Source organism: Oxyura jamaicensis, chromosome 8, assembly GCF_011077185.1.
Source record: "Oxyura jamaicensis isolate SHBP4307 breed ruddy duck chromosome 8, BPBGC_Ojam_1.0, whole genome shotgun sequence".
NCBI lineage: Eukaryota > Metazoa > Chordata > Aves > Anseriformes > Anatidae > Oxyura > Oxyura jamaicensis.
The window spans coordinates 28,441,317-28,513,405 of record NC_048900.1 but is presented as its reverse complement, the minus strand read 5'-3'; the positions used below and the strand labels follow the sequence as shown (position 1 = coordinate 28,513,405).

The 72,089-nt window shown below is 42.3% G+C and overlaps 2 long non-coding RNA genes across 2 annotated transcripts; both read left to right on the top strand.

Annotated features, from left to right (window-relative positions):
* The first annotated feature begins 33,561 nt into the window (after positions 1-33,561).
* Positions 33,562-41,484, top strand: LOC118171027. The gene is made up of 2 exons (XR_004753011.1): positions 33,562-33,697; positions 38,456-41,484. It is a non-coding gene; the product is annotated as an uncharacterized LOC118171027 (long non-coding RNA).
* A 2,166-nt stretch (positions 41,485-43,650) lies between these two features.
* On the top strand, positions 43,651-63,923 carry LOC118171026. The gene is made up of 3 exons (XR_004753010.1): positions 43,651-47,769; positions 58,354-58,438; positions 60,550-63,923. It is a non-coding gene; the product is annotated as an uncharacterized LOC118171026 (long non-coding RNA).
* The last annotated feature ends 8,166 nt before the right edge of the window (positions 63,924-72,089 follow it).

Below are 72,089 nucleotides of genomic sequence, written 5' to 3'. Positions count from 1 at the left end.
GCCCGGCAGCACTTTCCTGTGGTGGTAACGGATATATCAGCATTTCCACAAAGTCCCTTGTGAGGGATTTACAGCTCAGCCATTAACATTAGCTACACAGTGGGTGTATAAGCTGCTTGCCCAAAAGTATTAAAAAAATAGTTTCAAACAGCGTAGCAAATTTTTGCAGGCCTTGTCTAGAAGCAAACTTGCACTGGTTTGATAAAGAGTGAGTTTAACCTAGTTTGGTTGGAGCATTGCTTATTTGTATGTACATGCTTGTATCTGGCTTGAGGGTGACTTATTTCAGCCTATTCTGATTTTCATAAAGTAGAGGGTATGCAGAAACTCTGCAAGGATTCCCTCTTCATGCATACCATCTACTGTGCTGAACAACTCTGGAGCTACTGGGTTAAATAAAACAAGCTTCTGTTCATACAGATAAGGGGCAGCATACAGAACCAGCAAGTATTGGGTCAAACTGGTTTTGAACAGTCAAAATACTATAGATTGTGCACAGCCACAACCTGACACTGAAGATAGAAGCAATACTGAGACTCCAGCTATGTTATTACTGTCACAGTGTTAAACTGAGAGGAAATCTCATAGCCTAACACAGAACACAAAAACTGTCCTTTTATCCTCTCTCATCTGCCTCATTACTTTGGGTAGACATAACAAAACATTCTCCTTCTATTTCTGTGAGTTAAAAATTGCATGCACACTTCCTGAAATAAACAAAACCTTTGAATGTCAGAGGTAAAGCTAAAGGCTTTTTTCCGATGGATGATCTTCAGTGTCAGAATTCATGGTTCAGAAGGCACTTTCCTCTGGTAACGGAGTCTGAGGCAGTGTTAATATGTATGGCTTTTCCCATTCTGAGAAAACATTTTGGCAGGAGGACGTGGGGGAGGAAGGAGGATGATACTCCTCTGGTGTGGCGATTTCCCTACCAGTAAGGTCTATGAAGCAATACAGGAGGCCTTGTACGGCCATCAAAGCATGATTCCTGAAAAATTAAGCCAGATCCTTGGATGTCCATTGGATGGTGGCCCTTGGGCACCAAGTTCTATTTTCTGTGTGTGCTTTGCAGTCCTTTTGCCTAGTTATGATTTTAGAGTGGAAGCCCTTCTGCACAAGGACTCTCCTCTGCTCCCTAACTGCTCAGTGTGAGGGGCTCCACTGGAAACTTTGCTCACCATTCATATCTATTACTACCCCTATTGCCATCACTTTAAGAAACTGATAGAAAATAGCAAATGTTCCAAGAGAGCCTAACAGAACCTCTTGATCACGGCGCATACTGATGTGTTCCTCACCTCCCTTCTGCTTTCTGTTTCCGAAGATGATGCAAGTTAGGAGTTGAAGAAAATGGAGAACAGACAGATGTATTTCTAAGAACAGCTTTTATGGGACATACATTTCTGTTGAAAACTGGTGTACATGAATGCCCACTTAATTAATTTTTCTAGTCTGTGAAGATGTGTTTTTCTATCTGAATGTAAGGAATCACCTTAGTTTAGGAGCAGATCATATTGAAGAGTTATGTTAGGATGGTGAATATTGCCCGAGATTGCACTAACTGATGTCCTTAAGAATTCCTGCATCTCCATGAGCTATAGCAGCAGCCTTTCTCACAAGGAGCTCCTCTTGGTGATAAGCAATGGTGCTAATGAACAGCTGGAGGAATCATCCGCTTTTCTTATTGATACAGCAGAAACATTGTGATGACAACTGAAAAGGCACTTAGCTACAGAGCTAGTGGAAGTGGTTTGGTGCTACAACTTCAGTATTTCATAGCACTGCTGCTCACACTGCCAATACAAGAAGTATAGGCAGGTTTCACTGTGCTGTAAGAGGCAATCATACCAGTGTCCATGCGGAAGTCAGCACATGGGAGTTGCTAATTTCCCCAGGGAATATGCTGAATAGGGTAATTATTTTATTATTATTATTATTATTATTTTTAATACTTTAAACCTCTAGCTAGCAGGTGATTGAGAAAAGTGATAGGGATGTGTTGAACCCCTGTGAAGATGTCCCAGCCATCTGACTACATCAGTCTTCAGAGTAAGATGTGGATTATCCCAGAAGACAGGAATTAGTACATAGCAAGCTTGCAAAAAGAGAACTTTCTAAGAAAACTGTGTGTCCTGTGCTCTGGGTGGAAACTCCGTCCCCTTGAAAGTAACCCTGACACTTCAGCTTCGTGTTGCCAGGTGAGGTGGTGGAGGTCTCTACGGAGTCTTCCTGTAGTACCAGGACTGCGGGTGCTGCTCAGTGAGTTGGTAGAATTCACACAACTTAATATACAGCTGGATGTTTCTGAAAATTCAGTCAGTCTAACATTTTAGTTATAATTGAATAATATTGTAGACTTGTTAAACACTCAAGCCATTCCATATTTAATACCTTCAGAATTAATAACTGATTCAGTCTGGGGTATGATGAATGTCCATGTCAAAGTCTAATCATATCTGGCTTTTGTTCCAGCATATTCCAGAGACAAAACATTCTTTTATGACTCTCCTAGTCTATGCATTTTTAAAAACATGGAATAAAAAGTCTTGGCAGCTATCCAGTCACGAGGATGATATTCATTCCAGGAATATTTTTAAGGCCACTGCTTTCTGTTCATCCTCCTGGTATTCTTCAGTTTCTTCTTCTCTTTACAATTGAGATATAATTTTTGTTTGTTTGTTTTTGTCATTTATATGTGGTTTCAGCTTCCTCTAATAAGACCTAAATTCTAATGGTAAACTCTAATTGTTTACATATATCTATTTACAACCCATCACTGTCTTTTAAACTTCACAATGTAATTTGGAAGGAGGCTGTACTGTCAGACTGTGACTACGTATTTCAATTTTCATCCTGTATGAGATACTCAGATGAGCTACCCATACTCGTATTTCTACAGGGGAAAACTTTGTCTTGTGGAGAGCTTCAGTGCTGGCAAAAAAACATGTTTTTCTGGTGTTACTCCATCCCAAGTAATGAGTCATTTGCCTACCATGCCCATGCTTGAAGATGCAGCACCACAATACTAGAGTAACTACAATGTAAGATGCCCTGAAATATCTCAGAAATAACTTCAAAGGCAGTACATGCATTAGTGAATACCGTGTATGTCTAGCCTGGCTTGGAGAATTTGGCCTACGGCAAAAGTCCAAAAGAATCCATCCACTTTAAAGATATTAGGACTTACAAAAATAAACCCATGCAGTTACTTTCAGTCGTAAAATTAATGACATTTGAATAACAATACTTGGAAATAAAAGAGAATTTGGTCTTAACAAAATGTGCACTCCTTGAATTTGTTTCAGTTATTGATTGCTAGATTATGGCATTTGCAATAACTCTAAATTCTTGAAATGTTTTAGTCTTTTCATTTTCATACAGAGATTGCAGAGATGCTTGTTCAGCATGATGTGAAGATGAACTCTGCATCCAAATATGTACATAACTGACTTGGCTTTTAGTTTTTCTGTCATAACTGCTACTTCAATCACCACTCTCCTGTGGGAAAAGGTATTCTGACCTTTGGTTTTATAAAGACAAAAATATTGTGGAGATCATCAATGTTTGGAAAATATTTCCACAAGAGAAACATTGAATATTAAGGTTGTCATTTGCAAACTGGCAGGAATCAAATATTTGTACCCATTCTGGCACTGAATAGCATTGCATTAAAGGAACAATTGCAAGGTGGCAGCTTGTAAACTTGTGGGTTATCTTAGGGCAGGAAGGGTCTAAGATCATCTAGCCCCACTTTACAGGTCATAGAAATTTAGCCATTCCTTTGGATGTAAGCCTAAAAACTGAGTCTGTTTGACATTTCAGTGTTTTTATTCCCTTCAGTGTTTTTATTCCCTCCAGGTGATTTTTTCTTGAAAAAAAAAAAAATCTGATTTTGTAATTGCTATGCTTGAATAGGAAAAAATAGTGACTAACTTTGATCTTTGAACAGCTTATTCAGGAAAGGGATAGTTTTTTCTCACCACTTGTAGGGTTAAGTAGTCAAGATTTGACATCATTTTAGCTCGGTAGGAAGGTGTGGGTATTGGCAGTGGGTTAACATGAAGAAATTATGTGGCATGGGTTAGAGAAGAGGATCTGACTTGATGAACAAATGATCCCTCCTGGCCCTCAGACTGCTGAATTACTTCATACGTGCTAACTGTAGTTTACAGTAAATGTGCAGTGGAAATCACCAGCATAATGAAACAGGCTATAACACTTGCTATATTTCAGGGCTTCTCTTTTATTTTTCCATATGCGAATGAAATGTCAAAAGAACTATATAACAAGATAACACATCACAAATGGTATTACCTGTATTCTTCCAAGACAAGCTTCCCTGAGTCTCTAATTGAGAGGGGAAAAAAGTGGATTTCCTGTAATGGCTGGTGCATTTGTAATAATTAAGGGTTAAGGTATGTGATCGTTATGAGAGGGGTGTTGATACTGGTGCACTTCCGTGCAAAAATTATGGGTTCTCCTTCCAACTCCTGCCTATTGCTAGCTGGCTAGCTGCAACATAACACTGCATGCTAAATATAAGTGGCTAGATCCTACTGGGGATCCATCTGCAAACATACCACGTGCCAGTTGCTCTAGGTAGGGTATCTTGGCATGGACATCTGTTTACAGGGAAAGCCTTTTATTTATTTTTTATTTTTTTTTTCTGCCCTAATTGTTTCCATGTATTTCAGACTTGGGTTTCTCCCATTTCATGGACATGAGAGCAATTAGCCAAGAACTTACAAGCTCAGCAGAGTTAGGGGAGTAGTTTATAAACAAATCAAGGTTACTCACAAGGCATGTTTGCTCGGATCCGGTGAAATGGTAAATATAGTCATCTCCCAATTAGTCTGACCAGTGAGGGGGGGGTGAGGGCAACTCAGATAAAGAAAACACAGATACTACGAAACACATGTAAACGAGTCAATAAGATTGTGTGATAAAGGCATAAAGGAAAAAGGTCTATGATGTTTTGGCTTAGATTCTTGGGTGCAAACGAGCTCTTGAGCTGGGAAGTCTACACAGCGTGCTGATATACCTTACCCCAAATCTACCACGCATGGTATAAACACATTTCCCTGGTGCCACAGCCCTAAGAAAACTCATTTTTCAGTGGGGGTACTGTGCTCGGGCTCAGGGCTGTGAGGCAGTGCTGCTTCTGCGTCAGGTCTGGCCGGGCTAGACTCTGCTCTGACAGGCCCAGGGCTTGAGATTATGGGGTCAGTGGGCATGCAGCCCCCCAGGGTTGTAGCACGGCCAATCTGCTGTATGGCCACCCTGCCCCAGGGCTGGCTGGGCACACAACCTGCAAGGTTTTCCCAGGATCTAGTTTATGAGCAGATATATATCTACTCTGTGTATTGTTGTTGCTCACCCATACTTCTTTAATTAAATAGCTTCTGTCTGCTGTTCCAATATTATCTACTTGCCAATACTTTAACTGACATTTTCATATACTTCTCTGAAAGCACTGCGTCAAAATTCAGCCTGACTTACACCAATGGGATTTTCTGAGCTTGAGCTTCAAAACAGGGGAAAGTTTCTTAAAAAAGTTAACTCACAAAACATAACACAACTAGACATAATGTACTATGGAGTGTCTTAAAAGCTGTTGACCTGTGGTCACTTGGTGCTAGTAAACTGAAGTATACTAGTACACTAAATGTCTGAAATCACAGTGTATCTATATTAAAAAATGATGAGAATACTTTTTAAGGAATTGCTGCTTGAAAGATTATTAGGAACTTGGCCGTGCTTGCTTTCAAAATTAGTTTTTATCAGCACAGTTTTTATCAGCACATCAGATTTGGAACATGTCAATATCATTAACTATTCCTGAACACCTAAATATCTACTGAGTTCAAGTTTTGTTACTACACATTTCATTCCTACAGTGGAACGTAATGTTCTTAGCTGTCCAAAGGTGCACAAAGTTGATGGAATTAGGTATGATTAACTTTTTAGAATGGACCCTCAAGAGTTAAAGTCCTCTGTTCTGAATGGGCAATAATATCTCAAGCTATTTTTCAAAACCCAAGGGTTTCTTCATATGTTCTTGGCCAAGATTTTCCCTCCTTTCTGCTGCTGCTCCTCGTAATGGATGCCAGTTTGCCAAGTGATGGTGGGAGTAGTGATAAACGCATAAGCGTAGGTGTCGCATACGGTTGTAAAGCAATCTGGACCTCTGTGGCTCCCAGGCTGTTCTGGATGGGAGCCTGTCTCTGTCTGGTTACACCACAGGGCTCCCATCCAGCATCTTCATCCTGAGCAGCAGCAATGCGCGTGCAGGTAACTCCACTGAAGTCCACTGGGCTCCCAAGATGTGAAGCTTGTGAGATAGGGTTGGAGAATGAGGACTTGAGTATGCAATGGGCACATGTCCGTGGATACCTGCTGTCTTGGTAAAGTTAAGTTTTCTGCACTGATGCCAGAAGTTTTGGGAATCAAGCCCTTGTCTCTTTTGTCACTGTCAAACCCAGGGAGGACAAAGCTGATACACATCCCTTTTGTAAATGTCTAAGGAGATGTTTTTTTAGGAAGAGCCAGGTACACATATACTAGTCGGCTCCTTAGCACAGAGCCTCTCCAGCACTCTAACCCTATACTTTAGTCACTACTGACAGGTAGAGGGCAAATTTGCATAATGAACTGTTTAAATATTCAGTTTTATCAAGGCTTCAAGGCACTATTTGTCCTCCGCTTCTTCAATAGCTAGTGACCCTATCTAAATCAACATCATTTGTCAAATCAAATTAGGCTTGTTGTTAATTTCAGACAGTGATGTTCATCTTTTTGATGCTTTCAAACAACTCTGAGGTAAATCCCTGTGACATAATGCTGCTTAGATATGCTAAATGAGTCACTTGTTCAATGCTGCAATTGTCAGAAAAATATGAAACTTAGCTCTAAGGTAAATATTGTTGGGTCACTTGAAATGTATGCAAATTTGACATTTCTCTACTGATTAGCATATCTACACATCAAAGTTTTCTATATATCACATCAGATATTTTTGATTCAGGAGAGTTAAGGTCAGTGGCACTTGGCATAGTCTTTACTTTGCATCAGACAAGATGAGAAATGAAAATCTTCTTGGGGAAACTTTCCAGCTCAAACCTTACTTTACTGAAATAAGAATATTGCAGAGGAACGGGAGCAAATGCTCCCCTTTATTGGTATAAAGCTAATAAAAGAACATAGAGATTATTGACTTAACTAATTAATTCTAAAAAGGAAAAAAAAATAGACAAGGTATTTGGGTTCAGAAAGAAGAAAAAACTCTAAATCTGTATTACGAATTTTTCAATGCAAAGAATACCTCCACAGATGTTCTCTTGCTTTTGAAATGAGTTGTTTTTAATGATCAAAAACAGGAAGCATGTCCTGTTCTTGTGAAATTTACACTCTGATTTGCCTGAGTGGGAGTTTTGCTTGTCCTTGCACAGTGCAAGGTGAGCCCCCAAACCTGCCCGGACGTGAGGGAGTCGCTTAGCTCAGTGATTGCTCCACGGATGCTAATATACGTGGTCACAAGTTAATTGTTCACACATTTTGCACATCAGGCCTGTAGAGATCCTCAGTACATTGTCAGTGGATTCAGTGTCCAAAACTCTGTGAAAATCCATTATGTTCAGTGGCAGACGGTTCTCAGTTTGAATGGTCCTAGGCTGCCACGTACACCATCACGGGAAGGATAATTCATGTAGCCCCTTGAAATCCTGGTACCTGAATGGATCTGCATCCATGAGGGGACAGAAGTACACAGCCAGCAGCCAGTAGGCTGCTGCTAACACTCACAAAGAGCATCTTACTGGAGAATAAATGCAGTGCACACACACTGTGGCTTTCTGTTCTGCTGCAGCAGAGTAACTCGGTCATGTAGATTTTTTTTCTTTCAAAAATAGGGAAAGTATCTCAACTGCAGCGTACAGTGAATGCCAGCAAAATTTTGTTTTAAAAATAAAACAAACATTTTTCGAATTATTGGAGCAGAAAGATGTGTCAGACACCACTAACATATGTTTATTTTTCTTTTTCTCTCCTATAACTGAAACATGGCCAAACTCCGTTTCCTTCTCCTTTACATTGTGCAAGTGTGTGTGCATATTTATCTGTAGATAAAAATTTTATGCTTTGCATGGAGACCTTACATCCTACATTCTAGAAATGACCAAATGGACTTCTTTCACTCCAGAAAATAAGACGTAGAAATGCTGGTTGATCCATTATTACTGCAGGGCATATAGCACCACTTAACCACATTAGTAGCTGATGTTTGATGATAAATCAATAACAGCTTTTATCTTCTAAGTAAATGATATTTTATTCTCTTCCGCCTGTCCCTTGATGGGTGATATAAAACCAGGATCTGCACACACATTCTTAAGGCAAGATTTTAAAACTATTTTGGTGTAAGATTCACATTTGCAAGCTGCCCATGCTTCCCATATTGGCAATGATTTTGACAAATGTAAAAAAGTCACTAATATTTTGACACTTTCACTGCCCAACTATGATACCAGCTGGCTGTGAATTCAGTTATTCATTGTTCTGCTGTATTTTAAAGACTGGTCCAGAGCCAATGTACTGGACCAGCTCCATTCATTCATTTTCAAGATTGAAGTTTCAGCTAACTGTAGTGGCCATTTTTCAAATAGATCTGGAAATCTCTTCCAATTTAACAGGATCATGCACAACAGAAAAAGTCAAGTGTGCGCTTAGATTTAAAGCTATTTTCTTTACAGCACTTATATATATTTCAGCATAAATCAACCTAGTCTTCACAGGATTTCTGACAGCTCTCATTTTTTTAAGATACCACCAGTGTTTTCTTCACAGTGAAACAAGTAAAAATGTATATATTTATAACGAATAGGTGGATTTAAAATAAAATTAAAGTAAGGGATAACTTACTCCTGAACTCTTAGAACCAAAACTACACAGGACTGAGATGTATAATAACTCAATAACTACTTTTAAAGAAACTAAAAAGAAACTTACACATCTTTGGCTCCAGGTGGGCAAATACAACTTTTAAATGGACTGAGATGGAGCTCCCAGAAGTCCTTAATGCATCTGTGGGGCAGACCAGATGTACGGGCTGCTTTGTAGGACCAATCCTTCCTGATCTGAGCATTCTGGAGAGCAGGTATATGTCAAAGTTAGCAGGTCCTTCTCAAGTGCCCTTCTTTAACAAATATAATAAAAATATGCTTACTTAGTAAGTCTTCTTTATTGTGCCTGCTAACGTTTTACAATATTTTCCAAAGCCAGTAACAATATTCATCCCTCTGGCTTGTAACTCACTGATTAAAAAACAGATTGCCAGCAGTCATCTGCTATTGTCTGGCTTCTTAAATTCTGTTTCTGGTTTAATTTACTTGATTGTTCCATGCACTATTCATGAGTTCTATAATATTCCGAACTTTAATTTCAACAGATTAATTCTTACTAATTATTCAACATATGAACCTGCACATGAGAATTGTACTGTATGCACCATCCTGAGGCACAGAATGCAATGTCGAATCGTTTTCTGATTTCAAGTGGAAAACAAACTAATTATGTGGAAATATGATAATATATTGTGCTGCAGGGACCAGCCCTTTGTCTGTTTAGAAATGTTTACTTATGATCGGCTCCCTGTGTTATTTCTTCCAGGAGGAGCTGCCCTTTCTTAATGCATAAACATTATTGACTGGTCCATGATTCTTTACTTCAAGAAAGCTGATTTACATAATTTTATATTACTTCCGTCTGGTGGAAGAAAACAAGACATCCCAGGAAAGTAATCATTGAGCTAACTGTAGCAATCTTCTGGAAAGATAAGACACGGAAGTCCTTGGAAATGAAGGATCACTTATTTCTTTTATTTCCCCTACTTTCTTTCTTTTTTTTTTTTTTTTTAGCTGTCGTGCAGCTTTACCTCTGCTGTATTGGATTTGATGCATATCAGCATCCAGCACATGGGGTGCAAATGAACCATCAAAAAACAGACATAGAACATGCTTTCTCTTTTTTTATTTTTTTTTATTTTATTATTTTTATTTATTTATTTATTATTTACTTGTTTTTATCAACGTGCCCCAGTTGAGGCTTAATTGGGTAACACTGGGGCTGTGAAATGTTGGGATACTGGATCACTCGTCTTCGGGAGAAATCTGCTGAAGTCCCACCGTGGTCAGTGAAGCTGTCAGCAGCCTGGCCTGCGGTGTGTCAGCATTACTGTGCTAAAAGCTGTGGGGACACAGCAAAACCTCGCCGTATTGCTGCTCACCAAAAATATATATATATATATATATATATATATAAAAGGAGGATTTAGTCCCATGTGTGAAGTGGGGGAGAAGGGAAATATAAAGAGATGTAATACATTTTTGCTTCCCATGCCATATGAAATGCGATATGTGCTACACACTGAAAGGTTGAAATACGTTTTCAGAAATTAATCACCAGAGAGAACTCCAGAAACATAAAATAGAGGGATTGAGTTTCATAAGGGACCCTGATCAGTAGTGTCATTATGTGGCAAGTCAAGGCTATGAAAACCAAACACCAGCAGTGATGGGAGGAAGATAAAATTGGAGCTACATTTTGATAGACCTTGGGTGATACAACAAAGTTTAACATATATCAGAATACTTTCATTCCTCCTAGCAAACCAGTTCTTAAATGACAGGTTGGTATTTGGTTTTCCATCTTTACATCTTCCCCAATAATATATGGTTTATGAACTTTACAGCATCTAATGTATTTCACTATTTACCCCATTTCCTTGTTCTTTTTGATGGCAAAGCTATTTGCAAATAGTCTGCTTTCTGGTTCGTCTGTCTTTTGTTGTTATTTCTACTGTATTTCTACTTGCCTAAAGACCTAAAGGGCTGTCAGAGGTCTCTGTTGAGACCTGTCCTAAACTCCTGCCCCCAAAGTTCTCACTCTAGGATTCAAATTTAAAAACAACTAGCTTTCACTCTGCTATTTTTCTTCAGTAGCTCTAACGGAATTGTGCAGTTGCATTATTCCTATTGTTAAATAGCAAAACTGAGTCAATTCTGTGACAAGAAATTATTTCAGTCCCCTCCAAAAGAACATCTTCACTCCTTCATGCTGTAGTATCCAACTGAATGTTGACTCAAAAGTCCTCATATGCTCCGGACCCACCTGTCCCAGTCCTGCTGTTTGTTACTGGTTGATGAGTGGAGTGGGATGGACATCAGGACCGATCGTGGGAGGAATCCCTTCGTTTGTTCCAGCCACTGATTTTCCTGCCATGAAGAGTAATGGAGGAATCAATTTTTCACATTGAAAATGTTCCCAGAGAGACCAGGACAGCTCAAGAAAGATGTGCAAATTCAACGAGGCAGCATAGAGAGGAAATTTTAATATTCATTTTAGATCTTCAGTTCGGGTTTGATATGAATCTAAAAGTACTGCTTTAAAAGATGGGTATGAATTTCCTGGTATCAGTTAAAGACGGTTTTGTTCACAGTTGGTGCAGTGATCAGGGAGTGGGGAGAAAGATAGGGCCGCGGGGGCCAGATGGTTATTCTTCTTACTTGGGCTCAGACTTGAAGAGTAACTCGTTCCTTTGGTCGGAAATAAAGGCCGTGGAAAACTTCCTTGGGAAATGGCTATAGAGCATCTCCAGGGCTCTTAATTGTATTTAAATAATTGAAATTTAAATATCATTGTAACCCGGCAGACTGTTTTCTCTCTGCCACAGCAGTGCTTAGCATGTTGGAAAGGCAACAAAAGAAGGGAAGAAAGGAGGCTGTTTTCCCAGTCCCACGGTCTGTGCCTCGGATCCTGCTCCAGCCTGCAGCCCCAGCACCGGCTCTAGGCTGCGGTCTCGTCTGATCTGCGGCTCAGCCGTGTCAGATCAGGTCACTCCTTGCCTCAGAGACGTTCCCTGAAACAAACTTGGAGAGGTTTCCAGAAGTGAGAGGAGAGGGAAGGTAGTGCTCCTTCCCCCTGGCCAGCAGGAGGGAGCTTGCTGCCACCTCTGGCAACACACCTGCAACCAAATGAGCAGAAATTGCTGGCAGTCTCCTGGAGTCGGTCGTGCAACACCTCGCGCTACCCCTTACAAGTGCTGCTGCTCCACTTCGTGGGCTGGGAATGCTGCGATTAAATGTTTTGACCAGGACCAGGTAAGAATGTTTCTAGCAGTGCAGAAACACAAAACCCTATCCTCCTTGTCCTGAGATACTGCTCTGAAAAGAAGATGATCTATCTTTGCTTGATCTATGTGTTTTGAGTACGCTCAATTCAGCTTTCATAAATTGCTGCTTTTCCTGGACATCTTTTTGCCAGAAAGCAAGATTTTTTTTTTTAATTATTTTTTTTTTTTATTTTTCCCACATGATGAATGTATAGGAATATAAAATGAAAAAGGGAAGATTTTTCTCAGCCTTGGCTGGAGAGCTGGGACTGCTCCGTGTGGCCAGCTGCCGCCTGGGCAGCGCTGATGTAGGAGATACAGGACTTGCCAGAGGTGGGAGGACTTGCTGCAAAGCCTGAAGTCTGCTGAGGCTAAAAAAAAAACTAAAGTCTGCCTAAGGATGCTGCCATCCTCTTGCCCCTTAGCACAGTTTAAGCCCAGGGCAGCCAGCCGAGTGGCGCCTTGCCCATAGGGGCAGGGTACAGGATCCCACCAGAGGCTCTGCAGGTGCTGGGGTGTGGGTGCTGGTGCTCCTTGCCTCAATCTGCCCAGGCTCGCAGTGCGTGGGCTGCTGGTTAATGCCTCCGCGCTGACACAGAGCAATTTGTTGGTTCCTGGCAGCTGCGAGCACGTGGCTGGGTTAATTAAGTTTTGATGCCTTCTGCGAGGTCTGGTGGAGGCGCCAGGGAAGTTTGCGCTCTGCTGCTCTGTCCTACCTTGAGCCTTGGGTGTTTCCTCTTCCAGGCACGAGTGTTTTGGCTGGGATTTCTGATGGTGTTTGGAAGTTTTGCTCAAAGAAGCAATGGGGCTAGAGGCATCCTTGTTTCTGTGCTCTTTCACAAAAGGAGCTGTTTCAAATCTCACCTCTAGTTATATTCAGACTTTTTTTGTCTCCCTTCCTATGTGAATGTCTATTCATGGAAAGACAGATTCTCCCTCTCACCCCTTTTTCTCCCAGGTAAACCCAATGTCCCAGCAGTCCCCAAGTCTGTCCTTCAAGGAGACCTTCTGTCTCCTTGACTTGTGATCTGGTCCCTTTGCTGTGTCTCTGCATCTCATCTCTGCCAGCAGGAAGGGAGCACAGGAGGTGTTCTCTTGCAGACAGGCTCACTCTCTGCTAAAGTTTGTTGTAGTTAATCCACAGAAACCCCAAAGAAGCTGAATAATAGCATGTCCTCAGTCTGCAGCCAGGTCAGCTGAGCTGGGACGTATCTTATACCCACCCATTTGTACCACTCCACACCAGAATTCCTGGACAGAGCTTAGCCAGGCCACTCCATCAGAAATTGCCATAAATAAGGTGCTGAGCACACTCAGATTGACTGTACACGGGTTTTGTGGTGTCTCTGCAGTGGGTTTCCTGGTACCACCCATGCTGGATTTCACTGGAAAGAAGCCAATCATGGCTAAAAAATTTAATATTGTGTTCTGAGACTTCTGTTAAAGGAATGACAAATCTAAATCTTGTTGAAAAAAAATGCAAATAATAGCCTTGTTTCCAGTAGGTTTTGGGTCAGGCCCACATTCATGGTCATAGTGCAATGATGTATGTCTTTTTAAATAATTTTGTTAAGAATGGGCTGGCTCTTTTTTTTATTTTTTTTTAGCAAACCATAGCTAAGGGGAGTGGGAAGAAAGGAAGGCAAGGGGAACCAGAGAAAATGTGCTAAAGGAATTTGAAATGAAAAATGCATTAAAAATTTAGTATGTGAGCAAAAATGGACTACTTTGCACTGGAAGGGTGAAAGGGAGGAAAATTTATTATTTTAATATGTACCAGGCAAGGACAAGCACAAATCTGATCACGTCTGAGGAAGCAGAGAGCGACAGCATTGGCTTATTTTGAAATGCTCTGGCAAATATTTTGGTTCAAAAGAAGGCGTGAGAGAAAGAACGAGCCAGATCTGGCACATCAGCCTGTACCTTTTTGCACGAAGCCATGCCACGCTCAGCTATGCAAACTTTCTGTCTGACTTGAATGCATACGTTGGATAATATGAAATGACATATCTATATTTACTCCTTATGTTGTTCAGGGGGTTGTTAAAGAGTTCAGGGATTTAATACAAACTGTTCTGAAAGCTTCTGTGTCATTCTCTCAAAAAACCTGATGATAAGGGGCCCTCTCTATGAGGCGTGTAACTGCACCGGAAGCTCGCGCGACTGGGAGTAATTTGGGGATCTCTAGAAGGGAAAGACAAGGTTGAGTGATTTGGGTTTGGGTCCATGTGCGGGGACTCCTGGCTATGGCTAGACTCCAGTGAGATCCGTTGTGTCCCTCCTGGTCACGCTAATCCACCTGCAAGCATCAACATGCAAACCGAGACCCTAAGGAATGCAGGTCAGACACCCTCCCAGGTAGAGTTCTTCTACTGGGCTATACTTGAATTACCCATGATTTACTTATTTATTTCTTTTTCCCTGGGGAAAAATTGTCTTCCAGGGGCTAAGAGAAAAATCAAGAGAAAACCTGATGAAGCCTTTAAGGGCTCTCTGTTTTGAGTTCGTTTCTTTATGAAACCTGACTTGGATGCCAACAGTGTGTATGGAGGCTTCTGAAAGGAGCATTATCATGGAATTTCTTCCAGAAAACAGTTCTTCCTTGGGTTAATTTTCCTTCTAAAAGTCACTGTACAATCAAGAAGGAAATACATATGTGAAAGCGGGAAGATGCAAATGTGTAAGTTTAGGCCATTCACATTAAACACCCAAGAGGGGGAAACAAACCCCCTCATTTTCCTGCAGGAGTAGACACGAGTAAGAGATGTCAGTGCAGCTATGACATCTGTTTACATGGGGATTTTATGCACCTGTTCACTAGGCAATAACAAATGCTTACCATGGTGGTAGCTGTATCACACGGTACATATGCTGCTTCTGACATACATAACACCTCTTTAAGGAAACACATGGCCCCATATGTCATGAGAACTTGTTTACATTCTACAATACAGTAATGGAAAATATGTTTCATAATAAATGTTTTCATCATTTTTGTGTTTAAGGAAAGAATGGGAGTTTTACACCCTAGCTGTCAATCTGAGTGTCCTCCTTCATTGTTCTCACTGAGAGATGTGTGGCTGTGAACTAAACTTCCTAAGAGTTTCAAAATCCAGAAGAGTTCAGATCTTAACAGATCAGTTTTAAGGACTGATGTCCATGGGAAACATACAATATTTTTTTTAAAAAAATCAATATATATTTGATGCACATCAGAATATTTATTTATTTGAATTTCTATCATGTGTCCCATTTCTGGTCAAGCTGACAAGAATATGTCTTGTATTGCATGCGCCCAGCTCTTGAGATATTGAAGCCACTTCAGAAAGAGTATGCCATTGGCTTTGCAGTGTCATCTCTTGGTTCAGTCATCCTGAAACTGGGAAAAGGCATTATGTTACTTCATATCCCTAAACATAGCAGGTCGTCTTCCTCTTGAGCATTGACTAGTCCAACCTCTTGAGAAATTAATTTGAATAGGTCGTAGCTTGGATATTTTTTGGCTGAGATCATTCGGATTTATGTTGCCATTTTAAGGCTTTTCACTTCTAATTGTTCTTCTGTTTTCATCTGACAGTGTTTCTGCCTTGAAGAGTGCTCATACACAGGAGTTTGAGTACTCCATTCAGTCCTTGCTGCTAGGGCAAGATTTGTCCTAGAGTTAAACTAATAATATTGTAAGAACTCAAGAAAATAAACTTTTATTTCCTATGGAATAGAAGTCCAAGAGTTAATTCTAATTATAGGGCTCTTTAGTGTTGATGATATTCACCCTGTCACTTTCTGGGATTTATTTTTGGTTATTCCGTTACACTTTTAACCTTAGGTCACATTTGTGGAGTTAGTTAACCGGGTGAAAATGAGACCCTACCTTGTCAGCAGAATCCACTCATTTACAGACAATACTGAAGTGTGAATGTGGGGGATATGTGGACTGACAACTGGTATTATTTTGATTTAAAGAATCACATGTTGATATATTGTTCAAATACTGCTTTTATCTTTTTAGCCCTTCTTCAAAGCAGTATTCATCACTATTTCAGCAGTTCCCTGGTATAAAAGAATGAATGAATAGATCATTTATTCCAAAACATAATAGTGTAAGCTTGTCAGCTCTCTTTGTGCATAGATGTAGTGCTCTCTAACAACAAAGAATTTTTATAAGTTTCATTGAATGCCCCCCACAAGTACGTTTTATTACCGCTACCTCACCTAGCACGTATGTATAAGAAAATACATCTTATTTTCTTTATTTTAAATTATCTGCCTGATAAATTCTTCAGGTGCCTTTAACCACAGTCTTGTGAGAAATAGAAAATAGTGCTTAGCTTTTTTTTTTTTTTTTTTTTTTTTCTCTTTATTTATTTATTTTATTGTTTTAGATTTTATTCTGGGCAATGCTTATTCCTCTCTTCCAACCTCTTTCCTGGACTGGGAAGTCCTTGCCTGTTTTGGCCAAGCTTGGATAAGTTATGTACCTCTATATGCTGTGACATACAGGAGCACAGAGAACTTTAAAATCTGCTTATGAAATGTGTCAGTGATAAAATATCAATAATAATTTTTAAAGGGTTAAACTTCACTTTTAGTGACGTTTTCTGATTTATACTTCATTGCCGTTAATTTCTGAGTTTTTTGTGGCTTATGGAGTATGTTAAGGCATGAAGATGCTCTTGTCTGTATGCATTGGAGAACAAGGGTACATATTTTGAGTTACTCTATGAGCTGAGCATGTGTTTTACTGTTTTCTGTTTCAAACATGCTGCTCTAGCATACTTGGAAGATTCACCACATGAAAATGCACTTGCTAAAGTAACTCATCATGCAGAAAGTCTGAAACGTTCTGAAACTGTACTCTCAGGATACTGCAGAGCAGCTCTGACATTTCATCTTCCTCTTGACTCTGAAATTGCAATGTCACAGGAAAAAAATAAAAGCAAAACACTTCCCAAACTGTCTGGTCCCTGAACTCTGCATAATAAAGAGAAATGTGATGTATGCTTTTAATAACAAGAGAAGCCTAAGGCCCTAATTCAACAAAGCATATATAGGTCTCATTGACTTCGAGGATGCTTAAGGTTAACCATGTGCTTCATTGCCTTGTTGAATTGGGGCCATAGATACAGTGATAATGTATACCCAATTAAAACCTGCCCTAGCTAAAAGCATGGGCTTACCAGGCTTTAACAGTGCTCAGCTTCAATTATAAATAATTTCTCTGTTTTAAAATAAAGCATCCCTTTAACACACACAGACACACGCGCACACACAGCATTTTTTGTTCTTTAAGATAAATTCTCATCTGCTGGAATCATACCTAAGATTCTGTTTCTCTCCCTACTGCATCTTGGTTTTCATCCCACAGACAGATAAATACACACATATTTCTAGGTTATTATCATAATTAGGCCCAAGACTCCTTTTATAATTGTACGTGGAAGAGAGGGGATAGCAAATCTTGTTTGACTTAGAATTCTTGGAAGTAATTTTTTACTTTAAGATACAATTCCCTAATCATTTCATTCATTACAACCATGTAAATAGAACAATTTTGAAAATACTGGGGACACATTTATATTGTATCTTAATTTATCTCCTTATTTGTAATACACTTTAGAAGGGAATGATGTTTTCATCAACTGTGCTAGAATACACAAGTACCACCCTTTAAAAACACCGCTGACTGTAATCCTGTTTCAAGGTTTTTTATGTTCGGTATGCTACTGAAATTTGCAACAAAATTTTACCCATTAATTTCTCCTATAAACCCTGCTGAACTGCTCTTTTGGTCCTGTACTTAGGTGCCTTGCTTACAGCACAGTGCCAGCAAGCATTATGAATGGGAGAATGGCAGTATTTAAAAAAAGAATATAACTTGAAATCCCGAAGGAAGAACTGGTTCCCAGCATTTTAGGGCAGCATACGATGTTCCATCAGTCTGAAGCCAACATTTTTTTTTTGACTTACTTTAAAGTCAAGAAACAATATGATAACAACCTACAGAAACTTGGCACAATAATTGAATAATCACTTTTCTTCCAGTGTCTGATCAAGCCATAAAGAGAAAAATCACAAAGATGAGACAAATTTTATTTTGCTATCGTATGCGGTGAGCAGTTTCTGAGAAATATTGTTTCCTCACTACAGGGAACCAGCGCCTGCTAATAGCAGAGCCAAGCAAAATTTCTGAAAATTGTTATTGTAATGTTTACATAATGAGATCATATTTTTTTCCCCTTATGAAGTACAGGTGCAAAATCTAAACACTCTGGTCCCAGAAGTACAGCTTTCCAGCCATTTCTTTCTTAAGCAGTTCTTGCAAACTTAACCAGCCATCTATTAATGGGCTATTTACAACCCTGGTAAATCTTCTCTTTTGTTGCCTCTTGCAACCCTACCAATGACCAAAAAAAAAAAACAACAAAACAAAACAAAACAAAAAAAACACAACAACAAACTCAAAATCTTTCCACACTTTATTTATTTATTTATTTTCTCGCATTCTATTTTTCAAGAGGCAGTCAACCTACAGAAGAGCATCTGCTGGACCCTGGGTGGGGAACAGACATACTGAAGCCTTGAAAATGTGAAAGCCAGGAGTGGGTCGGAGCCCGGATGGTGTTTGCTCTCAATAAGGAGGCTTTCTCCTTCAAACGAAGGGAGGCAGCACCCTCTAGCACTGAGCCTTTGCTACCACTCCAGTGACAGGCACTGCCAAACATAAATCAGAGTGATAACAGCCTCTGCTGGGGATTCAGACCCACATTTTCCTGCATGGAAGATAAAATCTTTTCTGGTTCTTAATTCAATCACATACCCAACTGGCAATCTTGCATATCAAAATGGGAATCCTGGGAGGCTGCTGGAATATGCAGATCAACAGAAGCTAATTAGCATTTACTTGCAGCCATCCTTAACTGATTGGCAGCACAGCTGTGGGGACCAAGCAGAACATGCTGAGTTGCATATTTGTATGGCCACCTGCCATTTGGTGGGATCCAAAATAGTGTAAACTACCACTTCATAATAACTCAGTGACCTTAGTTTTGAAGTAATATTGAACAGACATATTTGGCTAAGTGTATAATTAGTGCTTATTTCACCTGACATGCAGTTCAACAATGGGCTGTGCAGCAGTACCTTCTTAATTTGACATGTTGATGTCTTAATTGAGATTGACAACTTGTTAGAGAGGTGCTCTATTTCCAACGCAGGCTGAGATCTACCCATCACCACTGACTTTCCTATACGTATGAAACAATGCACTTTTATCCCTTAAAACATATTCCAATTATTCAGAACTGAAAGATCAAATGTGAGTAGAGCTCACTGGTGAAAGCACCAGGTCTACTTCTTGCAGAGTCTTTACCTAAGTACTTTTACAGATTTGCTCAAAATTTGCAGTGGAATGGGATGTGACCCAGAAAATAAAAATGTCAAGAAACAACAAAGAAAATAAAGGGGAAAAATGTTCAGGCAGAAGGAACGTCAGCACTGTAGGCCAATTCACACAGTGGTGGTGAACTGAACCTGAATGAAAACTGTACCAGATATTGACTGTAAGCCATTGAAAAGAGAGCGATGCCTTTCATGGTTAAGCAAGTAAAGAAGTTTAGCAGCCTGGTTGCCTCACCACGCTGATCTGGAGTTCTGGGTTACCTGGATCTAAGGATGCCCCTGCTTACAGGCAAAAATAAATAAAACAAATCAAGTTTGTGTGCCTATGACACACTATATATGACTGACATGAGTAAATTGGCATGTTTTCTCAGGGCAGCTGGACTGGCTTGTAGCAACTAGGAATTTGTTCCTCTTTTGGGACCGCGTGATAGAGAATTGAAATATATATGTATGTCTAGTGGTGGTAGGAAGAGTAGGTGTAGGATTGCTGATCAATGTGAAATATAAAGAAATATATAGGTGGTGCTATAAAACTTAATGGAAGATGTAGTAGCATGGTGACAGATAAGAACGGAGTTCTTGTTTGCATGTTTCCAAAATAGGACCAGAGGCTGTGGAAAAATGAGTCCCTTCAATCAAAACTACATCCTCATTATTCCTGTGTCACCTATGGACAGAAGCAAGACCTGGAGGGCATCTGCTGTTTCTCACCTGAGGATGTACTACTTAAAAACCTGCTATGCCTTAGCCAGTACCTGCCTTTCATGGTGTCCTTGGGATAAATATGTTCAGACATACTTTGGGGGACATGACTCTATCACATTTCATGTTTATTAAAATACGCACACATAAAATACACTCCTGAAAATGCTCTTGAACAGATAAATGGCCAAGTTAACAACAACCCTCCCCTTTGCCCCCATGAACTGTGTAAGCTACAGATGGAAAGAGCCCACCAGGTCATTGAGTTCAGCTGGCCTGCCTCTGCAGGAGTCATTCCAGAGAAACTTGCTTGGTGTTTGATCTTTGGATGGAGATCTACATTCTCCATCATTTTGTCAGTGCTCTGAAAGCAGAGGCAGCTGTTGAATGTTACAGAGGGGGCAAAGTAACTTAGTTCTTGAGCCCTGGTGTGAAGGCTTTGTACACATGACCCCAGAATTTCCTTGGCTCTTTCTGTAGCCACACTGAATCAAACCATCTCCTCCCATTTGAGGAGAAAAACCTCAGCTTAACTTCTAAGAAGCCCTGCCAGGTGCGTAAGCACTTCTGAGCTAAGGCTTTGTAGGCAATTTGTCACCAGTGCAACCGATGCTGCCACACGCAGTAAATAGTTCAAGGTGTTGTGGATGTAACCTGCTGGCCCAAAGGCAACTGAAGGAAACAGAATTTTTCCCATTGTTTCGGATGCACTTTGGATCACCCCCGTGGTTATCGTGAAATCGTGTAGCTCTGTTCCTGGGTATACACTTGGATGCCCTCAGGTTAGGGAGGTCATGTGTATCAAGAGCCTTGCTTCTGCCCGGTCAGATGTTGATTTCCCAGGTAATTACTTGAGTGCCTGGTTTTGTGAGAACCTGAGCAAGTTGGTAGCTGGTTGTAGAATGGAAGAGAGATGGGAGTCTGAGCTGACTGGCAGCTTGACAGCCTGTTGGGCAGGTTGCTGCAGCTCTGGGCTTTTTGTATGTATGGGGAGCCAGGAGCCTGGGAGCATTGGCTCCCGAGCCCCGAGACTCCCATTCATCTGGGAGTTCCATGTTCCTTGCTCCTTATTATGCAGCCAAGTGGAATTTTAATTAGAAACTTAACTAAATTGTTTGATAATTTTTCAAACCTTCCAGAATTCCTTTTTTTCCTTCCAAATGGGAGTGAAAACAAACTGGAATGTTAAAACCACCCCTGTGCCAGAATTACAGATCTACATCCAACACTACTTCTAAATTCGTGCCACAATAGGGTTTGTGACTGAGCTATGTCATGTTGTATCACGCTCTGTGAATGACAGCCTGACACTCTAAGTGCTCATCACAGTGCTGTATACGTATAAAGGATGTTCTGAGTTCTGCCAGCAACCAGGCAGGGCTGTTTGGGAGCTGTCTGTAGTCACTAAACCACAGGAGCAGTATTAGGGGCCAGGCAGTGAATTCAGCCTCTGTCAGCCTGGTGTGGCTGTTGTGCTGGTAAGACCTGCAGTCTGATGGGGATCTCCCTGTTCCATTGCTCAGAGGATGGGCTCCCCGGGGAGGGTGCTTGCCATGCACCGCATGCCCCAGGCAGTGCCACGTCCTGACCTCTCCGATGAAATGGGCGCTCTTTTAGGAGGCTCAAGAGACTAAAAATGACTAAAATAAGATGAAAAACTACTGAGCCCTGCACAGGGGCTGCTGGGAGATACTTTATGCCACCCCCGGTATTGGAGAGGATGATCCTGCCTGCATTAAGATGAATTATCTGGATCTCAGCTTCCTGCTACTGACGAGAGCAAACTCTACCTGTGAGAAGAAAAATCCATTCTGGATTTTTGCTTGCTGCAAGCATCCATCTCTCATATCCCCGTGAGATCCCACGAGCAGCAGGACAGCTCATACATCAGGCAGGCTCGGGGAGACCCCTTTGTTAGCATTCAGCCTGGTCCATGGTGATGCCATAACAGGTAATTGGATAAGTTTATTTCCAAAGCCTGTGCTGTACGCTGAAGTGAGATGCAGTCCTCAGTAAGGACTTTTGCTGCTTTTCTGCTATGCAAAATAACAAAAAAGACTAATCTTAAAACTGCTCTTAATGAGTATAACCAAAATATTAACAGTAGTAAACAAGAATACATTTGCTCATAACTTGTCATATCAGTGTAATAAATTAAGCCAGAAACACATTAACATTTGACAGCTTAAACAATGCAGGAAAAAATACAAACCTCACAGGGACTATGTGAAGCATGTTGGCAGTTTAACAGACATTTTGAGATGTAGATACATATATCAACCTTTCTGAATTTAGTCTTGATAACTCCTTTTCCTCTGTGTGCCAAAACACTGCCGTGTGAAGACTAATGAGTTCCAGATTTGTTTATCTTTGGTGGCTAAGGCAGATTCATGAGCCCCTTGAACCCATTTTACAGCGGTCATGTGATAGCAGCGTGCAACACCAGAGGCAGAAACGTCTCTTTTATGCAGATGGATATACAGCGCGGTAAAAGATCCTGCAAGAGAGATGTGCTTGGCCATCTGATACAAGGGCCCGTGTCAGATCTGATTTGGGTGATCTATATGAGTGAATTGTCCTGCCTGTTAGCTTTCATATGTGTTTTATGTTTACGTTCAGAGGTGCAATAACAACTGCTCAGAATAAATCGCGTATACGAAATAGGGATTATTATGTCTAACAGCAAGACTTTGTGACGTGTGCTCAACAGATTTTTGTATAGATGACTGGTTTTTTTTCCAGCCTTTTTTTTTTTTTTTTTTTTTTTTTTTTTAATATATTGCATAAGCTCTCATGTAAACATCATAGCTGAACAAGTTTCTGGTCCAGTGAAACTTCTAAGTGAAACCTCTTCCTCTTGCTCGTCCTCTATTATATATCTACTTTTTTTACTTGGCTCTTAGTTTGCTTTCCTGTTAATCAATTTATGGTGTTTTAGTGTTTCCCTATGTTAAGACCTGTGGCTGCTCCTGAGGGAAGGAAATGTTATGAATAAGCATATCTATCAAAGTTAACACACTACATTTTGTGTAGGTTTTTGTGAAAGCTGAGCAGAGCACTGTCCTGCTGGACGTCCTACCTGCTCATTTCTGTGCGAACGAATCTTTGCTTAATTTTGAAGAGAGTGGTTTGGATCTATCATCCCCTTGTCCCTATGACTGCTTTATATCTCTTGACAGGAAAATAATGATGCAAAGGCACCTTCAACAGCTTAAAGCAGAGAATGCTACAGGAATGTCCCTCGATGATGGCTGGCCACTGCTGTGAACCTGCCTCTCCTGCCATGGTCTGGACAGAAATGAATTATCTTGAATTTAAACGTGGTGCACGTGTCTAAATAACTCTTTTGGTTTTGTTTTGTTTGTTTTTGTTTTCCTGTTTTAGCAGACACATTTGGACAGAGTAAATCCTTCTGCTGAGACTGATCCTTATCCTTCTGTTTCTTGTAAGTAATATTTTTTCCTAATTTCTTTGACCGGTCATATATTTTAAGTAAGCAACAAGAAAAGTCAAGAATGAATCCTCCCTTCCCTCAATTCCAATCTGAGAATGAAAAAAAAAAAAAAAAAAAAAATGAAGCCAGAATTATGCAAGACTTTCTGTGGAAGTATGACCGTTCATGACTACTGTGTCCTGTGCAGAAGGAGGTGTAGCGTATGTGTATCCCTGTAGTACGTGACCTGGGGAGGCAGGAGAAGGGAAGGAGGAGAGGAAGAGTAAAGAAAAAAAAAAAGAGAGAAATTGAATTATGTATAGGGATTATTTGTTGGGTTATTTGTAAGGAAAGCTCATTTGTTATTTGAGTACTTAATAAGTCATCCGAAACCTGAACTAGGAATTGGCTTTTGTTAGCTCTTTCTGATAGAAATACTAAACCAAGGTCAGAATTTGTTCCATAGTAATGAGAGGTAACAAGAACTTTTGGATTTCACTTCTTGTGGATTTCTTCATTGCACACTCTGTGCAGTACACTCCCGGGACAGCCCAATCGAGCCTGAGGTCCCCATGTGCTACACATTGGATAAATATACAGGAAGAGACAGTTCCTGGCCTGAAATGTTCACAATCTAAATAGATGTGGCAGCTGAGAGGTGCATAAAGGGGAATTTCCTTTTATCATGAGTGCACATCTGAGTTGCTGAGAAGGGAAGTGATTCAGCCACAGACAGGAATTTTGCCCGCTCTGGGTGGTCGCTGAGCCTCTACTTGCACCTTGGCCACAGGTCACACTGATCCTTCCAGCTCTATTTCATGATTGTAAATGCAATCTCTTAATTAAGATTTTCTGAACCAAATAAGTAAGTAAAAAGCAAAAAATGCCGTTTCACATAAGAACAGTCGTCCATTTCTGTACCATGAGGAATGACTGTTCTTGTTCCAGTAGAAGCCAGACCTCTTCATAACATACCTTATAACCTGTTAATTATAATTTCTTTCTCTAACACTTGGATCACACTACTAAATATTTTTAAATATCTATATATGTGTTTTTTAAGCTGCTGGGTTTAGGTTACACCTTTTCCATATGCCCAACCCACACAATCCCATCAACGCTTTCACACACCAGTCAAACACTCTATATTTGTGTGAAACTCACTGAAGGAAAAAAATTCCTATTACTACTACTACTAATACAAATTCGTTTCTCACAACTATTAGTATTTTCCTGAATGCCACTGAATGAAATTACTGCAAGTGAATGTCTAACTTTTTGTTGCACTGATTTAGCACAGAGGTTTGATTTATATTTATAATTACTCCAGTCCCATCACCGCATGCCTTATTTTTTCCCTTTTTGCTCAACAAAGCTCCCTTTACAAAACTTAATCACTTTCTGTATGAGCAATTCCCTAATACATTTTATATTCTGTTGTTAGTGTGAATGATGCTCAGAAAGTTGATACACATTGCAACAGCAGGTGTTAAGACAGGCAAGTAGGGAACAAAAGCTCTTAGTGCATGAAAAAGTCTAATAATAGACAATTTGTTCACCTGGCACTGGCTGCATTAGCATTTGAGATGAGCTCATTGTTATTTGGCAATGAGCTTTCTGCTGGTCGCAAGGATGAAAATATGGAAAATCCAGGTTGTGGAAATAAAGGTTTGCTAATATTAGAACGGCATTAAATGGTGCGTGATAGAACTGGAAAGGCTGAGGGTGAGCTGGGGGTTTAAAATAGTGAGACACTTCCGTAATCAGGAAAGCAATCAATAAAGACACAGTTGTGTATACACTTGCAATAAAATTACACGTGTAAACATTTTCAATAACTCTACAACTGGGCAAGCTGTTTGGAGCAGGTTTGCACTCAGAAGTGTAGTTCCAGGTTTTTTCCAGGCTCACTGAAAATATGGCCGTTAGTTAGGGAAGCTCACCATGAAAATCAAAGCTAAACAGTCTGCTCAGAAGGGAATCATCAGTCCATAAAGGCAATTCCCTGTGGCGGCCCTGCTGGGGCTGCCAGAGCCACGGGGCAGTGCTGGCAGCACCGCTACGTCCTGCTTGTGTCCTGAGCACCAGGTACGTGGGGTGCGCCTCCAGACCCCAAGCAGCTGGTGTGAGGAAGAGCAAGTTGATTCCTGGAAGCACACTGAACACTTCCATGTGTGTTGTTGGGGCCATGAGCATTTGGGAGGCTTTCTCTTCCAGGAGGGGAGCATGCCTGGTCTGGAGGAGGGGAGAGATGGAGCCTGTGCTTGGCTGTGCTTCCCATCCATCCCTCAGAAGGTACAGGGGAAGCAGTGCATGAATTAAAAAGGGCAGTGACACAGCCGAGTGGCCCTAAACCACCTTCTGCTTAGCGTGTACCCTGCCTGCAGAAAGAGGGCCAGGTGTTCCCTCCCCAGAACAGAGAGTGAAATGGACATCCTTAATCCTGAAGTGTGTTTTCATGTCCTAATCTAAAACTGAGGGAATCATATGAATTATAATATAAAATAATAATATATCTTCATCATGGTTTTGCTTTTGGAGAGCAAAAGTCCCTTTGATCTTTTTGATTTTCTTTGTTTTCCATACCCACACCGTTCCATCTCCCCAGCTGTGTGCAGCCAAGGGATTTGGTGAGAGCTGCAGGACCCTGTTCCTATCTACTACACTGAGCTGTGCACACTGGCCTGTGCCTCGATCCCAGGGACGTTAGGGATGGGGACATCACAGATGCCTCTTTCCTTAGGCGGACCATGGAGATGAGCCCTGCAGCACTGGCCACACTGGTGAACTCCCTCTTCGGTTTTATGGTACCAAAACTTTACATTGGTTTTCTGAAGTCCTGTAGTAGTTCAGCTGTTAATCAAAAGCTGCAGTTCCTCAAAGTTGTGTGTACAGATTCCAGGAAACAGTGATCTATGTGACAACAAGTGCCCCCCACCATGCAGTGCGCTGGGCTAACCTTCCAGACAATGACTGTACGTGTTTTGGGCCAAAAGCCCCTTTCCTATTAAGTATAAAGTGCATTGACAATTGTATTTCAGCCAGGCAGGGCTTGTTTGACATCGGTCCTATTCTTTAGCATCAGATTTGGTATTGCAGACATCTATGACAATGTGCAATCCGTGCTAGAAGAGCTCAATATGATCATATAGCACCAAAAGAAAAAACATCATAATTGGATTATTGGGTACTGATGATGTTAAAAAATAGACAATGATTTAAAAATAATTGAAGTGGTTTATATCTCATACTCTCAAAAGTGAATATGCTGGAGAAATTCACAGATGTTTAGCAATCAGTTCTCACATTGCTTGACCATGGTAATTGTGCACTAATGGCATTTGTGCCAGCATGTAGGTCTGGTTAAGTCCAGGAGTCAGCCCATATCCATATCTCTGAAAAGTTCAGGATCAGACAATTAGTTTCCTTATATCGGTTGTTTCTGTCCTCCATTCTTTTTTTTTTTTTTCTTTTTTCTTTTTTCTTTTTAAATATCAGGTGGAATTTAGGACGTAAGCCTTTAGGTATCTAAAGGGAGGCCACGACTGAGCATGGATCAGATTGCTTTTCCTTGCTCAACTCCCCCTTTGCATTCCAGCCTGACAAAGTTTTGTTGCAGTTACTTAGTACATAGATAACTAAATGCTTTAAATACTAATTAAAATAGATGATGTTTAACTGTTGGCTTATGCTATTTGTTTATGATGGAAGACAGCAGTGAACAGAATCATCTATTACCATTATCAGCAGCCTTTCTTTTCTTCTCCAGCTCTTATCCAAGCAATACATATGTCCAGGCCCTGACTTGGTTCCTGTAAACAGCCTCGTTTCCAACAGAATCTCTTCCTCCATCTTTCCACTGTCTTATCTTTCAATTCACCCCCAAACTACCTTTAATCAATACATTCTAAGTTCCCTGGGGGTTGTGTACTTGAAACTTTATATTGGAATTGTGTTAGCCCATAATGCATGTTGCCTCATTTTCCGTATGCAGAAGTGCATTGCCATTAATCAAAGGAAGAGCTTGAGTAAAGTGGTACAATCCACATTCTTATTTTGGAAAATTAAAAGGCAGTATCATTATTAAAAGGCAATTCGGCTAAATGTTTTCTGATGGAGGGAGAATTGGGACACACTACATTGTCCGGTGACTTTGCCAAAAATATGACACCAAGAGGCACGATAAATGAATGTATAAATAGTAATTGTTCTGAAAGGAGTAGTCATAAATCACAAAGTGAGTTTCAGGACATTACTTTCATGGTGATACTTGAAATGTGATCTACCTAGAATTAAAAGAAAATCAGATTTTCTCTTCTGGTTGTGTTGAAAGGAGTTAGATACTGGAAACCCAATTTCCCTGAAGCAAAACCCTATGCAAAATATGAAGCTCTGCAATAAACATGAGACCAAGTTTTGCAAAGAGGAGGGGGGCTGTTGAAGAGTGCAAACCAGCAATTTTTTGGAACAAGAGGTTATTAATCATGCAACACTTAGGGTTAGGAAAGTTCTGACCTTGAATCAGCGACGCACTGCAACAAATTGCATCACTCCAGTAGGAGCAGATAAGGTGATCTGTGAAGCTCTGCAACAGATCTCGAAAGACCTTTTCCCTTGCAGAGCAGCCCATGTTATAATGAAATACAATCCTATTATTTGTTGTAACCATTTATCAGCAGAATTCAGCCTGTCTCATGCTGTCTGTGCAGATAGCCTTCCCAGGGTTCATCCAGCCTGCTTTTGGGTGGACAAAATACCTGCAGCCTACCTTTTTCCATTTTTTCCCTGAAAAGCATCTCCATGAATGTGTGCACAACCTGGGAAGCAATAGTGGAAACTGCTGAAAAGCTGAAGTCCGAAGAGCTTGTAGGATAGCCGAGCACTAGACCTTATCAAAAGAGGGGTCTTTCTTCCTAGGCATTGATATCCTGTGGACATGACCCTGCAGAGCTAATCCAGCTCTGTTTCACTTACTAGATCAGATGCAGGATTCATAGGATGCTTTACAGCCTGGGTCCTCTGTGTTCCCAGAAATCCTCTGGCCAGTTCCCTAATCTCTTCTGGGTCTTTCTGTGACCAGTTTCTGCTATGCCTATAAGGAGTGGTGTGTAGGTTGGCATCACTAGCTATAATTGCTATAATTACATTTGAAAGTAGACCCTTGATAAGATTTGGAAACAGGGACCAGCTCAATTATGCAGCTATGTGATCTAATTTTATTTGCTTTGGTTTCACAGTCTCCCTCTTATCCTGCTTGTTGTTTGTCACACTCCCTTGTGCTCTGGTTTACATCAAATGAGCTCATCTATGCTTCCTGCTCGTATGGCTTATGATATAGGGACAGCCCAGGGAAGAAGCCCGGAGCCCTGAAACACATGGGTTTGCATGGAGAAAGGGGAACAAAAGGGTTGGCAGTCTTGGGGCCTAGAGTGAAGGGGATGTAATTTGGTGCTCCTCACCAGCCCTCTCACTGCATCACAAGGAAAAATGCAAAAGTTTTGGAGCAGGAACATTTGCCATCAGCTGCTAGCCCAACTGGGGCTATTCAAGGGGTAATGAACTTTTGGTATTCCCATAAATTTGAAGTGGTCAAATGATCTCCGGTTGTTTTCTTTGTTTCTTTTGAAGTATTATTCTAGAACAACAGAAATGTGGCAATTCTTGCTTTTTTCCCTGGTACCTGGAGCCCAGATATGTGGTGTAGGGAGCAGAGATGCTTGGGCAGCCTTATGGCTGTACAGTATTGATGCACTTTCTGATTTAATAACTCATGTTCCTCCAACACAGCAATTTCCTCAGCATCAGCTAAGAAGCTAATCTGGTTGCCAGACTGACCAACACAAGGCTGAAGTTTCTGAAGCTCAGTAGCAGGAGTTGAAACCATTGGTAATTTAGGAGTTAGCATAGTATGTTTCTTCAGTATAGCCTGCAGGTCAGCCATTACCTGCTAATAAATAGGTAATAAATAACCACTAGCAGTGTCAGCTTCCTGCTATTTATTCTCTCATGTAATATTCCAAGTCTATTTGTGCCACGGGAAAAATTACACTGAGAGGAAAGCAAACAAGCCACAGCCAGATCTCCCCGCTGAAGCCTGCACAAGTGGAATTGGTGCCTCGGGCTGTCCCCAGTGCCTGCAGGTAAATCACTGCTGCCACTACGGGAACCTCACTCCTGCCTCACCTTGTCTCTCGTCTCAGGAGTATCTGCCTGGTTCACCTGGTCCCCAGCCAGACATCATTCTCCAGCTGAGGACTTGGCTTTCCAGTAGCAGTTTGGTGATTTTCTGAGAGCAAGTAGCCAGGCACAATTGCCTTCTTTCTCTCTGTTTTCTCCAGTATTTCATGTAGTTTATCCACCCTGCTAAAGCTGGCAAAGAGGTCTCTTTTGGAAGACTGATGCAATGAATTTCATGCTGTACCTTCAGTAAGTGAAGTATTTTCTCCCCATTTTTAATCCAGCTCCTGGGGCTGGACAGATAGTTTTTTATTAATAGAATATACACTAATATCAAAACATTTTTCAAGCCAAATCTCTTAATTACTTTTTCCATTACCTGCCTGGCTCTCCACATGAATAAATGAAAAGAAGCAGAGAAGACGGACACATGACATGATCCTCTATGTAAATCGCTCTGCGTATCCCAAACCATCTTCTGGGGCAGTGCTAACTAATTTATGATAGGTCACCCAATAGTTATTAATAAGTTATTGAATTAATATAAAATGAATTCGGTAATATTTCTCGAATTAACAATGCCTGACCCATGACTGAGTCAGCCTTGTTTTTTTGCAAAATATTTGGGAAGTGCACTGATGCCATGGGTGCTTGCTAAGGGTGCACGCAGTGATTAAAATGTGCTTCCTCTTTGGCAGTGGAGGCTGGATCTGTGGAAATATGTTCTCAAAGCATCCAAGACCCATCACTGCTTTGAAAGTGTCAAAATAGCACATTCTGTCTGTATCCTCTGTGTTTTCTCTTTGTTACGTGAACGGGTGGCCACGTGCTGTGCACTTCGCTTGCCTCACTTTGAGTTTTGCGCTGAGCTTTCAATTAACGGGGCTCAAACCAATAACTCTGGCAGCGCTTTCCCCTCCAGAAATCCAACTCTTATTGCACATCCATTTTTAAAAAGGTGTTATTGATCCTTCAGGAGTCTCCAGGGATCCACTCTGCTGCGTCTAAGGACAAGGGAAGGAACTCTCTTGCCACCAGGATGAAGCTGCTTCCCAGGGCCATCGAGGGACGGGACTGCAGGGGTGGCAGACCCTGGCTGCAGCCCTCCGAGCCCAGCTATTAAACATGGAATTTAATGAGAGAGGCTGGGTGTCATAAGACTTCAATTCAAGCACAGAGAATAATTTGGGGACATTTTTTTCACACATGCATGAATAATGGGTGGGCTCTCACATCCCCAACTTTGAATCATTTGAAGTTTGCCAGCCCTCGTGTCTTTCATTAGTGAAGGATATTTACTTCATTTTCCATCCATTTTTCTTTTTGTCGCCTCAGCTTTGCTGCCTTCAAGGAAACAATATATTACAGAGATGCTGTTTTGCCCTTGGAGAGTGTACGGCAGCTCATTTAACTCTGGTGCTGCTCTTCTCCTGATGCTGTAGCCTGAAATCCATCCGCTACCTATCTGCAATCCAACCTATGCTTCCTAAGTGAAGTTAACCCTTTGTTAAGGGAATTAGCTCTTATCTGTGACGGTGTTGGTCACACTGAAATACACACAAGCGTGCTGCCTTGGTGGTGCTGTCTGGAAGGCACACGGTGAATTCAGCCGCAGTTTCTCCCAGAAGGAGTTCAGCTCAACTTTCTGACCACAGGTACATGAAAATGCTTGGAGCCTTTTTGTTCACTTCATGTTGTTTAATGCCATCATTATTCCAAGCTGTTTCTGTACACGCATGGACTTTTTTTTTTTTTTTTTTTTTTTTTTTTTTTTCCAGTGGTTAAGCTATGGGCTCTTGGTGTGCTGTTACTGAGGAGGCCTGATGACACGGGATTTGGAGCTGGGTGGAACAGGGTGTATTCTGCCGCTTGATTTATGATCTGGTCAGATTAATTTGCTTTTTTAGTGCAGGAGGATCATTACGATACCAGGTGTTTATTCCATTTGGACTGTGAATCTAGCTAATTGCCAGGGCACCTAGAGCTTGTGAACAACCTTGTATGAAAACAAAACAAAACTTAATCTAAAAATACAAAACCACTTGAGGCACCCTACAGAACAACCTGCTATGGATTGGGAGTCCCAGTGCAGAACAAATACTTTTCAAGGCTGGGGTTGTGGAGCCAGCAGCATATGTGGAATCACAGCTCTGACCCCTGGTACCCAGTTTCGGAGCTGCATCCAGAGGGGATGCTCACCTTAACCTGGTCTTCGCATGAGCTCATGAAATTAGTTTTGTATAGGCTGAAGGAAGAAGGGAAACTCCTCCTGTTTTATCTTTTTAGGGACTTTACACAAACTGTTGCTGTGAAAAATATATGTGTAAAACAAAACATTTTTTTTTTTTTTTTTTTGCAAGCTGAGAACCTGCATCCTGCCCTTTGGTAAAGCAGGCTTCGTGTGTCCCTCCTGCTGCAGCCTGTAAGGCTCCTCTACCTTCTTTTTATTTACAGCCTTGCTAGCAAGAAAATACACACAGGTGATGGGATCAGGGCTCCAAGCCCCACTGCTCCTGTCTAGGGGCCAGCAGGGACCCTAGCTGCCAGGAACTGGGCTACAGTACAAGCCCTGCACAACCCAGTGGACAGGGCAGGGGACTGGGATGCCAGGGCCCCAAACCTTGTCACCAGCTCTTCCAACAGACAGTCTGCATGGTGTTGTTGTTCAGCATCTCCTCCTGCTCCTGTGGGGAGCCTCGTGGGATGGGGACCATTTCTGATGCCTGGCATAAGAAGGCTGTGCCTCACCTGGAGTCGTTGCCCTATAAATTGCAACCCTGGGGAACTACTCACCTGTTCATTTGACACAGGTTTTGTTGTGGCTTATACAGCTCCTTCTGTTTAAGTAACTGTTGATTTTCCTGCATGTGGTGGTGCCATTTTTCTTCCCACGTTGCTGGTGCAGTTGGTAGATGTCTGAAAGCTGCTGAGCGCTAGGGCCCAGCACAGGGGCATGTCCGACTCTGTCTCTTAGGACATGGTAACTTCCCTCCATCTTTTCAGCAATTATGCAATAAATTATTACCCTGCAATAGAATTTAATTACACAGTTAAATACATCATTTGCAAGGCTTTTAGCATGCCCTACTAAATTCTCCACTTTTTCATCTAATCTACTTAGGCCATTGTTACGGCTTCAGATACCTGTGCTGAGTTCATTCCTGGTAAATGTATCAGCAGATCACAGCAGGGGAATGAGAAAAAAAAAAAAAAAAAAAAAAAACCTGACACATCTCCCCAGAAGTTTTTGCTGCAGCCTGAGCTCCCAGCCGCGCCGCGTTCAATAGGTCAGCCGAGAGGCACTTTGCCATTGCCCGGTAATTACCGTGGAACCTCTAATCCAGGCCACAAATTCCTCCCTGCCCATAGTCCTTTCTACTTCAGAATGCGTATCTAATAGCAACCAAGGAGTTTTCCTATTTTCTCACTTGGAATCTGTTTTGGGAACTTGGAATTGCTATCTCACTGAATCAGTAACATCTGTGACTGCAGGGCAGCCTGAGTGGGAATGGTTAGGGGGTTAGGCAGATTTCCTGCATTTCAAGGCTCTTTTCCTCTGAAGAGACTGCTTTGGGACAATCCAATTGCATTTAACGTTGCTTCTTTCCTTTTCCTTTTTTTTTTTTTTTTTTTTTTTGTTGTTTTAACCCCATCTTTTCTCCCCCTTTTATATTCCCTCCCTCCAGCCCCACCCAAGTTGTTTGGGTTTAAGAAGTAAAAATGATTTTAAGGACGCACGCCAGCATTTTGAAAAGTTTCGGTTTCAAACACATGAAAAGAAAAGTCTGAAGGGATTCCTAGAACTGTATTGCAGCTTGCAGGTATGGCTTTGATTTTCCTTTTGGCAGGCTTTCGCCATCCGCTCTTTCATTGCCCTTCCAAGAAACACTGCTGGGTGCCTAAAGACCAGCGCGCTTCTTACACTTGGCAAGAGAAGATAACAGTAATGCTACAGTTTGGGCTTTGAAAGATTAAAAGCAACATTTATTCCTTACAGTACCTTCAAACTTCCTCAAGTTAATTTAAAATCCGCTTTAGAGAACTAGTAATACTGGATTTTTTTTTTCTAAAAATTCTGTATATACTGTACCTGTTATTTAAACCGAGTAAGAGGTGGAATAAAGCAAGCACAGTGCTTTAAAGTGTGTTACATGCTTTGAGCAGTCCTTTGCCTCTGTTGGAAGGAATACCCTGTGCCTCTGGGACTGGTCTCTTTACGATATCTCTGTAAAAGCTCTGGCAAGAAGTGACCATGCTTTGAGAGCAATTTTCAATTGTTCAGAAACTTTTTGCTCCTCCTCTCCCTTTTTGGTGGTGACCTTATTGCTAGCCAAGTAGACAACAAAAGTATCCATTCCCCAGCTTGCAGGGCTGCTGATAAATTATTCATACAGCTAATGAGGATTGTGAATTTTCAGGCATTTTTAAAGGCTTGCATCACTTAGTCAACATTTCTCTCACACCTGCATGCTTCAGGCAATCAGGTGTTTAAAATTACCGACACAGAGCTCTGCCCCTTCTCCTCCTGAAAATGCTTTGTTCAACAGCGGAGTCCTGTGGCTATTTTGTCTGTTTGTCTGCGTGAGGTTTTTTCTGTGCTAATTAGTGTGAGGGGAAAGGGGAATCTGAGAGGACTGCGTTAATTAGCAGAAGGGATCACATACCTTGGTTTATATTAATTTTGAAATGACAAGACACAGGTGCACATTTAGTGGCATTGAATGCATGTTAGCTTTTAAGGGCCTTTTTTTTTCTTTTTTTTTTTTTTTTTCTTTTTTTTTTTTTCTCCTTCCTATGGAAGGATCTCCCTTTGGTGGGAGTTATCAGGGAAGAAAAATCTCAGAGTAAGGAAGCTCCTGTTGAAGCTAAGAGCTAGGCGATGTGAAAGGACTGATTATGTTTACATTACATGGTCTCCTGTGAAAAAAATCAAGCCTCCCAGCTAGTAGGGAAAGAAAGGTCCCTGGAACTGAGGAAACAACTGACTCAGTGTCTTAATTCTGAAGGAAATGTGTCCTTTGTAGATGAGAGGGATTCTTCTGATCTAGTTCGGTGAAAGGCATGCAACTATGAAAATAAGTTTTCCCTGTAGGGTTGGACGATAAAGCAGAGAATCAGAGGGACTGGGGACTGGAAGGCAAAGAGACTTTACATTTAGTCTTGTTTTAACCTTTAAATGTTCCACTGGTGACTGTGCATCACCCATGGTATCCGTGAGAAAAAATCAAGAGCCTGGCTTCCATGGCTGGGCAGCAAAGAGTTTGGAGAGACCACCACTGGTCTGCCTGATGGTTCAGGGGCCTGAGGTCCTCACACCCCTGCAATGCACGTCTGAATGTGAGGGAGATGGCTGAAGGCCTAGACCAATGTCTGAAGAGGATATTTAGTACTTTGAATATGGACCCGAGCTGGTATTTGAGCCCAGTCTTGCCTTCAGCTCATGCTTTGTGGAGTTGAGTTTGCAGTGGCTTTTGATGAATGTGAAATTCAAGTGTGCACCACTGCTGGTCCCTACACCAAGGCATGCCTTGGAAGGGCTGCCCCCCTTCACCTTGCTTGGACGCTTCTGTCTGTCCTGCTAGCCCTTACAGGGGTGTCTCCAGACTGCAAAATCCTTCCCATACAGCACTCGTCACAAGAGAAGGTAGGAGAGATGGGCAGCACGACATAGGGATGTTAACACAACAGTGTGCATTTCTACAGCTAAGGTATAGAAGAAAAACTGGTTTTTGTTAAAAACAGAAAAAAAAAAAAAAAAAAAAAAAAAAAAAAAGAGAGGGAGAACTTAAACATACCCTGTTCCCTTACTTGGCATCATAATGTTTCTGTGGACGTAGCCTGTGGTCTTTTATAGGTGCACAGGCATGCACGTGTGCCAGTAGCCAATTTTTATCATAAATTGTTTTGGTGAATACTGCGATAGTTCTGTGGGGTTGCCAAGGGTTTGGAAATGTGCTGTGAAATCTAAATCCTCATATAAACTATAACAGCATTGTGAAGTATAAGCACTGTAAATCTTTACAAATTATTGGTCACTTGAAATAGATATACTTGAGACACGTGGTGCGTATGCCAGTCATTTGGTCATTCCTGGGCAATAGTTTTGCACTGAAATAAATCCAGTTGACTCACTACAGATACTTCACACCTTACCAGCAAGTATAGAGTATGCTTAGTGCCGTGCTTACAACATAAGTGACCATTTTGAAAAAGCAGATCACTGTGGAAGTTGATCAGAAATGCAGATACAATAGAGGAATGTTTTTAATGGCTTTTGGGGGAATATTAAGATTTATTCGTGTAAAGACCTACTCAGCATGTTGCACAAACTCCTCTTAGCGTACTAATAAGTCAATGTGTTACCAAATGTTTAGTCATTATAATTACAGCCACATGTTGTCCTTTTTACAAATAGGTCTGGCTTAATTGCATCATTTTTCAGCAGGATTTATGTGGTCCTGTTTAATCCAAAATTAGTACATGCACAAATGAAGTGCAAACTACTTTCCATCACTGAACTGTGAAATATTCTCCAGAATAGAGATATACCAACAAGTTGCTAAAAAGATGCAATATGCAGTCAGGCAACTTTGCAATTTGTATGTATGTGTGTGTCTGCTTCTATATAATTTGCTAAAAGTAAGAAAAAATATACTAAAATATACATTAACTGCCAAATGAACAAAAAAGTCAGTAAATGATCTAAATCAAGCAGTCTTTTTTGATCATCCCCAGTAAGACAAAGGATGGGAGAGATCATAAGTCTATCCTGATATTGCTAGCTTTCAGCATTTATTACATACAGTAAGAGCTAATCCATTTTATATATCACATCCATCTATCACATGCAAATATATCACATTTATAAGGTGCTCTGTAGGCCAAGATTGTGTAGGCCTACGTTCTAATTTACCGTGACTAATATTCCATATAACCTACATAGTTCTGAGGGCTTAAGGGTATATGTAGGACATGGTAGATGTATGAGTGTGGGCTACTTGAACCTGGGCCACATGTAGCAATTACAATACATGCATAACTATTGGAAGTTTGGAACATGTGATTTCCAAGAGTATTGTAACTTAGACATTAAAATAGCAATGCATGACTGAATCCCACCAGGACCCCAAAGCCTAATGCTGGAAGCAGATGAAATCCTGGTTCAATTTGTGTCTTAAAGTGAAAAGTTACTTTGACTTAAGTAGTGCTGAAGTCTTGCCATCCAGAATGGAAATTTACTTACTGCTGTGAGGAGCTCTGTTGATTTTTAGTGGGCAAGTCAGAAAGCCAACAAAGGGTCCCCATGTTGCTTAAGCATTATTATGGAAGCGCTAAGGATTGTTCTGTCTCTAAAAATGGGAGTTTCTCTGTCATTTTTGTTTTATTTTTTTTCTGTTGTCATCTTTGTGCCAGTACGCATAGCTACAATGTAGATAAATGCAGCTTTTCAAAGCTACTCAGTTTTGTGCAGTATGTGATTTGGGTAGAAAGTAGGAGAATGGCTCTATTAGTAAAAATATATGAATATTGAATATAACCCTTGTTTCAAATTCTACCCTCCTCATTTATATAGCTTGGCAGTATTTTTCATTGTATGTCTTAATGGGCCAAAATTTCAAAGACTTACTCAAAGGGCACCTCATGACCTGTGCAGGATGATCTTAGCCATGGGGAACGCGCACCCTTGTGTGTATGAATGGGTTAATATACTTGCAAGCAGTAGCTCGCAGGTCACTGCCACTTCTCTCTGCCTCAGCGTGTCACCACAGTAATTCACACTCTGAAACCTTAAGGCTATATCTGGTAACGTTCACTTTGTGCTGCAAATAGCAGCTTCAGCTGAGCTGTCTCTGAAGTAGCGCTGGTGCTCAATGAGCACAGCCATCCTCGGTGAGCAGGACTGTCCACGAGCTACCCAAGTGTGGCTTGCAGCGATGTTTGTGACGTGTATGATCCCAGACTGAAAGATCCGATGAGCCAGCTCTGATGGTCAGATGGACTCATTGTCCTCAGCAGCCCTTTAACCTGAATGCCTTGAGATGACAACAGAGATGCTCCCAGAACAGGGCCCAGGGTTTGTCTGGTGGTTCAGGACTGTAACGATGTTTGAGCCAGGGTGTGAGGTCTGTCTTGCCAGTTTGACTGTCTCCTTGACTTATTCTGCTCATTCACAACTTCTACTTTTCCTAAGAACATTTATTTTTAAAATCCAAGTCAAATGCCCAGACTGAGGGACTTGCTACCATTCGTAAATCAGGAGCTGGACATTTACCTGGTATTTCCCATGTAGACTTTTCCAAATACACTTAAATGAAAGCATATAATCACTGTTAGCTTCACTTAATAAGAGCAAAACATGGTGGAGGAATAGGACATGGTCATCATTACCATACCTGGAGAAATCACAGGTGGACAAGGATGCATTGCTGCATTTTGGAGAACATTTTCCTAAGGAGATCTCATTTAATAGGTTCTGTTCATGACAAAATCAGCATTTCCAGAGCTGCATGCTTGCTTCTGAACAGCTTCAGGTAAGCAGCTCAGGACTGCTCTGATTTGGTTGTATTGTTTCTCTTCAGCATGTTCCTCTCCATGTAGAGTGACCTTAGCCTGTCTGCGTACCAGGGGAGCAATCTCCATCTGTTGAACACTTGTCACATGAACCAGTGACCTACACCGATGTAACACCCTACAACACCTGCGAGCTGCTCAACCGTGGCCGCCCTGGCCGCCGAGAGACATGGAGCAAGAAGCACCCGCGACAGCTTGGAAGAAACTGGGTCACTTTTTTTTATATACCTTAAAGACAAAATACGAAGCAAAAATCCTCCTGGTAGCTGTGAAGCTGGAAGCAATTTTGAGCCTTTTTTAAGCAGAAAGGCTGCTCTTGCTTAGTTCACAGAAATTAACACTGAAACATTAGCCTGTCATCCACTGAGTGCTTTAACCGCCGAGAAGAAGGCACCTGGACTCAAAAGATCGAAGCTCTGCTCGCTTCTCTCAAGTTGGATATTCTGCTGTTTCTGGTGTGTCTTCAACATGTAGAAGCAGCAGAATTTGTCTCAGGGAACAGAGGCATCGCCACGGGAAGGGGACAGATGGTGCGTGTTCGTGAGACCCAGCTACGGATTGATGCTCCTAAGGAGAGCTGCTCCTGCAAGGTGGGAGCACTTTTAAATGAGCCGGTGGCACAGAAAGTTGGGGAAGGAAGGAGCGCCTCGGGTGAGTGATCTTCTGTGGGGTTTCAGACCTGGGACTCCTCTCCACGTGAAACTGCCGAGGTCAGCTCTTTGGAAGTTGGGCGCTGGAAATGTCCCCAGGAGGGCTGGGCTCCAGTGGGATGGAAGGGGCTGGGGCTCCCAGGTGGCTGTCTCCAACCCTTGCACAGGCTGTTCCATGGGTATTTCCTAATACTTTCTTCACTTTCATTTGTTTTATTTCACTTCAAAGTTGTCTTTGAAAAGAAGAGCCTGAACCGGTTGTGTGCTCGCTGACTGCTTGCAATCCTGAGGCCTTTTTTTGTCTCCAGAAGCCACCTCACCTGCCTGGGGGCACCAAGGTGGGGCAAGCGCTGGAAGGCCGGCTCTCCAGGACACAGCCTGGTGTTAAACTAGCTTATTGTTTCCCAAAATGGTATTTTTCCCACCTGTTTTTTATTTTACATGTTTGAAAATTGCATTTTTTTTCACACAAATTTCTGCCAAAAGGCTTAGTAACTCACCTCAGCCTGTGGCCAGCACCAGTCTTTTGATGCAAAAGTGCAAACGTTGGTTTAGATAAGTTACGTGTTTTGCATGGGGAAGATGTTTTCCTAACCCACACCGGTTGTATGACATTCTCTGATTCGTGAGAACCCCTAAACCTCTCAGAAATCTTCTGTTTCATTTCCAGGCTTTATTATGGTAAGTTGAGATGTTTTTTATTTGTGGCATTATTGTTCCTAGTGTGATTGTTTTTGCAATTAGAAAATAATACAGATGAAATGATAGTTATAGTTTTGAGTTTTCCAGGTTGCAGAAGGTGTGCATCTATATTTTTCTTTCAAATTTTGCACTTTAAAAGATTTTTTTTAAAAAAAAAAATCAGAACGTAGCTGAAGTATTTCTTTATCCCCGATCCCCGTAGGCTGTCTGCAGCTAGTCTAGGCTGAGGATGAGGTTGGAAAGAATACTTCTATGCTCCTGGAATATAAATTAACTGCTAACTTCTCCAAGTTAAAATGGTGATACTATGTTTTATCTTCTAAGAACAAGCAGCGATATCAATTAAAGTGTCACAAGTAAACCCGGAATTGTTGTGAAGTAGCATCTGATTTCCTAGAATCATCTGAAAGGTATGCGTTCAGATCTCAGAAGCCTCTCCTTAACCCCTGTTCCACAAATAGCCTTATGCTGGGACGAAGCAGAGACAAGTACACAATAGAACTTAAATATCTGTTTAATAGGAACGGCTGAGGGGTGTGTGCTATATCTTCTCATAGCAACCATAGGCCACATTTCAGAGGTGGAGGCTGAATGGATCAAATGCAATGGTTTCCATGGTTGCACAGGGTTTCATGTACCCAATAACATTAATATTCTGGTCCTTAATAGAATAACTTGTACAAAGGCATTTTTTCCCCTCTTTATTTCCTATCTTAAATTATTATTCTACAGATGATTGAATGGAATTAGAACATGAAAGCTATATTTAATCTTAAAATGTTGTTGAGATTTTTTTTAGCATGGCCTCAAGCCTTTAGTACTTATGCGAGCAACATTTCAGGTGCCTCCTGAGTCAACACTGTAGGATTTGGCTGGTGAAATAATGATTTTTTTCTCTTACCAGCTTGCTAATATCATTTATCTTAACAGAAGCTTGATTGCCATTTCTTGTCTGGCAAAGTCAGGTATATTGATGATGGCTGACTGTTTTTGGAAGAAGACAGTGTGAGGCTGAGAGCTTACAGGTGGGATCTCAGTTGTGATAATGTGACTTACATTTTAAGCCCAGTAAGTTGTGCTGGATCAATGAAAAATCCTTTTTAAGGGAATGCCTCCTTTTGTGTTTTATTACCAAGTTGGAGGTGATTATTGTTCTTGCCTTTGTTATTATCTAGGCTTCTCGCAGGCTCTTCTCTGCTGGAAATTGTCCACTACCTCATTTTTTATGTCCTTCTGAAAAAAATCGCAGTTCTTAATTTTGGTAGCTATTATGAAAACAGCACTCCAGAATTACACCTTAGCCAACAGTCATAGCAAAGTCCCCAGTAAACAGCGTGCCTGGATAGTTCCACTTGACCAGGACTTTCATACAACTTAAAACCACAAATGCTTGGGCTTTATGAGGGATTCCTTTTAAAGTGCCAATAGTTTGCAGGTGCTGCCCTAGTTCTGGGATAAGCCATGGCTGAATGAGGGGCAGTATTACGCGGAAAGCTTGCTGTGGGGAAGAGGCATTGTGTAACTCTCCAGCTGATTTGCTGGAGAAAGAAGTATTTTGGCAGTCCTAGTTGACATTTCCAGTCTCAGTGGGTATACCTAGCCCTACTCAAGCAGGGGGCATAAGCATCCATCCCAGAACCATAGAATAAAATATGCAGAGGTCTTAAGAGAGCTCTTCAGAAAAACAACGCAGTGCTTAAAGAAATTGCCCAAATTTGTGTGACTTTGATATCTGTAACGGCTAGTAGCTACTGAGATGTAATCAGTGCTGACTTCTGGCCTCTGCTCTACAACTGGAAATCTGTGTGAGCATGAAGAGCTCTCAAACCCTCCCAGTGATTTATCTGAAGTGTTTGTTATCTGGCTCACAGATGTCTATTAAAGTGCAGTTTACAGAGAGAATCTCAATGTGCAAAAGGTTGAATTTTTAGCTTGTGTAAACTGTTGTTTGCCCACTGAAGTCAACAGAGTTGTCTTTTGATGAACCCCCAGCAGAGGACCTGGTTTCTGACGAACTTTCAATGTATTGTTTTTGGCTGCCTTTATGAATATGTCAGAGTGTGCTGAAGCTGAGCTCTGAATGCATTCATTCATAAACCACTGTATAAATGATCAAAGGCAAGGCTTCTTGATCTTGAATGCAATAAATCCTCTGCTTTCAGGTTTACTGGACTGGAGACTATCGTAGAAATACTTGTTCCTCACATACAGATGAGGAAGCTGGAGTCAAGTATTGCTCACTTTGGACAAATGCCTCTGGAAGTCCCCAAATTGCTTTGCACATCTAACAGATTGGACAGAAGCAGCTCAGCCTCCACAAACAGCAGTGTTGGGCTGGGTACGGTCTGCCTGCACGGATCGTGTCTTTGGAGACATTTGTTTACTGCTTTAGGTCAAATAGTGGCAGAGGAGAAGGGGCGTTTACCTGAAGATCTGCAAAATGCAAGCAGAAGGAAAGGTGACTAATTTAACATCAGGCAGTATGTTCAGATAAGCTTATTTTTGGATTTCAAACCTTTTGTTATAAATACATTGCATAGATTATTAACAAAGGCTTACTTTTTTTGTGTGTGTTTACATCTAGGTTTGTTCAGCATCTTGACGATTTCTTTTCAGAACAATGGTAAAGCCTTCGAGCAAACTGATGTGAAGCGGGTTTTGGGGGCATGAAACAAGTACAGATTTCTTAGAATAGATTTTTCCAGCCGTCTGAGTAGTTACATTCACAAAAGAATTATTTAAGGACAATATTTTCTAAGGGTGTTTATATCCAGATGATGTTAGAGAAACATGTACAATGAAGACTAACTGAAAATAAAGATCAGAACTTCTTCACCCTTTCTAGGTTTCTTAAGGGAATGTTAATTCTCTCGGCAATAACGTACAGCACTGTTTCATGGGATTGGCAATGCTTAAGTCTGAACTCAGTCAAAATGAACACTCAAAAATACTGTACAATTGGGATTTGCTTAACCCCATGTATATCACTGTGGATTTCCCCCATGCTATACGAGCTGAAATTTTTCAAATCAAAACTGTCTTCAGTAAGGACTCCCGTGGTGCGTATCTTCCTTGCAAAGGGCAGAGAAGCAGTGACAGGTGGGAAATACAGTCTTGAGAGGCAATATTTCCTAGGAGAAATGCTTTTATTTCAGAATGAAATATTTCAGCTTCAAATGTCTTAACTTCTTTCAAGTTCTTTCCCTACAGGATTGCTCACCTAGTGCTAACACTGGCCAGGTTTGCCAGAAGCCCTGTGCACGTGCTTGAAGGTACACACACGCACACACACACTTCCACTGACTCTCTGCAGGGCTCTGATGTGTACAGGTATCTTCATTCTTCAGGTTGTATTTACACATATATTACCACCTCCTCCTTTTAGTAGGGATGGTTATCCAGAACTGCTAATTGTCGTAAACAAAAGGTTCATATCATTGTGGTCCATTTGAAATGATTCAGCAGGATAGCTTCTTTAAATGTGAAGTAAAGCTCTTTGTGAAATGTTTCCTTTAGTTAACCAAACCAAACTACATTACTTGGTAACAGAGCCTGCCATCCAGAGGCAAAAGAAATATGTGGAGTGAAGACTAATTGTGAAGGTTTCTAGCTATGGGTCCATGATACCAGTACCAACCCCATCACCCAAGATGGGTGACAGCCCCATTCTGTTAGAAACTACTGCTAAGAAACAGTCCATTTCAATCACAAGTGACAGCAGGTATTGTCTGTTTGAGATCTAATTAATGATTCTCTATAAAAGTGGTAGGGCCTTGCCAGCTGCACCTAAGCTGTACTGATGTACTGGCCAACGCTGTGCTGCTGGGCAGGAGCTGGATGTTGTGGTTTTCTGGTGTCTGGGCTTGTCACACCTCTCTGTGATCAGCAGTCTGAAATGCCTTCTATGACTAGGTGATATCAACAGGAATTAGTGGTCTAACGCTGTTCACTGATAGATATAGATATTACCTGAGATTGCCTGCCTGACCTTATAAATGTATGTCATTTATAAAAAGTAGGGGACTTAGCTAACATTTCCTTGCCTAACTGTATCTTCATCAGAAGATCTATGGCCACTCCTGCACACAGACAAGCTCACTGCTGTGAATTTTGAAAACCCTGTGGGCTGTGATCGCTGTGGAGGGTGTATGCACCTTTCCCATTCAGAATTCAGGTTGCCTGGATGTAGGAGCACAAGTACGGCTTTTGAAGTTTTCAAGGGCTTATCATTCATGCCATGTCTTCCTATGTGTAACTGGCATTACTAATAAAAAAAAAAAACAGGGACCCAAATCTGGCAAATTAGTTATTGGATTGCTCTGTGCATCTGTGCTAACCTACGTATCGCCCTTCTTTGTGCAGTTGTTTGGGAGGTTAATGGATAATCCTGCCCTTGTGAATAGGAATGTTGCCAGCAACAACAACTGGGACAAGATTATTGACTGTCTGAGGCAAAGCTTAGAAGATAATTGTTGTGTTTAAATGCTAATTCTATAGTATTATCCCAGTAACTTGTTGATGCATCTAAGAGTTGCTTGATGTCTATCTATACACACCCACACATGTGCACACACTTGCCTGTGGGAATTCACATGCTTCTGCTGATATGTATGCAAAAGATTTGCTGTGTTTTCTTATTTGTAAACAGAAAATGATTGGATTTATGTCCTGATAAAGGGAGCTATTCCAAACACACCACCAATTTATGACTATGTTCATCTTGCAAGCTGATCAGTTCATCCTCGTGCACTTGCAGCCATGGTTCAAGATGTGGAAGATGCAGAAATGCCACAGGACAGGCTAAGGCTGCATGTTACCAACCCCCCACTACAGGTACTTCTCCCATCAGGAGAAGCATAAGCAGACCATTACATCCTTCACTCAGCAGGGTTTGTATGACATGAGAATTGCTACCTGCCACCCAATGTGTCTCCTGCTGGGAGACAGGACTCTGAAGTACTGGAGCCTGGCTGTCTGCAGTCGGGGCTGCTGTACTACATCCAAAGCAAGCTCGCCAGTCAGCAAACGCTGCATTAATCTTTTGGGGAGTGTTTGTTTTGCTTGTTTTGCTAGGCTGAATTTCAAGCAACTGATAATGTGTTTGTGAGCAGTTCTCCTGTTGCAGCCCATTTTTCAAAGGAAGTGCGAAGACCGATGCTCCCAAGGTTTGGTGGAACACGGGTGTGAAGGGTTATATATGATCTCGCTTCGATGTGTGAGCGTGCGGTGCTTTCAAGTGCATGGTAATATGTCTGTGCAGGTACATCTGGGATAGTGGAGTTATGGCTCTGTGTGAAGTCTGATGAGTGTTTTTAAAAATATGCCTTGGTCGTGGTTCTTCTCTATGGGCGCCAATTCCGCTCGTGCCGCTACCTCACTGCAAGTGAGATACGCGTTTGCTTGCTCAGTAATAGTCAAATTTTCAAACTGCTAAAGGATAAACTCTGAAGCCTTCTGAGAATTAAATGAGATAACCACTTTATTGCTTAAAGGTTTATGAGTAGAGAGATGCCTGGAATTTCAGGAGGAAAATGACAATGTATATGGCTTGTCACTACTTGCGGTGTCGCTGCTCTGTCCAGCTGCATTGCTGTTGTTACAGTTCCCATAGGCACTTAAATCACATCTTTCAATATATTTATGCATTTAGTTTCTTCAAGCAAAAAGGAATTTAAATACCTTTTAGGATGTGGAAAGTTCAGATATGATTCCAGAGCCTCCCAGATGTGTGGGACCTTAAAAACAAGAAACATTTATCAGAACTTATTTAAGCTTACTCTCCATTGTTATTAACCTAATCTTTCACCTTTTCCCAGTTGCAATAAAGATGATTTCAAAGGCAGAAATGAGAAAAAATATATTTTTTCAGATCCACCAGTTTGGGGGCCTGTTGCACACATTTTTCTGTTTCTTTGTGGTTTTAAATTACATTTCTGCTCTGAAGTCAAATCATCCGTTAACATGTTGGTCTGGAAGGCCCCAAAGCTGCTGCAGACCTGGCAGGCAGCAAGCAGGCTGGCTAAATGGGGAAAGCTGTCGCTCATCCTCGCCTGCCGCAGACACAAGTGCTGTGAGAATTCCCCTGGTGCAGGAAAGTGTTGTGGTATCAGACTCAACATTTATTGCTGTAGTAACAGGAGAGTTCCTTTAGGCTCAAATTAACATTATAAAACCCCCCTTCCCCAAATCAGCTGCTTAAATTGGATTTAAGGGAGGGTTTCACGCCTTGTATTTTTCTGCGTACCTCTTTGTGAAGAGTAATGCCAATCCTTATGCTCAGTCTTCAGCTGTACTGTATGTGTGTCATAGGGCTGGGCTTCGTAGGACAGTTGTGTCCTACCGTGTAGGATGCTGTACAGACTGCTGCTAATGATAGCGGGGTTGCTGTCCAGCTCTTGGTAGTGGAAGGTCCCCAGTATGAACAGACCACAGTGTGAGGAATATAATAACAGATGTGTGTGACGCTATGGGATGCAATCCAGTGCCTACTAGATATAAGCACAGTTCCTCTTGCAAAACTTATCCTCCTGATTTTCCTGAGCAAGCTTTGACTCTTTTGTGTGTATTCTAGAAAAAAATAACAGAAGTTCTTTGGAAAAAACAAAAGATTTTCATATGCTCTGGAATTTCTGCAGTGAGAGTATGCAGACTTGAGGCTAGTTACTGAGGACAGTCCAATGTATAGCTGAGGGTGAAAAAATAACCATGTCACTTCTTTGGAACCTGATCTGAAGTTCACTGAAGTGAATGAAAAGGCTTCTGTTGGTTTTAAGTGGATCCAGCCTTTACACAGTGAACAGAAGACATGTGTCTTATCTGCTTAAATGTGAAAATGTTATTGATAATTTATGTTGATAGAAAGAGCACATGGTAACTTTCTTCCTGCATTTATGTAACAGGAGGCAAAAGCTTCAAGTGCACAGTAAAAAAAAATCAAGGATGCAGTTGCTTATGGCCAGCACGATGACAGTGACACAACCAGGGATTGGGCTGTTTGAAGAATATTTGATGGAAGGTAGGACATTAGGCACAGGTTTCCCGTTACCATCCTGCCTAAAGATGACAGCCCACCATTCAGGTGAGCCGTGCTTGCAGAAGCACGCCAAGCTTGCAGAAGGGGAGATGGATCTTACTGAAACACCTGTGTGATGTCTTCTGATTTTGGGTCAAGTGACACAGCATTCAAAAGATTTGAAGGCCATGCTGAAGAATATTGCAGAGCAGGAAAGTGTGCAGGGATAAGATGGCTGAAGCCACTAATCAGTAATAAATATAATGTGATGTACATATGTACAGGTCCTGCTTTACATTAATAACTTGATTAAAATCAACAGACTGGCTGTGGATTTTCACCAGTATTAAATCAGGTGAGAGTAAAAGAAAAAAAATGCTTTTGCTTTTTTTTTTTTTCTTTAGGTATGCTGACTCAATTTGTTTGTTTCTTGGGAATGCTGATACAAATAAAGAAAATGAATACAAATGTCAAGACACTGGAAGAGACCAACATCGAAAGAGAATTCTTTTGAACTGATGAGCTGAGAGCTGAAATGGTAGCAGCATCAGTCGGCGGTCAGATATTGTATGCTGTATCTCCACATTTTTTAGCCATCTTCGAGACTGATGCCTTGCATTACATGACCAGAAAACCAATTGCCAGAGGAAGTCCCTGGAACAACACCACTTGTTGTCAATGAAACTTGCACCATCACAAAGCATCACCTCCGCTTTCCAGACACCGAGTCTCCAGACAATTAACTCACGTCTGCTGTTACTACGTTGTTTCTCTCACACTTCTCCTGGATATGTATGAAACTGTCGAGCTGAATTACACTTTATAAGGTGATAGGGAAAAGATCTAACATCTATTTTTCCCTCTTGCAGATTTTATAGTGTGGGGGACGCTAATTTTTACAGCCTAAAAACCAACCAAACAAAAGAAGTTCTGCTGCTCCTGAACTGACATCTTCCAGGTAAACAAGAACATCTGACATCACTGGCAATTATTATCACCTTTTTTTTTTTTTTTTCTTTTAATCTTTACTTTTATGAGCAGATGTTAGGAAAAGCATAAGAACAAATGACTGTTTATTGAAATCTAATTTTTGACATTAAAATGAACCAAATCAGCTCAAAAGGAGAAATATAGGCCTGGACTGAAGTCTGGCGTCACCTTCTCAATCCCATTTCAGACTGCTTTAATGTAGTGCAGCCCCACTGCTTAGGAGAACATAACTTTGTACATATGCATGATGCCTTCTGTGCAAATGAATCCAACTGTTGCAAAAAGGGCCAAATTCAACATCTCGGCAATAGCTGAGGATGACCAAGTTCTTGAGGCATTTATCAGCGATCCTACTTGACATGTGATGTCTTCCTAATGACATTCAGCAATGGAGACAGGGAGTAAATAGGGATATTTGAAGGACTTGGCTATGGTAGAAAAAGTCACTGCATGAAGTGTTTTCTGCCTTAGTGAGATCTTTTCCCCATGTGGCTTGAACAGTTCAGGTTTGCCATTCCCTTTGCTGTGTTAGAAGCTTTGCAGCTTGTTCCACACATTTGCTCCCTGACTTTTTCCTTCACTTTTGAAATGTTCTTGCGTTGTGCTGTTTGGTAGGTAAGTTCCTGCCAAAGCCAGAGCAGAAAGCATATGCAGAGTTTCCTTCAAAGTATGCATTTCCTACACAAATCAGAATTACTCATTGAATTTGTTCCGCTCAGGGTTTGCTATGTGTGCATGTATTCTTTGCTAAGTGTTTTAGTAAATACTAAAATCTCAGGTATGTTAAGGGGAACAGCAGAATTCATCCCAGTATTAAATGAATAATTGTGGAAAGTGAGTTTAACTGTGCTACATAAAACCTACAGTGCTTATGGCTACATTTTTCAGCTAAATGGTTAAACTCTGCACTTAGACCAATTTGCCCAGGATGGTAGGAAAGGAGAAACAGAATAGCAATGAACTTGCAGTGAACAACATGCAACCATGTGCGAGGATTATTTGGCAAATGATGATAGGCAGTTGAAGACTTGGAAAACTTCAGGAAAATTAATTGCTTCCAATAGAAAACTTCAAATAAACAAACAAACAAAAAACCTAAACCTCCTGAATTTTTCATGTAGCTCTAGTAACTTGTGAGATTTCTTTGTGGTTCCAAGTCAAAAATGATTACAAATTATATTTCAAAAAATATCAATAAAAGCTTAGTAAGAAGAAACCAATATTGATGCTTCATTAGTAAGCTCAGTAGTTAAATTACTATGCCTTTTTTTTTTTTTTTTGGGGGGGGGGAGGAGGGGGGTTGTTTTTTAAAACTCTGAGCCTTTTTTCACTTCTGTAGAAGTACTGCAATTCATCTACACTCCTTTTGTACTTGGTCTTGTTCTGATCTTTCTCAAGGCTCAAAGCCACGCTTTGCCCCTGCACATCTGGCTATTAGCCCTGTGGATTTCTTTTAGAGATGAGTTGGAGGCCAAGAGAGATGAACTAAACAACACATTATCCGGTTGTGCTCATGGAGTGGACTGTATTTTGTGAGCAGTACGGTGGGAAAAAATATATTGTTAAACTGATTTTCTACTTGCTGCTTGATTCACAGTGGCAGGTCAAAGATATTGTGGCTCATGTGGCCATTTGAATGATCTTTCATCTGATTTTAGCCCTGTAAGTTGGACTCCCATCCTCTAAGTACAAGCATTTCATCAGAGGATTGGAAATGGTTACTTGTCCCAGTTAAACACCAGACTGTCCTTTTAAACTCCAAAATAGGGACTTGCAGAGCCTTTGGATCTACTGGTATGCATTGCAAGGTTTTGAACATGTAGGACAGAATTTAGGAGGAGGGAGAATCCTGTTTCAAGAGCCCAGGTACACCAAGACACCGCAGATTTGCTGCTGTGCTGCTGTGGTCCCAGTAGGGTCCCTCAGGCCGCAGCGAAGCAAAACCCTGCTTAATGACCCCGTGAGGATCTGAAAGCTTTTTCTAATTAAGAAACCTCCTCTGCTTGGGTTCATTGAACTGCATGGACTTGCCATGGAGGAAGGAGCTATGGTTAGTCTTTAGGACTTGCAGGCTTTGAAAATCAGTTCCTGAATTTGGGTTCTTCCTTTAAAAAAATTCCCTGTTGCAGATTACTACTTGGAGTTTAAAGAATAAATGTTCTGCTTGTGGGATTTGTGGGAAAATGAAGCCTATAACTTATCTGTAACTGCCTAATGGTGTTTGATAGTTCACATTTTTTAAAACTACTATAAAAAGAAGCCTTCTAATTTTGTTAGGTGGAATACTAATGGGGGGAAGGAAGGAGGTCGAGAGGAGCAGAGATCAGGGAAGACTGTGGCATAAGCTTTCCCTTCTGTTACCTGCAGGCACATTTAAACCAGCTGTTACTCTATTAGAGAGGATTTTAAACATGTAAGATATGCACAAAAATGCGACGCATTTATTCTGTTTGTTTGACCAAGCGTTTAGAAACAGCACCCTCTACTTTTAATACTCTCCAAAGGCAGCAATGCCTGGAGCTTTTCTCTTGCCATCTCACCTGGTAAGAGCCCCCCTGGGAAGCAGCCCTGGGTCAGCTCAGCTGTTCCTCCTCGTATGGGTGAGGACTTCCCAAGGTTTGATGTCCTGCCCCATCAGAAGCTCTGGCTGCAGTGTACCCTCTTTAGGTTACTGCTATCTCCGTGTCCTTGTGTTGACACCTATTCTCTTGCTAAGCCCTGAATAAACTTGAGGAACCAGGGCCCCGTGGTAGCCATCAGGGAACACCAGTGAAACCAGTGGAGCTGATGGTGCCAAGACCAGAGTCCAGAGCAATATTTTAAGTGGCAGCACCCAACGTGATCTATTGTGAGAGTGGGCAGTGCTGGACCTCCATTCTTCCCTTGCTCCCCCTCCCTCATATTTATAGGTTTCTAATTTCCGCTGGATAATGAATATCACTCTTCATTATAATTATGTTAAAAGGTACCAGCATGATGATTCAGAAACCCTTGAAGATATAGTCATATTTTCAGCAACAGATGGATTTAACACTGCAGATGGAGTGTTAAGAGTGCAGGTAATAACAAACTCAGCAATGTACTGTACTGAAATATAATTGGAAAGTATTAATCATATATTGGTTACTTCAGCTTCACTAAGTAGATGTTTAATTTTCATCAATCTTTTTACCAGATTCCCGGAAAGGTTTCTGTGTAGACAGAGTGTGGCTTCTAGGTGAAACGATTGCCCAAGTTATTAATGACCAAGGCCTTGATCTCGCAGGCATATGCCCGTGGCTTACCCAGGCATGCAGAATAAAAATCATTTGTGCTAATAAGGCTGTCAGATGGGGCCCCCTTCATATGGCCTACAGTTTCAGCTGGTGAATAGTCAGTAGTAAAACCGAGACCCCTCCGAACTCAGGGGCTGCGGGAGACCCGCCAACAGGAACTGCTGGCTGCAGATTTGGGGCAGAATGCAGGCAATTTGAAAAGCCCAGTTTATGGAGGTAAACCAGGGCTTTAAATCTTCGCAGAACTGGTTCTTAACATGTCAACAAAACTGGGAAAGACTGTTTTCTTGCTATTCCTTGCTATTTTCTCCAAGGCCTTTTGAAGTTATCTGCGTACAGGGAAATGTCGAATACTCTTTCTGTAAACCCGTAATTTTGAGTGGTTATTAAAATGCCTCTTCCTAGGGGCTGCATTTCAAGCCTGGATTACTCAGGGGAGTTTTGGCTCTGAGCGGGTCATGCAGGACCAGGGGAATCAGTGATGATGCCTGGTTGCATACCATGACTCTGATTCTTTAATTAACGTTATTTATAATTAAGATTTCATGCATAGGATCAGAAAGCGGCCCGTGCTCTGGTTTGTCACCTGGGGATGCAGGGAGTGCTGTAGGGCAGATCTCCAGCTTGCATGGCAAAAATCTCCATCCATTTTATGGCAGGAACATAAAACATGCTCTTTTCGGTGAAAGCTGATATATTTTCTTTTGACTACACTTCTGTGGGTGCTGTACCTCACATGGTTTGTGTTCACATCCTTTGCTCTGGGTTTTGGCACCTGGTGAAGCTGCATCACAAAGTGGCTGAGGTCGGGAGGGCCCCTTGGGTCCCCCTTGCCCCAGCAGGGCCACCCCGAGCAGGGCCCACCCCACGTCCAGGTGGCTTTGGGAGCCCCCAAAAAGGGAGATCGCAGCCCCTCTGGGCAGCCTGTGCCAGGGCTCCCTCACACTCCAACACATCTCCACTGGCTTCCTTTGTAAGTCCCATAATACTCTGGCTGAATGCTTTGGTCTTTAGCTGAAATATTTAGTTTTCTAGTGGTTTGTGGATCCTGAGAATGTAATAAAAATCTGGAATTCTCTCTGGAAAGTTGACTCTCACTTGACAGTACAATAAAATCCTACTTTTTTATCTTGGCTGATGAGAAAAAAAGGATCAGGTAACAAAATTCAACGTCTGGAAATAAAAATTGTCGTGGCTGGAAACCACAGGTGACCACACTACAGGGCAGGATTAGTGCACTCTCTACTTTCTGACAGGCATCTGTACCCCTGGGAGATGCAAACAGGTACCGATCAATTGACCACGATAATCAAATGAAGGCCTGAGAGTGTGAGTGACTCAAAATGTGGTGTCTCTTTACGGGTACCAGACAAGATGACTTGTCTGTAACACAGGTTCCCACGCTGCTTGCTGCTAGCATGTGAAAACAAATAATTTCCTTTTATTTTCATTCACAGTTGAAAATCATCCCTCCCTATCCTCCCTTCTTACTCCATCCAGACTATGGGGGTGAGCGCGAGCCCCAGAGCCGGGGCAGGGATCACAGGCAGCGCTGGGTGTCCGAGCAGGACCACCTCCGAGCTGTCCCTGCACCATGTGCTGAAGGTGGTGGCATGGAGCTGACGTATGTGACTGGCCAAGCTCCAGCACGGGGGTAATACAAAGGACAAGAGTCGTGGTGGATCAGTTGTCCCAACAGGATGCAACCTGAAGACCTGTGTGCGTACCGGTAGGACAGACTTTTGATTTCATGGCAATGTTTGTACTTTCCTTCTCTCTCTCCCTCTTTTTTTTTGTTTTTTTTTCTCCTTTTTTTATGAAAATTAATTGGATCAAAAGTGGTTTAAATTGTCAGGCTGCTTAGCCTTGATTTAAATCATGTGTTTCAAAACTTGTTCTGCATTAGTGGCTCGGAGTTTGGTTCCTATGGAGAGGTTCAGCCTCACTGTGCACCAGCGGGACAAGGACATTTGGTATTTGTTTGTGAGAAGCAGGCAGATAATGCATTGCATACACATGTAAATAACATAACTTAATACACATCAAAAAACTGCCTGTTTCCGTACAGAAGGTACTAAGAGGCAATCAATCCGCCTTAATAAATCATCTCATACTTTACTCTAAAAGGCTTTAAACTCCAGGGGGCTGAGCCTGGAGGGATGCTGCTCAGACCAAAGGGGGTGAGCGACTGGGTGCAGCTTACATCACCGGGATTCACGAGAGCTGCAGAGCTCTGATGTCACCCCATTAACTTCGGGACTTCTGCCTGTCCCTGTTTGCCCTGCATCGTCTTAGGGTATGGGGTTTGATGGTTCTAATTACTGCGATGATTTTTTTTTTCCACTTGTGGCAAACTGCTTTCAGATGAAAATTGCAACTCAAGCAAAATTGCGAGCCGCTGTCTTTATGAAGGCATTTTAGTTGCTACCTCGAGCTGTGTGAAACTTGCTAGATGTATCAAAAAAAATGAAGGTAAAGTGTATCTAGTATTTTAAAACTTGATAAATTATTGACACCGGAAAAATGCCCTGAGTTAATCAGTCTGATGGTTTTGTCACCATTTGTCCCTCGAGGATTCAGAAGTGGTGGATCACGCTCTAATGTTGGTCTGCTCTCATTGTTCGGAAGAGAGAAAACAAACATTCCTGTGCCTCGGCTCCTCGTCAGTGTCTGCACTCGAATGAATCAGCTATTGAGCTGAAGGAAAGGAAATATAAATTGACATGAAGAAAATGTTCACCCTGCAGCTGCAGAAGCAGCTATAGTTGTCAAAAGTTGATTTTTATCCCTTCAGAGACCAGTAGTTTGGGGCACTCATCACATCATCTCATTCAATGTTTAGACTTTATATAAAAGCATGGCTTAAAAGTACTCCTTTAATATGCCTTTCTTAATTTATTAAAATAAGTTTAGTGCAGTATTGTGTTAATATCAAATGTGACTTTTGGCACACATTTAGAAAGGAAAATCAAAATTCAACCTACCCTTTTTAAACACTGCTACTGCTTCTTGTTCACTATCACAACAACAGCATTTAATATTCTGACAGAATAATTTGAAAATAAAAAGAGTAGAGTTATTTTGAGACTTGTAACCCAGTAGTTTGTAGGGCAGAAATGCCCTGGAAGGGGTCAGACTGTTGCATTTACTCACCTTGGTTTTGCTGGGCTTGCATGCACAGCTGTGCAATGACACAGTGCTGTAACTTATTGCATAGGCATCCCAAACAAATGCTAAATAGTCTGCTTTGGGAGTGATTTCCAACCACTTACATTTCCCGGACTGTGCCCTAGACCTCTCAGGCTGCTGCACTGAATTACCTGGAATAAATTCCTTGAACTCAGGTTGCCCTATTATCCTTGTTGTCTTTAGTGGAGCCATGAGTTAAATGTTATATTTTTCTGGGCAATTTCTTTGCCATGTAACTTTCCTGTCTTTACTTTGAAACTGTGCTTAAATACACAATGGAATACCACAGTTTCTCCCTGCTCCTCTTCTCAAGTGTGTTTAGAGAAGTGAAGGAACGTTAAAAGACAATCATCTTGTAAAATGCATGAGTTGTACAGGGGAGAAAAACAAAACAAAACAAAAACACAGCAATTTATTTGTTGGCATTTTGGGTATGTGTTGTCCAGTCCAGTTATCATTCAGTTCTCTACAACAGCAGTTAGTCTACCACTGTACAGACATCATAGATGGCAGCCCACTGTTCAAACCATTGGCCTGGAGAACAGCTCTGCTTCAACACATTAATCTTTCTTTTGAGGTCAAAACCTGCTTCTCTTTTTTTGCCGCGTGCTTGCAGTTATTTTTCTTTCCATCTGTGATGGCAGCAGCTCCTCAGTTGGGGAAGAGCTTTCCTTGCTGCTCTGCTCCCTCTCCCAGCAGCAGAGTTTCTCTTCCCATGGGCAGAGCGGACTTTGTCCTCGCAGCCAGTTTTGTGCTACCCGCCTGAACGCTGCTCCTGGCGGGTATTGTCTCCGTAAGTGGATGCCTCTTCGTTGCTGCTAAATAATATATGTCTGCCTTGAGATCAGCTGCATCAAGCACTTGTGGAAGCTGGGTCTTCTGTGCCTCTCGGATCCTCTGAAACATATTCCATGAGATCCCTTTGGTTCTCTTCGAGCTGTTTGTTGATTTTCTTAAAGATGCAGTTGAGCTTGGGCATGACAAAAAATCAATTCACTACAGCACTGAGACCTGCTCAATTTATAGGAGTAAATGCTACACGCTTACTTCTTTACTTACATAACTGATATTTCTTATTTTAATACAGTACATACTTTTTTTAAGCTGAACTTTGAAGCTGATCCCTCTATAATGCTTGGTGGCACTGCCTAGCTAAGCAGAAGCCTTTTATTAGTTTTAAAGGATTTGTACGCTGTCAGATGAACAGATGCTAACATGCACCTGTAGTCTGTCTCCACTGGGAACTGTATTCACCACTACTGTTTGGAACCAGTTGGACAATTTTTTAAACCAACTTTATGATAAAAGATTTTTTTTTTATGTAAAAAAAAAAAAACTTTAGTGAAAAGCATCTGCTTTGTGTGTTTAGTTTTTTTCTTTTTTCTTTTTCTTTTTTTTTTCTAGAACTAAAAATTGATGTACATCTTTTGACTTGAGAATTTCTGTTCAAAATATCAACTGTCTGTGGAAAAAGGAGATGGAGAAGATTTATCTGAGGACTTGTCAAAATTCTGTCCAGACATGGTGATGACAACTTCTGTGTTTTAGCTACTTATCATAATTTGTTGATGTTTTAGATACTCTTGTTTGATATTTGTATTCATGTGGCTTAAGTAAATGACTTAGCTGGGGTTTATTCCTAATTTTTCCATTGGCTTCCTTTGCAACACTGCACATAATTTTTCCAAGACATTGGCTAGTTTTACATGCTTTATTTCAGGAACTGGAGGATGAGGGCAAAGGGGTGGGGAGAGCAAACCAACCTGGAGACCCCTCAGCCTTAACTTTGAGATGCTCTCAGTGGTGGGTTTCTAGCATGAATTAACTATTAATGCTGTTGTGGAGCACTGGGCAGGCATCATCTGGGCATACAAGCTCCAGAAAGACAAAGTCAAACCAGAATTAGCATAGAGAAAAACTAATGGCATAATCAGAAGAATGGAGAGTCTGTTGTAACAGTTTGGCTTGTTGAACTCAGCAAAACAAAGCCAAAGAGGGTGTTGGAGGTGCCTCTAAGTACCTTGATATAAACAGAGAAAGCTTAAAATAAATAAATAAAAATCCACCAAAAAAAAACCCTAGACTATTTACACTAATAGATAATATCGGCACAAAACCAAGCATGTAAACTGCCATGGAAAGGGTGGTTTCTATCCAGCAGAGGAGAAAGATTTGAACAGCTTTCAGATGGAGGCAAGAAACTTCACAATTGGAGCATAAAACATCTGTGAAAGGGGCTTTATGTGCTGACTGTTTATGAGTGCATGGGGCAGAAGGTGACAGCCACATCTCCATGTGCTCCCTCCAAACTTCAGCTGTGATTAACCCTGCCTCCCACCCAGCGACCCCCCCAACAACCTGCAGGTTTCAGACTGTTTCCATCTGTTGGCAATAACACAGATCTTCGCTATCTTATTAAGCACTGCAGCACTCTTGCTCGCAGAAAGCACTGAGGATCTTCATAGGAGACACTGCTGAAGTGCTCATTCCTTTCACTGCTTTGCCTGTTATCCAGATCTTTGCACTCCAGTATCAGGGATCTGCGTTAGCTGATGGCACTAACCACTGGTCACTAGACTAGCCTGGAGCTGCAGAAGCTGTGTTCAAAACCAGACTCTTTTTTTGAAAGCCGCACTAACTGGCATTGAAATCAGAATTGCCAAGTCTGTGCTAAAGTGTAAAATGTTTATAAATACTTGAGCTGTTTTCCAAGAGAAGCAATGCTCTTGGAGTGGTTTGCATGTTTCTCGTGAGCGTGGCTTCTGGACCAGCAATCTCTGACTCTCCCCAGAGCACCGTCCCTGCCTGGACACCTTCAGTCCATCTCTGAGGGAGGGACAAGAGCAGCGAATAGTTTCTGTCTTAGTGGAGCTCTTCACCCACCTCTACAACCTTGTGCTGCTCTCCCAGTTTATGATCTGATTCGTACTTCCCTGCCCATTGATAACCAGTGGCCCAAGACTCACGTGGGTACGCTGTCTAACACAATTTCACTTTCATATTTAATCCACATTAGCATTCCTTTACCACGCCGTTTCCCAGCTGTAAAACCCTTCGTGAGCAGGCAGAGACTGTCACAAGCTGGGCTGCGAGGAGCCAGCAGCAGCTTCTCTTGGAGATGACTCATGCCATTTCAAACTATCTGGCTAATCACTAGGCTGAGATCTGTGGCTTTACAGACAATATATAATATTTGCTTTGCCTCTGTGCATTGCGTTACATTTTGGATCCTTTTCCATTAGGATCTGAAGCATATAGACTGCATCTAATCCAATTTATCCTGTTCATCTTGGCAATGCTGGCAATGCTGACAGCTCAGAGAAAACACTTAATTTGACTAAGTGTTTTCAGTTTGCTTCTCAAAATATTTGAAATCATTAAAGCCAGAGTACCCCTGCGCTGCGATACACAGTCCTGACCTACTTCAGCAAGTTAATTACAATTTGCAGATCCCACCGTCTTTGCTTATGCTGCAGGCTGAGTGGGAGTTTACCTGGTTAAGGCTGGGCTCGGTGTTTGGGAATAATTCTGGCTTGATGCGTTTTAAAATGACTCTTGAGAAAGCACTTCAGCTCTCAGAGCAGAACCAGGGAACCGTCTGTGCCACGCTGCCCGGGGTCTCTGTGCTGGGCACTGGGCTCCCCAGGCAGATGCTCCCCTGGCGTACAGCTGCTCAAGTCTTGGTGTTGATGCTTGTATTCACTGCTGCCTGCAGTGCCTGAAGTTCTGGGAGACGCCGGGAAGCTCTCAGCATTCTGGGTGTTTTATGATCTGGTTTGTCACTGGGACTCGCATTTACTGTAGAATCAGTCATGATTCGAAAATGATGAAATAGGTGTCTAATCCCAATTCCGTACAAAGATTGCATGAAAGGAAAATCTCCAAATGGCTCCTTTTGAACTGCTGGACAGGAGCAGCTGATTAGGTGTTTTGGTTTGGTGGCACTGGAGCATCGGTCTGTGATGGTGAGGCAACCTGAAACTGCCAGGCACTGAAGGGCAGGTGATCTGATCATGCTACACCAACACAGCGATCACTTGCTTTATATCACATCAATGTGATATAATTTTCTTTTGATTTTTTTAAAGGATTTGCTCAAGAGTTCCCGTTCAGAGATGCGTGCTGGCAAGTTGCAATACCACTGAGAACGGGAGGTCCGGAGCTGCAGCAGGAGTAAGGAACTTGGAAAATGCAACTGGTGCGGAAGAGCGAACAAGGTCACTGGTGACAAGGCTCTGCTCCATCTGTGCAGGCACGCTCTTGAGCAGAAGCATTCCAGCAACGTGGCGTTTTGTCACATTATTCCGTTCCTTTTAAATTTCAATAGCGAGTTATTTGCCTGCCTTTGGTTGGGAAACAAAGCCCCTCTTTGTGCAGCAACACAACGCGGCTATCTCGTGTAACGGAGAAATGAAATGCAAATAACGCAGGAATTGTGCTTGTCTGGGGAAGAAGGCAGCATTGTCTGGTGACGAGAGCAGGAGAAGGTGGTGTTGCCCAGTGCCGCTGACAGTCAGTCCCAAAAGTGGAAGAAACCACAGTTTGTGGAGTCTTCTGATAACACTGACATGAAAACCTCCCCTGTCCCCATTTCATCTTTCATAGAATAGGGACAAAAATTGCTCTGCTGTTTTGTGCAATTCAGCAAAGCATTTAAAATTGCACTTTATCTTTTTAAGTACACAAGAAGTTCGCCAACTACCCGCACAGAGCAACGTTCACACTGAAGTGTTCTGTGACATTGGGTCCGAGTAATTTGTAAAGGAATTGGAGAAGTCTAAGTGAGAGCCATTAAATTACTGAATTAATAAACTCTTTTAACCATTTTTTTCCTTTTTATCATTTTTTTTTCAAGAAAGTGAGAATTTTTACATTAAATGTTAATATTTTTCTTTATCCTTTTTGTTCAAGCATGGTGCAAAGGGACTACTTAAAAAATACTGAAGAAAACTCAAACAAATGCTAGGGCAAGGCAAACCTTTGAATTACCACTCAGAAATGCATTCAAAGTATTAATTTCTAGCACTGCCAATCATAAGAAATTAGGATTTTGCTCAGGCTTGGGTCTCTTATTTTTGTTTTGTTTTACTGTGTTGCACAATGCCTAATTCCTTACTGGGCATGAACGCCTGAGGATCAGTTCTCAATGGCATTACTGAGAAATGAGAGGTTTTGTCCTGCTTTCAGCATTTTCTCAGCATCTTGTTGGATCAGGTCTGTTGTTTGGCATTTTTAAGCTATGCATACTCGTGCCACTGTTTTTTGTTTGCACCTATCTCTCTTCTGTCTCGTTTTACTCTCTTTCTCCAGCCCTCACCTTGTTTTCTGCTCCATCACACCTCTTTGCTACCTTCCAAGGTCAAATCCATAAGAGACGGGCAGCAAAGGAACAAGGGGCTTGTTCAGTATCAGGCCCCCCCAAAGAGCAATGCTAACTTGCACGGTGCATATGAAGAGCTATTCAGAGCTCAGATTGGTGACAGTCAGGGGACAGTTTAACCTCTGGCATCAGCTAGAACTGGGCAGCGACAGGAGCCAGTGCAGTCGTGCTAATTAATGTACCCTGAGGGGACACAGCGAGGCACTGGCCGGGTCCACCTGAGACATACTGCTGTTGGTGCCGAGGTGCCAATTAGAGTGTTCCCTCATAAAAATAACCCATGCTAAAAAAATTAAAAAGGCAAAATTCCAGCTAAAGTAGATAAAACAAGACTTAGACATAAAATAACAAAGTGGACTTGGTAATGTGGCTCTGTGATACATCAATACAAGGCAGGACAAGCTCTGCTGTCCCTGGGCTGGGTGGCAGCATTGGTGCTAACCTCCCCGGGCTGGGGGCTGAAGGTGCTCACATCCATCATCTCAGGGCATCCTCCCTTAGAGAGCAGGGCTGAACATCTCAGGGCCACAACCTCTGCGGCTGGCACGGGGATGTCTGGGACAGGATATCATCCTGCACTGATGTTGGACACCAAACAGATCCACTTCAGAGAGAACAAGAAGTCAGGAGAGGCTTTGGTCCCTCTCCTGCTTCTGGTTTAACACCAGTAGCGCATTGTTCTTTGCAGGCTCTCAGTTTCAAGTTCTTCTATGACCAGTCAGCCGTCCTCAAGCTGATTATCACTGCATTGAAAATCAAGCTGTTGTTAGAGTATGGCGGGGTCTTGCTTTCACCAGCTGACCAGTTCTTGACAACTGAGGCAAGGAAGCACTTTGTTCAGACTAGTTAGAATCATGTTAATCTGTCTTTTTTGTTTGTTTGTTTGTTTGTTTTTTCTCTGTAGATGTGTTTGTGGTGGATGGGGGATCTTAAGCATGTATGCACTTGAAATATCTGAATGTTTCTGATGAAGAAAACCCCAAGGACCTTAACCTCATGTCAAAGACAAACCCCCAGTATGACTTTCTAGAGAATGCTCTTCCCTCAGCTGAAGCAAATCAACTCTGGGATTGATGTAAGTGAGTATATACCTTACAAAATGCTACTATTCCTCTAAAAATTATTTTATCAGTGAAAGCACATAGCTGTATGGGGCACTACTTTTCAGCTGACTGGCTGGTGGGAGAGAGGAAGCCATTTGGCGAATCAGACCAGACCAAATGGCATTCATTTGGTTAATCACCAGCTATTAAAATAGCATCAAATCATAGCAACCTATTTGTTTATCATTCAGGGCACAATTTTCTGCACAGTATATTCATAACTGCTGTACCCAAGCTAATTTTAAACGAGCCAACAAAGCCGTTTTTCAGCACTCTCCTGGGAAATGGATCTGTAGACTGATCGATCTCACTGCTTCTGGGGCTAAGGCCCCACAAAATCAGAGCTGATGACATTGGCGTTTAACTATGAAAAGAACCGATGCTTGTTTTAGAGACATTTTTAAAGCATTGCGTGGTTTTAGATTTTTGCATTACTCCAAGGTCCATTTGACTTGCAGTGTCTCCAAGCAGGCCACATCAACCATGTTCTCTCTAAGCATGAGTGTTCAGGCACCACTGCAGACCACTTTGTGATTCCTATTAGAGACAACAGTCATCAGTTCCTTGGTGGTTCCTCTCTTTTTCACCCTGAATTCAGCAAACGATGAAATTCCTTTTCTTCAGCTCAGGAATATAACAGTAACTTCGATCTTGGTCCTCAAAGCACTGACCTGTTCCTGAGGGCTGACACCTCGCTGCTGGAGTACAAGCCCTCAATAATTAAGGGAAGCAGAACACTAGGAGAGTGGTCTGTGCAATGATTAAACCAATTGATTTTAGCACTGAGGTAAAAAATGGATGAGTAGCACCTTCCCCAAATACTTTTTTCATATAAGTAAATAAGTGCAGAGTTCAAAATCTCTTTTCTGCTGCAGTTGGTGGCCTCCTAATCTAGCTTCCTCACTCCTAACATACCTGCAGAGAAACTAGGACAAGTTTTGGCTTTGCTGGCAGACCTGTTGTGCAGATTCCTATGATGTTCATGCTGTCAGTACCGGCGAAATAGGTGTGTGCTTATTTTTAGGGTGCAATAGGATATGATGAAACCTCAGAGCCGTATTAAGGCTAGCTGAATCGTTGGCTTGACATTTCATGCTGCACGTCAGTTGATTGGTCATTTTATCACCAGTTATGAAGTGAAATTAGATAATCTCAATGCCATATGGTATACGGTATTTATAGTTTAGTATGTTTTCCATATATGTGTGCTAAAGCCTGCTTCAGGGATTTGTTACGGTCCTTGTGTTTACAGGATCCGGGTCTTGGGTGAAAGAAGAAATTGACAGTTGCTAATGTTTGACTTAAACTGATACATTGGAGGCCACATGGGTGATCCCTAATTAAAGTCAATTCACACTTTCCATCCTTCGCCAGGGAGGCTGTCAGGTCTCCCTGGGACCAGACCCCAAGTCCACCCAGCTCCATTACCTCCAGCAGCAATTGGGAGCAAGCATCCCCCATCAGTGAACCTCCACCCCATCTCCTCTCCCAGACAGCCATGAGCATGCGGTGTCTCCTCCAGGTCTCTGACACAGGTGGGCTTCCACCTGAAGCATCCCTACAAGGATTATTGTCAGCATTGGGTTTAACTTCAGAAATTCTTGCCTTCCATCAAAATGCTTCGTTCCCCTTGAAATCTTGATAAATAAGGAGCTACAGGATTAATTATGTGGGACATTAGTCACTCAATATGTGTCATTATTTTCTCAAAACAAGACTAAATGAATGCCACAGAAGGGTCTTACAGAGATCTGCTTTTGGAGCTGACTCAAATGAGATCAAATAGAAGCATCTTCTCAACCCCAAACATCAGTTGCCTGGTACAGGTACCTACCCTGGGGACCCTAGTGAGCTGTATGATGTGAATACCCTTAATACAAATAACTTCTTGACTGTTTCTCATCAAAAAAGATCCCTGTGCATATCTTCAGATCCAGTACAAGCAGCAGGAAAGCTCGGGTAAGCTTTAGAGCAGATGTGTTGGTTTGCTTGAGACCCAAGTCCCAGTCCTCATCCCTGACTCTGATGCCATGTCTTGGTTACTCAACATTGTTGTAATGGCAGACAACAGAAACTGGCTGAGAGTGGACCATTTTTTTTATTTTTTTTTAATGATAAATAGTAATAACAATCAACAAACCCTGAGAGAGGAAAAGTGATGTTCAATTGCCCCATAAGAACCCTGTGAGCACTGGAACAAAGAGGAGTTAATAAATGATACAGTCAGGTTTTTTGGATGGGATTCTTGCAGAATATGATTTCATAATCCGCTGTCTCTAGTGAACAACAAGACCTCTGTAAACACTCAATATTCAAACAGAAATTTGTTTCTTGTAGGCTTCCATGGCACAAAATAAAAGCTCTGTAAATCTGGGCCTCCATATGTGGTTCTCAGCTGGTGTAAGTCCCTGAATGAATTACATGTGAACAGAGAAATTAATGCTACACACATGGTGGCCAAACTTGAAAGCAAAAATTGCAACTGAGAATATGCTGCAGTGGATTGTGAAATATTTGAAGATAAATGGAAGCTTGAGTCCTTGCTGATATAATGCATCAATGATGCATTTCAAGGGATACACAACCATCACAGCAAGTTATTACAATACTGAGATCATATCTGGGAGAGCACAAGGACTCGCGCATTAAAATCAAAGACTGAATTTAATCAGAATGCAAAAAGGTAAGTTTGTAACATTGGCTCTTTACTGTGATTTGGAACAAAAAGTAATTGGGTAAAAAAATTGGCTTGCTCTTTTTAAAGAATCCCACAATTTACCGTTGCAATAAATGTGTGTCCCATCTAGTTTTTGAAATGATTGTTTTCTAAAGCTGCTTTTGTTAATCTGTAAATGTTGATGACAAATTACCCAAGAGTTTTTGTACTTTTGAAGCAGTTGCAATCTTTTTGTTACAGTTTTTTCAACCCTCTGTAGGCAGGGGAGGAGAAAAGAATGTGCATGTTCCAGTGAATTCTAAATGAGGGCTGTGCCTCCCCTGTTTGTAAAAAGCCAAGCAAAGCAGTAAAAATAATAAATAAAACAAATGAAACCCTCTTTAATCCATTCATGAGCTTGAGTGTTTCAAGTAGACCATAATATTAAGACAAAGAGTTCTGAGAGAGATGGATCAGAGGAAAGGGCTATTGCTTAAACAATGTCAGCCTATTTAATTAAATTACTTATTTGTCAGCACTGTATTTTCCCATGTCCGGGATTCTTACTGTTGATTCAAGGCTTAAAGCCTGAACAGAAAGGGCAACAACTGCTGTGTATTTGATCCTGAGCAAGCTGTGGCCTTTGAAATGCCAGCACTTGACGTCTGGGAGAATGCTGGAGTGCTTTTGGGCAAGAGAGGGCACCAGCAAAAGAGCTGATGAAAATGTGTTCCCCCCATGTATCTGACAGTGCCACGGCATCCTGAAGTGCATGGGGAACCTCTATGAGATTTTGTAAGCTTGATGTTATTTCCATAACAGTTTACTTGCATTTATCACAAGGACAGTTGGGTCTGGGGTAGAGGACCATGAACAGGGCCAGAAGCCAGGAACTCTCAACTCCTTCCTTCCTTTGTCTGCAGTGGTTTGGCAGGTTTTTCTAATATATAAAATCTATAGTTTAGTCATGGACAATTGCAAATGTTTATTGTCTTATGGTCAACTTTTAAACTGTTTTCATAGCTGGTTTGTTGCACAAAATAGGCGGCTGTGTTTCCCTTCCCTAGATGGGTATCTTCTGCTTTAGACTCCACAGCAAGGCTGGAGAGAGCCACTGGGACTTGCAATGCAACAGCTCAGGACGAAGCAGCAGGTAAATAAATCTTGCAAGCGTTAGGCCAGAGTAGCAGCTCTGTGTGTGTGGAGAGAGCTTAGCACTCAGCCACTACTCCTGTATGCAGAAGAACTAATAGAGATTTGAGTATTTTTTCTCTTCTGTTCCCATACTGGTTTTGTTCAGGAAAAAAAAAAAAAAAAAAAAAAAAAAATGAGGACAGAAAATGGTCTTTGGTTAAAAAGAGCACGATCTGTCCTTTGTCCAACTCTTTGAAGCATCTTTGCCAGTATTTTGCGAGCACATTCCCTCTGGCATGTCAAGCAATATTCGTGCTGGAGCTGGAGCGAATGTGTTGGCAGGGCACCCTGACTTCCATAAGGGTGACACTGGTGACATTGGTCCCTCCTTGCAACTGTTCATAGGGAGAACTCTGCTGAGTTGCTTTTTTTGAAATTCCACCAAGTAATCCGTAAATCTGACCAGGTGATATTGGCCCAACTTGCTACATCTGCCTCCTCTTTCACATTTCATTTACAGACAGCCCATATAACCTAGGTACCTCCTTTTTCTTTCCATTGTACTCGAGATGCCCATGAAATTCCTCTTTTAAAAGGCTGGATCAGCTCTTCCCTGATGAGTAAAAGCGGTACAGATTAACACCTGCTTCTGCTCACACTGATTTTAGAGGCATAAAACAAGTTGAGCTCAGTGCTGTGGGATCATGCTCTCAATATCCTGAATGCTGAGTGCAGAATCTGACTATTTTAGACTAAATTGAACTTAAATTGTGCTTGAAAGATCATGAAAAATGTGAGCATGAGCACCATATTCCTTGAAATACACCATATATGAATTGGGACAAATAAGGCACATTTTTATCTGCCAAAACTGCTAAGTGTGGAACATAACAGAAGCAGTGTGCACTGTTGGCTTTTTTTAAGCTTTCATTTTGGGATTGGATGTTTTACTTGAAGAAATGTCTTAGTCAAACATAGGTTAATAGACTCTGAGCAGCGATGGGGAGAAATTCAGCACTTCGTATCTATGCAGGGGCCTGACTTCCTTGCTAAGAGTTTACAGTGCCTCCAAGTACACTTGTCCCTGCTAACAAGCCCACCCATCTCTCTGCCACTTAAATTAGCTTTTTCCAATGAATTTTCCCGTCGCTGAAAGAACTGTCTTCATTTTGCTGGAAGTTTAAGGTGAGACAATTTTTCTTTCAGAACTGGCTCTGCTTCTCCCAAGCTATGCCGAGGCAGGCTTTCCCTCCTGCTGAACATGCAATTTTAGCAGCCTTATAAGAGTAGGCAATCCTTTAAGAAGTGCTAAAATACGTTCCATAAATGGGAACTTTATGACCCAGGGAATGACTTCCCCAGGAGGAAAGGTCTGCCCCCAGGCCATCTACCCACCCAGCACACCCAAACTCCCCCACACCTTCAACCTGCTCATCTGCAGAGTTGTTTAACTTTGTAACTCCAGTTCATGGAGAGTCAGACCACACAACCTGCTCATGGGGCTGCCTCGGTCTGTATAAATGGCTGATGTGATCCCGATACCTCTGCACTGCAACCTTCATTTCATCCTCCCAGCAGGGTGTGTAGGAAGAGAAGTGTCCCCTCTGCTCCTGCGGAAGAAGAATCGGGCTGCAAAGAGGGAGTGCACATGATCTGGCTCAGGGATGGTATATTGGAATGGAAAATTCGTAGCACTGGGCTGATCACTACTTTATCGCTTTGCAACAGAGCAAATGGGCTGCGTGGTGACAGTGAAAATTTGAAAGAACTTTTGTAAAGTCAGACTGAAAATCTTTTGGCACGCTCTGGCTAACTGAAGAGGCAAAGGCAAAAGTGTCTCAGTGAGTTCTAAATATTTCATTTGCCATCTTGCCTGGCAATTTTATCAGGCATTCAATTTGAATATGATGTCAAATAACACTCAAAATGCTTTATTTTAAACTATTTTTTTTTTTTTTTTTTTTTTTTTGTGGGGCAGGGTTGCATTTATTTTGATCGAAGCCCTATTTATTTATTTATTTATTTTTATTTTTGTGCATCATGCAGTTTAGATGCATTCCTTGCAGTTTCCGCTCGTGTTTGCGCTCTGGCTCTGATGTGTGCGAAGAGCACGGCTGCTCTAAACCCGCCCCGCGTTGAAAGGAATGAATATTAACTTTTGTTTTCTTCAGAGTGACTCTTTAATTGAAAATTTAAATATTTAATGAGCTATTGCTAGCCAGAAGGGAGGAAAAATAAATAAATAAATAAAGGCAGCATGCATGCTGGAGCTTGGCAGCCCCGAGCAGACAGGAATTGGTGCTGCCACAGCCCGCACGTGGGACGTCTCTGCCAGGAGCCCGTCTGCGCCCACGCTCTGCTCCCAGCCCTCAGCCCCTAGCGCATCGCCCACGTCCAGCGTTTCAGCCAGAAACCGAGTCCTTGCTCCATCGGGGTGCTGGGGTGAAATTCAGTTCCACGCGGATAAAGCCCGTAATCAAAACAAATGGCAATCTTAATTGAGCCAGGCCCTCGTGGTAATGAAGGGCAGCAGTCGGGTAGAGATCGCTGCTTCGTGCTTCTCTCCCCATTCGGGAGACTGAACTAACTTATTTATGAAACCCAAGCAGCACACCAGATTAGCCATATAACTAGCTATCTGCGTTGTTGAGATTCGCTTGTTTGCTTTCTCATGACATTCAAGTGAACAAGCTATATGTCAATGAAAGCGTTGGCGCTCTATCGTATATTATAGACTAGTTTGAAGTGCAAAAAAAAAAAGATCCTGCAATGGGGCTACACGCAGTATTTTTTTTTTCCAGCGAGCATATGCTGCGAGTGGGAAAGAACTGTATAATGTGAACGAAGGTTTCGTTAACGATGATACGTAGCGGCCCCTGGGTAAAAGAAGAGAAAGCAAACCCGGGAGCACCGGTAGGCTTCGTGGGCTGCTACCTGTGCAGAAGAGGCAGGTGCAGACATAGTGAGGGCAACAGCAGCATCTGCTCTTCCCCCTCGCCTCCCTGCAAGCGCAGCACGTTTGCCAGGCCCAGGCAGCCTGGATGCAGGATGAGTCCCCTTCTGCGCATCCAGCCTCCAGAAACCGGTTTTGCAGCCAATAGCAAAGCGCTCGCTTCCTCGGGAAGCTCTAAGATTTCTCTCAGGCAAAAGGGAAACGTTTCTGATGGGAAAGATTTTGGCCAAAGGTTTCCCACGTCCCATGGCTCTGGTGTTAAAGGTTCTCGCTTAACCTTTATGGAAATCTCGGCAGGTCTGTGTTTCCTCCTGGAAGGCAAAAGAAGGTGACCTGCGAGCGATGGGACCGTATTGCAAACCTCGTGTCCCACTGAGCTCCTCCATCCTCATCCTCTCTGCTACAAAAAGCACTGGGAGGTGCTGCTGAGCCCAGCAATGCTTCGGTGGGAGCATGGGATCACAGGTTTGTGCCCCTGAATTCCAGAAATGCCTGTACAGGGGTCCAGGGCTTTTTCCTTCGCCCCCTTTTATTCTTTATCCACTTTTCGCTGTATCAGGGCTCATCCGGGGGGGCAGCGAGGAGGCCCGGCTTAACCCCAGCCCCACGGCCCCGGGGAGGCCCGAGGGAGGCCGGTGGGAGGCCGGGGCCTCCGCAGGGCTGCGGGCCGCCGTTGGGGAGCGCGGCTTTGTGCGAGCTGCGGATGGCCTCTGCTGGGAGCCGCCGCTCACTGCAGCGAGCCCCGGCCCCCGCCTGCCTCCCCCGGCCCCACGCCGCCCAGCGAGGGGGGCCATGGCCTCCCGGAGGCCGCTGAGGCCTGGGCAGCGGCGGCCGCTCATGGTGTAGTTTGTGCCCGGGTCAAAGGGCAAACGGCCCCCTTACCCCCCCCCCCCCTTCTTTAAATTTATTTTTAAAATTATTTATTTATTGCTTGCTTTCACCCTCCAAGCTGTCACAGGGAGCTTGGCAGCATGCTGGCCTGGCGTCCAGGCCTCACTGGAGGCAGGGGCACGGCGAGGCAGGAGCCTGGGAGCCACCCAAAGGCACCCGCGGCGCTTCAGGCCCTGCGCAGGAGCCAGATGCAGCGAGGGGAAGAAAAAAAAAAAAAAAAAAAAGGTAAAAAAAAAAGAAAAAGAAAAATATAAATAAAAACAATCCCTTCCGCGGCTTGGCATCTGGGCGGCACACGTGCCAAGTGGCGCGGGAGCAGGGGGAGAGGAAGCGGCTGCGGGCTGGGGGCGATTTGGCACCCCGGCAGCCCACAAACGGTTTGGGTTTGAGCTGAGAAGCTAACGGCTGGCGCTAATGCAAAGGGTGTGTTTGGTAAATTTGAAAAGCCAGTGCTGAAATTAAAAAAACTCCAGCCTGGTGGTTCTGCAGGCTGAGTTCAGCAAAGTAAAAATGCTCCGAATAAAGGGAGGCTTTGGGGGGGGGGGGGGGGGTTCAGAGGGGCCTTGTGGGATGCAGGCGCGAGGAGGGGCCCCCATCCTGTATCTGTTTCAGTTGTGACACTGGAGGATGCACTGACGGTGTCCTGGGACCATTCAGCACCGACAGGCAGATCCTACAGCTAACATCCTACTTGGTTGTTTAATGTTCAAGCCTGTACGAGCTGCTTGAAGCAAGATATAAAGCAGGTGTTAGAAGCCTCTGGAAAGTTTGCTGTCAATTACTGTGATTTCCTCTCCCCAACAAAGACTTGCAAGCTGAATGGAGCTTTTCAGTTATGTAAATGCACTTTTCCATAAATACTTATTTTGCAGCAGAAAACAAAAAAATGTCTGAGGGGGTTGTGTGTCTTGTTGCTGATGATGGCAGCCTGCTTGCATTGCTGGGGTCATGGAGGTGTCCAGGCTGGTGGCTGCACTTGTCAGCTCTGAGCAGGGCTGTTGGTGTCTGATGCCCTGACATCCCGACATCCTGACACACTGAAACCCTGACAACCCTACACCCTGACTGACATCCCAGCACCCTGACATCCCAACACCCTGACATCCCAACATCCTGTGTCCCCCCCCAGGCACACTCTGTTCACTTTTAGGATGGGGACAGGACGTGGTTTCCAATTTTGAAAAATCAGACTTTAATAACTAGTGCCTCACTGCTGCTGATTTATTAGAACACCCCTCCCCGCCCCAAAACCTGAGAGGAGTATGTCTGCACATGTCATATACCAGTAATCGTGATGCAGTGGATGAGGCTGAGAGGACCAAGCTTGAGCTTTGCTCTCCAGCTGGCAGATGTCCGGTGCGTTCAGCAGGTGATGATGCCTGCAACTGGCAACGTGTTTTGGGGAAGAAAACCTGAGGAATGTGCTGCTCAAAAATCCTTGGAGAAGAGAAAATGGCAAAGATTTTTTTTTTTTTTGTATCTCTTGCTAGTTGGTGAGGATGACCTTTGTTGGATGAAACTAATTATTTGTAGTAATTTCATAAATTCCTTTGCAGTTCAAAAAGTTTGAAATACTTTCTCCTAGTGCTTTCTAGCACTGAAAGTTCATCAAAACCTGGATGTATTTACCTGCATGTGTTCAAGCTGACAACTATCTTAGAGCCAACTAAGCCCCTTCCATAACAGCCTGATCCCACATTGCCTTGCCCCAAAATGGGGCAAAGAGCTGCACAGGAGTTGGAAGCTACATCACGTCTCCAGGAGCATTGTTTCAAGTCTTCCTGGTCACTGACTTTCTAGGTTACTTGTTAAATTTGGCTTGTGCCTGCCTGTGTTTTCTGACCGCATCAGGGGGTTGGCACCAGCTGAGTGAGAAGCACTTGGACACCATGGTGGCAAGGACTATGCACGTGCCCATGGAGCGTGGCACCGAAGGAGAGCTCAAACCCCAAAATGTACTGAAGAAATTGCCAGTACCTCACTAGTGAGCGAGGCCTCCTATGGGGACAGCTTGGCCAGCTCTCTGCTCCGCAGGTTGGTTTGGGAAGGACTTGCAGAGCCCTGCGGTGCTGCTGCTGCCCCTGTGTTTGCAGGAACAGCAGCGAGGACAAAAGGATCCACCAAGGGCTGCTAGTACAGGCTTAACCCCTGGGGAGGGGACCAATCTGCAAGTCCCTGCGAGGTGGGAGGCCATGGAACAAAAATACCAAAATCCTCCCCTGAGGAAGGAGCGGCTGCAGGAGGGAGCGATGGAGATGGGGCACCAGCACCTGGTTTAGGTGCTAGTGTTGGACTGTGGGCTGTGTGGGTTTGTGCAGGTTCTGCTGCAGGACCAGGCAGCAGCATCACAGGGGCAATGAGGTTGTCTTTCAGTGGAAGCAGTTTGGGCTTTTTAGGGCACCAGATGTGTAGTATTTAAAGACCACAACACTCTGGTCTTAAATCCAGAGAGAGATGGGGTGCCTTTTCATAAATAACACGATCTCTATGTTCTAAGTTTTTAGAGGAGCCAGGGTTTCCATTCTAATTCCCCCCTCTTTCCAACAGGACGGATGCTGCCATACATGCATGATGACACAGAAAGCCTAGAGGATAGTTTTACCATGCAGCTGACAGATGGCAAGTGCACAGTCCAAGGGACACTTTACATCTACATCATGCCAGTCAACGATGAAATCCTTCATCTTTCCAGGTTAGCTATCTAAGTGACATTCAGTGCATAAAGACTTAGGAAGAAAAAAATGAAATAAAAGAAAGCGACCCCTCTCCCTACAAACATCTCCAGGCTCACCCCCAATGCTGAGATTATGCTTTCTTCTCATGTGTCCCTGAAAACTGGGTGGTAGCAAGTAAAGCCCCACAATACCATCCAGCAAAAGTCCTTCATGCAGAAATAGCTGTTTTGTATTCTCTGGGTGGAGGCTTGCTTGTTTTTAAGCTAGTGGCAAAAGTCTGCTTGTCTTCAATGAGGCTAGAACTGCTCTTTTTCACACTCTAGGACTCTCTCCTTTTTCCTTTAATCCCTTCTGTACTTCTTCTCCGTTCCCTTTAATCTATTTTTAATGGTGAATCTTGTTGGGAAGGATGTGGCATGTTTTTGTTTTGTTTTGTTTTGTTTAATATTGATGGTCCAAAGCCCGTTGAAAGCAGTGTAAATGCTCACGTTCCTTCCAGGAGAGCTGGAGTGCTGCCCCGGGGAATAAGGTTTCAACCAGTCTGGACCAGTCTGGCCCCCAGTGCCCATGCTACATGGGAGCTCGTTAATTGTCTCTGCTCACAAGTGTAAAGTCCTTCTGAGAGCCTTTCACCATAAAGAAGTCAGCCATGAGATTTCTGAATGGCATTGCTAGTCCACACCCTGTCACGAGTGTCGAGGTTGAGTTTCTCTATACTGGGAGATGCCTGGCCTGATGGTGGGAGATGTGGTTTCACTCACTTCATGGCTGTAGCACACATTTCAGCCTAGAACTCACAAGATGAAAAAAATAGTCCTGTGGAGATGCTGAATCCCTCCAGAAATGTCAAATCTGGCCAAAAAAAAAAAAAAAAAAAAAAAATTAAAATATTGATTTTGCTGCTTGCCTCTTCTAGACCCTTTAAAAGATACCCACAAGCCATAGGGGGAAGAGCATCAGTAAGACCAATACTTCGGTGCCCTCTCTGCACGGTCGTGGTAGCAGTGTCTCCTCGACTCACAAAAATAGTTT